Source organism: Haliotis rufescens, unplaced genomic scaffold (genome assembly GCF_023055435.1).
Source record: "Haliotis rufescens isolate VD_foot unplaced genomic scaffold, xgHalRufe1.0.p SCAF_18, whole genome shotgun sequence".
Lineage (NCBI taxonomy): Eukaryota > Metazoa > Mollusca > Gastropoda > Lepetellida > Haliotidae > Haliotis > Haliotis rufescens.
This window is the reverse complement of record NW_025963868.1, coordinates 21,902,979-21,975,067: the sequence shown is the minus strand read 5'-3', so window position 1 is coordinate 21,975,067 and position 72,089 is coordinate 21,902,979. Positions and strand designations below refer to the sequence as shown.

Sequence of the window (72,089 nt, the reverse complement as noted above, 5' to 3'; positions counted from 1 at the left end):
AAATGTCGACATGCTAGAAAACAATACGCGAAAAGCTAGAAATCGTATTAAAAACATCCAGGTTTTAGTTTTATCATCTTCAAGCTTAAATCATATAAGCAATGTCTTAACAAATTTATTAACAAACACATTTTAAAAAAAATAAATGACGTAAGGAAGTTACTAAGAAGTAAAGCTAAGCATAATAAATCAGCAGGTAGAGATCTTAGAAAACGATCATCTTATAGGTTCCTTTGATTCTTAAGAACAACTATGTGCTGCCTTGTTTAATCTTTTCTTTTCTACTAGCAACGTACCAGGATTAACCCGTCAACAGTTTTGATCTGTTTGTGTACTGGTTGTTGTGAAGGCTACTCTGACATACATGTATGTGTCATATCTATACATAAATGACACTATGACATTTTATAACCTAGTCATTATTTGATACGTTCAGGCCAGGACAACACTATTGGCATCGCAGCTGGAGCAGTTGGTGGAGGTGTTGCTGTTATCGCCGTTGTCATTACCGTCGCTGTTTGTATCAGAAAACGACGTCGCTCTGTCGAAGGTAATGCTTGTAATATAGAGTCATAATCACTCAAAATGATGTGAGGTATATTTCAATTATTACAATTGTATCTGAGGAAGAAGAATGTGCAGTGCTATCCTCCCACATCTGTTACAATTGACATATTCCTCAAAGCGGTATCAACTCACATACTAACATTTACTATTTTCTTCTTTTCCAGACGATGTGAGGGATGAAAGACGGCGTGATAAAGTTCCTTCAGGAAGGTATGTTTTTGCATGCATTTTGGAAATGTGCAGCGTAATTCCCATTGAATATAATAATAACGCTCTCTAGCTAGCAGTCGTGCTTACGGGTGGGTAATTAGTCTCGGGTTTAGAGTTAAAGCAAAGCTTGTGTCTGGGTCCGCTGGGCGTGAGATCAAAAGCTAGATATAACCTGTACATGTTCATAATCCCTGGTCTGTCAGGACCATACCTATGCTTGTTTGTGTGTCAACAATGGGAAAAACATAAAAACACGCTCAACCGGCTATCTGAGTTGCAGTGATATGACTGCATCACTGTTATAAACCACATTTGTTTCCATTCCAACAGCTAATATGCCAGCCGCATCACTTACTAGTAAGCTACGTTAATTAAGAAAATACTTCTTTCTCAGTCATTGTCTTTCATATAAAATATTTACAACTGATTGTGTGTTTATTTGCGGTCCCTTTGATGATACAGTCTGTTCCAAATTATATTTAATGCGACAGTAGCAACGAACCTATCTCTGCTTTGAAAACGCAGCGTTGTGTATCTCCTAAAACATTTGTTTAAAACCTGTATTTATATATTGCCAATATCACATTTAGGGCTGCGGTGCTGTCTGAAAGTGGAGTTTCCGAAGTGGAAGAAATAGGTAAGTCACTGGTATGGTTCTGAGCCTTTGTTATTGACACTTGTGTACCAATGACATATTTTGAACAGGATATGTATTGATCAATTTCATAATGACATAAACAGGAGGATATAAATTAGCATGACATTTAGAAACCATCAATATCCTTAAGGCTTAATCCATGGTTGTTTCTGCAATCGTTATTTAAACGTGGGTATATCTGGATGCTTATACATATCCATTTCATGCATATTTCAGTCATGCAGGACAACCTATTATACACAAGTTCGTTGGATGTAGCGCCGGTTGATTACAAGATACAAGATCACAACCCCGTCGTTAAAGGTGACAATGCATTCCATGCCCTGCTTGTAAATACTTGTCTTATGCAAATTGTTATTGGAATATCATTAGTGTAACTTCAAAATAAGTAGCATGCCTAATTGAAGGACTGTAGGATTACTTATCTATCTGTCAAAACTTTGAGTCTCCCAGTAGTCTTCCTTATTACTTCTGTCTTAAAAGTTATTATCAAAGGCAGCACCCGTCCTCTACAAAATGCAAACACAAAAGAAATGTTTAAATTCCTACATGTATGTTCTACCAATATGAACTTACATGTACTTCACAAAAACAGATGAGTAACATTGCCTTGCTCAGAAATAACTGATTAATATACTCTTAGCTCTTAGGGGTGAAGTGAAATGAGGTTTAAGGTCGCGTCCAAGATCATTACACCTACATATATATATATATATATATATATATAGCGACGTGCATGTACGTGTGTATGCCTGCTTGTACTCGTCTGGACTGAAGCCGACTTATAGTGCTAGTTCACTTCCATACCATGCCGCAGTTTAACATGAATACCCTACTCAGACACAGTGTAGTGAAGTGTAGTGACTCCGAGCCGACCAGTCCTTGTTTTAGCTCCTTAATACCGTGCGCCAGACAGAGTAACAACAAGTACCATCTTTTGACGTCTTTTATTCTTAGCTCTTTGAATAATATAAAATTATATTGAAATAACTGCTGTTGACAGATGTTTACGCCCAGGTGAAGAAGGTGAAGGCGCCTGCAGGCCAACATACTGTCACTGATGTGTACGCCACACCAAACAAAAAAGGAAAGGAAACATTTGATACAGGTGTGTATGTCAGAGGCCATTAGTTACACTGAATTCGATTGAGGTAGCTTACAATGAAAATATCTTTCTTAAACAAGTGTAGGCAAGTCGCATTGAACAACTTTGAACACAATTATCAAATGGCTGAACAAAAGGATAATACAGTTCGTCAGGCGTTTCGCAATTTCCACTGTCCGAAACGTGTGCATCTATGACGAAGTAACTTAAAATTTTGTTCCCTTGGTTGCATGGTTAATATCACACAAACACCAGGTTGTGATTTCTAAGGTGCCGTCCCTTTATCGCCTCGAAAGCAATGTCATATTTTTCAATAAGCGTGTAGTCAGATAATTACGGAAGCGTAGTAGGGCCACGGTGTTTTTTGTTTTTTGTCTAAGTATCTTCTACGTAGGACTTCCTATCTCCTACGTAGGACTTCCTATTTCCTACGTAGGACTTCCTATCTCCTACGTACGTAGGAGATACTAAGTCCTACGTAGGAGATAGTTATTCTAGTTCATACCAAGTCCTACGTAGGAGATACTTAGACAAAATAATTTCCGTAGATAATGACGTATTGTCGATGTTCAGTTTTATGGTCCTCGAGCCTTAAATCATAGATTGTTGCAAACTTGACGAGGACAACTGTTGGAACTACTGTTGCCTACGAACGTCTTACCCATCTATCGATCACTGTTTCTGTATTGTGTCAACACAACTGTAACAACAAGAACATTTGGCAATTGTGTAAATGGAACATGTAGGGTGAGGGGAAATGGGATGTAACGTCGCGTCCAATATTCTTGCACTTATATATAGCGACGTGAATGCACGTGTGTGTGTCTGCTTGTATTAGTCTGGTATATTGCCGATTTTAAAGTGTTAGCCCAGTGAGATTGCCGCAATTTAACATGAATACCCAACTCACACACATTATATACAGACTCCGAACCGACAAGTACTTGATTTAGTCGCTTAATGCCGAGCGCCAGGCAGAGTACAATCTTTTAACGTCGTTTGGTATGTCAAGGCGAGGGATCAAACCCCGGACCTTCCGCTCTCCTGGCGGACGCTCTACCACTAGACCACGGAGGCGTTCTGTAAAGAGAACGAATATATTCATGTCTATATGGAAAGTATAGCATTGGTATTTACACACTTCTTACTTTTCTCATAGATGGGTATACCAAGGTGAACAAAGTGAAGAAACCCGCATCAGATAACCCTCAGGACACAAGTGAGAATATTGAGGACATGTACTCCAAACCCCAGAAGAACAAACAGAATCAACAGTATGCTTGTTTAGCTATTTGACGGAAGGTTAAGCGGATGGAAATAATGTTTCATTGCAAATGTCTCTGGCCCTGTCATAGTACCTTGATGACAGGTTAAACAACGCTAACAGTTGAAGTTCAGGCCACACGTCTGTACCCATAGATATGATGACACAGAGCACAATACTGATAACATTATTTGAAGCATATATATACAATACCACAGTGACTTTAATCCGCATCATTTAGTGATAACATTTAGAAAATAGTGTCTGATTTTGTTATCTGTCTTGTAAGTCGTGAAATGTTAAAGTTTTGTCTTTCAGAAGATGACTGATTAGCTGAAGATTGTATCTAAGATGTGCTGGTGATGTTTCTCCATGGTTCTGCTCTTGATCAATGATGTCATCTATAAAACTTTGAGAGCGATCCGGGGCCGTCGGGTTAAAACTGGTTAAAACGTTCGCTCGTCATGGCGTAGACTCGATTCCCCACATGGGTAGGATGTGTGAAGCCTATTATTGGTGTCGCCCACTGTGATATTGATTGAATATTTCTTGAAGCTGCGTAAATCCATACTCATGCACTACACAACGATGCAGCCATGATGCCATCGTTATAATTTTCACGATAATGCTATCTATACATGTTCCATAAGGATGCAATCTATAGAACATCAACAATGATGTCATCCATATACATTTTACCATAAGGTTATCTATATAACTCCACCCAAGGTGCATCTAAATTATTAACATCAACAACGCTGCCATCCATATCTTCCACTATAAAGTTTTCTATATAACTTCCACCATGAGGCTCTCTATATGAATCCCACCACAAGACCATATATTTCTTCCACAAACATGCCATCTATATAACTTCCACCAGAAGGCCATCGATATAACTTCCACCAGAAGGCCATCGATATAACTTCCACCAGAAGGCCATCTATATAACTTCCACCATAAGGCCATAGATATAACTTCCACCAGAAGGCCATCTATATAACTTCCACCATAAGGCCATCTATATAACTTCTACCATCAGGTCACTACACAACTTTCACCACAAGGTCATCTACATAACTTCCACCATAAGGCTATCTATATAACTTCAACCATAAGGCCATCTATATAACTTCCACCACAAGGCCATCGACGTAACTTCCACCATAAGCCCATCTATATAACTTCCATCGTATGGCCTTCGATGTAACTTCCACATAAGGCAATCTATATAACTTCCACCATAAGGCCATCCATGTAACTTCCACCATAAGGCCACGAGCACGGATAGGGTGTTGACAAGCCATGCTTTATTTCTAACCATTCTTGACCACTTATATCTTCTCTTTATGACCATGATTGTGCCTTTCACGCCCAATGTAACCTATCTGGGCAGATAGTTGAGACTGATTAGTCTTTTGCAGTAAATGCACTCTCTCAGTGCCAATCAGCTTTTTGTTATGAATGTTACATAATTATTCACATGTAAAAATACTTTTTTACCATAAGGTTATCTATATAACTCCACCCAAGGTGCATCTAAATTATTAACATCAACAACGCTGCCATCCATATCTTCCACTATACAGTTTTCTATATAACTTCCACCATGAGGCTCTCTATATGAATCCCACCACAAGACCATATATTTCTTCCACAAACATGCCATCTATATAACTTCCACCAGAAGGCCATCGATATAACTTCCACCAGAAGGCCATCGTTATAACTTCCACCATAAGGCCATCTATATAACTTCCACCATAAGGCCATCGATATAACTTCCACCAGAAGGCCATCTATATAACTTCCACCATAAGGCCATCTATATAACTTCTACCATAAGGCCATCTACACAACTTTCACCACAAGGTCATCTACATAACTTCCACCATAAGGCCATCTATATAACTTCCACCATAAGGCTACTATATAACTTCAATCATAAGGCCATCTATATAACTTCCACCACAAGGCAATCGATGTAACTTCCACCATAAGCCCATCTATATAACTTCCATCGTATGGCCTTCGATGTAACTTCCACATAAGGCAATCTACATAACTTCCACCATAAGGCCATCCATGTAACTTCCACCATAAGGCCACGAGCACGGATAGGGTGTTGACAAGCAATGCTTTATTTCTAACCATTCTTGACCACTTATATCTTCTCTTTATGACCATGATTGTGCCTTTCACGCCCAATGTAACCTATCTGGGCAGATAGTTGAGACTGATTAGTCTTTTGCAGTAAATGCCCTCTCTCAGTGCCAATCAGCTTTTTGTTATGAATGTTACATAATTATTCACATGTAAAAATACTTTTTTACCATAAGGTTATCTATATAACTCCACCCAAGGTGCATCTAAATTATTAACATCAACAACGCTGCCATCCATATCTTCCACTATAAAGTTTTCTATATAACTTCCACCATGAGGCTCTCTATATGAATCCCACCACAAGACCATATATTTCTTCCACAAACATGCCATCTATATAACTTACACCAGAAGGCCATCGATATAACTTCCACCAGAAGGCCATCGATATAACTTCCACCAGAAGGCCATCGATATAACTTCCACCATAAGGCCATCGATATAACTTCCACCAGAAGGCCATCTTTATAACTTCCACCGTAAGGCCATCTATATAACTTCTACCATAAGGCCATCTACACAACTTTCACCACAAGGTCATCTACATAACTTCCACCATAAGGCCATCTATATAACTTCCACCATAAGGCCATCTATATAACTTCAATCATAAGGCCATCTGTATAACTTCCACCACAAGGCCATCGATGTAACTTCCACCAGAAGCCAATCTATATAACTTCCACCATAAGGCCATCCATGTAACTTCCACCATAAGGCCACGAGCACGGATAGGGTGTTGACAAGCCATGCTTTATTTCTAACCATTCTTGACCACTTATATCTTCTCTTTATGACCATGATTGTGCCTTTCACGCCCAATGTAACCTATCTGGGCAGATAGTTGAGACTGATTAGTCTTTTGCAGTAAATGCACTCTCTCAGTGCTAATCAGCTTTTTGTTTTGAATGTTACATAATTATTCACATGTAAAAATACTATGTAAATACAGAGTGTCCACGTACTGACATGTATTGGACAAGTTGTAACCGCACAAAAAGCTCCAATAAACCAATAAACACTTTGTCGATGTGTTAACGCATCGAGTAGGTACGACATCTCTCGGGGTGTATGTGTGTGTGTGTGTGTGTGTGTGTGTGTATGTGTGTGTGTGTGTGTGTGTGTGAGAGAGAGAGAGAGAGAGAGAGAGCGCGAGAGAATTTGTATGCATTAAGCTGGACTAAGCTGATTAAATTGTTGTGGGTGAATTTATTTTGTGTATATGTTGCGATGCTACACACAATGTCTATTTATAGCCTGCCCGTTGACAGGGTGAATGTAAATCGACACTAGGAAAACGCGTGCTGCAGACACGATCAAGATCGGTTACAAGACAACTTGAGCAATTGGGTAAACGTGACATTAGTTTACTGGCTGTTATGCGTTTAATGCGCTGTGCGTCTGACCACTAAAAACACTTTAAGATAAAAAACGGGCCAAGGGGAAAGCATAGGCGTTTAACGATATAACTGTGAAAATGATATGTAACTCATCGCAGTTTTGAATTTATTTTTATTATCGATTATTGCGCATATGGATAATTTCTTAGCATTCTATTCTTTCTCATTCTTCGGACATTATCACTCGGATATTCACCGTATAAGAGTAACGCCGCTTTTAACAGTATTCCAGTTATATCGCGGCGTGACAGCTTAATGTGGGAGGAAAGCCAGAAGTGATGCTGGTCTCAGACGTTTACCACCTCGGTGAAATCCACGGGCACGGGTATGGTGCTGACAAACCTAGAAACATAATCGGGGCGAACCGGGACACCACAATTATAGGTTTCTGGTTTCTGCCCAAGGGACGCAAATCTGCACAGCGAATCGGAGCGCCTAAGACGACTGGGCCACCCGTGCCCCCTCACCGTATAAGAACTGACAAGGAGTAAACGAATTAACATTTTACATGTCAATGTCAATATTAATATATATGCAGCGAGATGGAGGTGTATCTGTAATCTTGGTACCATACCCCCTTACAATGAAAATGTTCCTAGGGCATCATGGGGTCACTTAAATTCCGGCACGTCAGTCATTTTATTGGCAGTACGGTACGTCTTTGCTGTCGGGAACCTAGCTCTACATTGAAAGCATCGCTTTACATGCCGTGTTTTAGAAAATACGTAAAATCGAACGCTGTACAGGAGTAAACCTTGGCCTTTGAGTGTGTAATTTCGCGTATGTCGGTAATAAAACGCCTTTTCAAATCTCACATGTTTCACACTCAGCCACGACGCATTCATTTCTGAATTGCTCATCAATATAATAGTTAAATGGCATATATATTGATCAACAAAAGTTCCTGTAACATTGTATAAGATTTAATGCAAAGTTAAGATGTTTTTACCAAATCTGAAACATTTTCGGTTTGCAACAGATAAAAGACTCTTGTAAGCGTTCAAATGGTTTAATTTGTCATACTGACTTCAGAAAATGCGTAATTTCATAAACAACATGAACATGCCAAAATGTCAATTTACAAATCAATAGCGTGCGTGTCCACCTCTGGTTGCGATGCAAGCAACACATCTTCGTCTTATGGAATATCCTGTGGGATATCTGTCCATATCTGCTGGAGCATGTTTCGAAGTTCCTGGAGTGTCTGTGGAACACGTGGTTGACGTCGAAGGCGCCGATCCATCTCATCCCACATGTGCTCGAGTGGTGAGAGATCAGGGGAGCGAGCCGGCCAAGGGATGACATTCACGTTGTTTTGTTGAGGAGAATCCTGAACAAGTCGAGCAATATGACGCTGGGCGTTGTCATGTTGAAAGGTAATGCCTGGGCCATGACGACGCAAAAACGGTAGAACAATAGGGCCGATGATCTCGTCGCGGTAGCGCTGTCCATTGAGATTACCCTCTACCACTATCAAACGGGTCCTATGTCTTGCTGTAATCCCACCCAATACCATAACGCTGCCGCACCCGAACCGTTCTTCTTCCATGACACAATTATTGACGTAACGTTGACTTTGAGGTCGGTACACTCGAATCCGTCCATCGCTGTGGCTGAGGTGAAAACGAGATTCGTCAGTGAATAGAACGTGTCCCCACTGCATGGCCGTCCAGCGTAGACGCTGTCTGCACCACTGTAGACGTGCTTGACGGTGGTTTCTTGTCAAAATGGGACTTCTGGCGGGTCTTCTTGCGTACGGTTTGTGAAGATATTCGTCGAAGTCCAGGGATGCTTCTTACGGTCACTGTTGCTGGCTGGCATCGATTTCGTAGGTGTGTTGTTCGAATCCAATTGTCTTGTCGATTTTTGGTTACGCGTGGCCTGCCACTCCGAGGATGGTCTCTGACTGCATTCGTCTATTGCCAACGTTGCCATAAATACCAAATGGTGTTTCTATGGACGTTAAATTGCCTTGCAACATCACGTTGACTCGATCCTGCTTCAAGCATACCAATGGCTCGCAGACGCTAATTTTCGGACAGGCGTGGCATTTCGTAATGTTGAATAATTGGGTAATTTTGTTGTTTTTCTGAGTGGTTGTTGTCAGCATGATGGTAAACAATGAATATGGAATCCCGTTAACACACATGTTTTTATACCCATTTTGGGTAGTGAAATGCATGGGGCTTGCATAAAAGTCAACTTTTGCATGGAATGCATACTTTTCTGGAGCAGTTGCGTTTTTGTGACTTGATTCCATACATATACTACAATATTGAAAACCAAACTTTACTTGTTTGAAAAATACACTTAAATATTTGTGTAACAGGAACTTTTGTTGTTGAGTATATAGAATCCTACCCGAGTGTATTTTGATATCAAATATATCAACACGAGTTGATAAAAGTGGACAAACTCCGAAGCTTGCCGAGGATTTTTCCACATTTATCAACAAGTGTTGATATGTTTGATATCAAAAGACAGGAGGGTGAGAATTTATTTATCATCCAACATCATTCTTCCAACTTTTTCAGTTTGTAGACAGTAGTAAACAGTGTCCTACGCGTAAGACAGCTTCAAACAGCTTCTGGCAGAATCAGTAGCACAGAGTCATTAGTGATGGCATTTGATTGTGACGTCATGGTAACCAATGGCGTCACAATGGTCTGCAAAGCATTGTGATGCAATTTCGTTGCAGCGATATCTTCAATGTTGATATCGCTTGATCTCAGCCAAGCGATATCTCCTGTTGGAGCCAGTTTTGGATGATGAGATCTATTAAACTACACTACAAATGGTCTTCATGAAATCAAGCGAAATAGATTTAGGTGTGAAACTAAACTGTTTGAAAAATAAAACAAAGCAAATGTAAGATTTTCCACTGTGTATCATTTTCTACTATTTTAGTAGATCCATCCGTATATCCGTTGCATACATTGGCTTTCGTTGTTGAAAAAATGCATGGAAAATAATCGAAGCAAAAACTATGGATTCATAAATAAACATGTTCAGAAATGATTAGAGTTTAGTTCCGTGAGACGCCCTTACAAGGGCATAATCACGGTCTCTTGGTTACAATGGAAAACAAAAACAAGCACTAATTCACAGAATTCTAATTCCTTATATATATGACCCATTTATAAATCAACGAAAATCCCAAATTTTCAGAAAACACGCCATTTATTGAAGGGATATCGCCGGTAGTGATCTTATAAAATATACGTCAAGATTGTTCTGCGTAGTTTATTTCTGTGAGAATGGAAGAGACAAAAGTGGCATGTATCCAATTTGATGATCCAGCTTGACGTTCTTCATCGGTGGAAATTTGCTGATTTTTAAAGGATTTCGACCAGTGATATCGACAAGGTAACTGACATTCAGCATGACCGATTGTGTTGTTGCTCATTGACGGCATAGGCTTGTATCAACGTCTTTATGGTCGACTTGAGGCAAATCGTGGTACCTTTTGCGCGAAGGATTGGTCGCCAGTTTGAAATTAAATATGATAATTCTCACCAAAACAGAGTTCAAATGTGAATGGATGGTTTACGGAATAGGGTAACCCGGGACGGCTTGGTCAGCGAAATGTTCCTCATTAAAAGAAGGTGAACATGCAACGGATGACGTTAAACGCAGTTAGAGCCAACATCTTGTAGCCCAACAAACTTGATCTACAATCTGTAGCTTTGCAGACTGTGGATTCTGCGGCCTACCATCGGGACCCTGAGCATGTCAAGAAACAAGAAAGTTGCCCGTGTCCAAAGTGGTCGTCATTAACATTTTTAGAGTGGCATACGATATAGCTCTCGAACATACCAGCCAGGATCAGCGATGTACTATGAGATCCTTATGTCGCACTTTTACAAAACTGCATACACACCGAATCCATGTATAACTCATATCGCCGTCACCCGCTAAGGTGAGGTGAAATGGGGTTCAACGTCGCGTCCAAGATTATTACACCATAATAGCGACGTCCATGCACGTGTGTGTGTGTGTGTGTGTGTGTGTGTGTGTGTGTGTGTGTGTGTGTGTGTGTGTGTGTGTGTGTGTGTGTGTGTGTGTGTGTGTGTGTGTGTGTGTGTGTGTGTGTGTGTGTGTGTATGTATGTGTGCGCGCATGTAGGTGTGTATGCCCCAACAACAAAAACAGAATCCATCATGATAACGGCACGAAATCATAATTCACAAGCATACACAAATGAAATCCGGTATCTTCGGGCATGTCTTGTTGAGTTTCAAAGAGCATCAGAATGTATAATCAATTTGTTGCAATCAATTATTCCTGAAATAAAACTGATCAAAATTGAAAGGATGGAAAATCTATAATGAAAAGGGTTTTGTCACTAACGTAAATATTCTCTTTGACCTTATACGAAGAGTATTCTAAGATCATTAAACTCGGCAATCGTTGGTGGATTGCGCCAAGCAACCTTGATACCAAATTTGGTACCTCACGTATAATGCGGTACATGATTTTCGAAACAGATAATTACGTTTTTCATAAGTTATCACTAATTTGTGACATATATACGGACAAACATTACCTCAGAGGATAATCTTCTCTGGGGGTTTAAGAGGATTAAAATAATTCCAGCTAACATCAAGCACTGTAATAAAATATTGAAATTATAGCATACCTTCTTAACATTTCAGTGAAAAGAATAGTGACTAACTAAGAAACCAAATTATATTTATCTCCGATACTATGCCCTCATCAGTATAGACACACACACATATATACACACCAACACACACATATACATACAAACACATACACACATAGGTATGTATGTATGTATGTATGTATGTATGTGTGTGTTTGTGTGTGTGTTTATGTATGTGTTTATGTATGTATGTATGTATGTATGTATGTATGTATGTATGTATGTATGTATGTATGTATGTATGTATGTATGTGTGCGCGCATGTAGGTGTGTATGTAATGACAGTTAATGTGAGCTCTATGTCATTGGTATCACATATATGACTGCACTTCTACATACTCTAGATGACAGTATCATGTACGTAGATGAAAGTATGTAAGTGGACGATAGTATCTAGATTGCATACTATCTGCTTGTACTAGTCCGGACTGATGCCGATTTATAGTGCTAGCACACTGAGATACCATGCCGCAGTTTAACATGAATACCCCACTCAGACACAGTATACTGACTCCGAGCCGACCAGTCCTTTAGCCCCTAAATGCCTAGCGCCAGGCAGGGTAACAACAAGTACCATATTTTATTGTATTTTGGTATGACGCGGCCGTGACCGGCTTAGACTGAAAAAGCTTATTAAGCAAGGATAGGTATAATAGAAAATAGGTATAATGGAATATAGGTATAATGTTGACAAGATGTAGATGTGAAAATGAAACAAAAAAGCATTTGATTTCTTTATTACATGACGTGCACACAATATTTCAGATTCTATCAGGGTTTTATGTCAAATGGAATAAAACATAACACAGAAAAAGATTAGAACTGAACAGTATTCATTACTCGAAGTCCATAATACTGTCACTCGACATTTTCTGATCAGTTACAGACAGACAGATAGACAGTTTATTCAGTAAGAAGGCCATAGGCCAATAATACAGACATGCCAAGGAAGTAATCGATTTAAGTTTCTCTTAGCCGTTGGACTTTATATAGATATAAACATGTGTTATATAAAACATCAAAGTTTTCTGGTGAAATAATTTCAGTAAAAGATGTTACAGTTTGAAACTTGATATACTGTTTAAGATACATATTTCTTAGGGCTGAATAACGCTCACATAACAAGCAAAATATGAAATTCATCTTCAATAAAAGATGTACCATTTTCCATACAATATTTACATAATCGTTCAGTGTATGGGACATTTGTGTATCTCCCCAAGTCAACTGCAAGCTTAAACTTGCTACATCTGAAAAGGGTCATACATATTCTCAGATGAACTGGTATGGGGAGTGTAAGATATTTTTCTACATTTAACAAGGATTTAAAATGTTTATAATAAAAGGTATCAGATATACTATTTATAGAACTACACCATGATTGTTGAAGGGGAAATAATCTTTGTTTAAAAAGATGAAAAAATATCTTCACATTGCCAACAGATTGTGTTAACCATACATATCCAAAACCTAATTTAAACAAAATATTCTTAATGTGAGTAGTCCATGTGGTCTTGATAAGTTACTTCGCTCAAAGTATACAGGAAAACGGAGTGTAATTGATCAGCTCCATCTCAGGCGAGGCTTTTTCAGCTTGTCATATCTCACTACATTCAAGTGCCCACACTTTCATGGAGAATTTGCAGCAGTCAAACTCTCTAAGCCTGATCAAACTCGATCAAGTCTTTGAAACAAGTGAACACGCGTAATTATAGGGTCTCAGAAAGCAAGTCAACCAAAAACGACCAGGCCACTGTAAGTATAATTCAATGATTCAAATTACCACTAAACGCTGAGTATACTCGTATGTGTTATTTTGAAAACCCAAAGAGGTTTCCTTTGCAGCGAGTAATTGTTACCGTTATAAACTGTTCACTTACCCTGTTCAGTGCATAAATCTACATGGCGGGTCATGAAGAACGGTTTGTTTAAGATTGCATTTTCAAATGTGTCCGTGGGAGATAACTGAATGTCGGATATCTCGGCTGTTTGTCATGTGTCGTATGAGTTATTACAATAATTTGGGAGATAAACATATCATGTACATTTAACCGCACCAAAGCTATTTGAAACAAAACGCGCCTAGTTTCAAGATTCTTGAAAATCACTCTGTGTCGACCTCTATTGTGTTTCTTAACAAATAGTTTGTTAACGAATTCCTTCAATATTCACGTTACAGCAACTCTGCAATTTCGAGGCGAGTATTGTGATGATATCCGTCCGAGTGAGTGAGTGAGTTGGGTTTAACGCAACTGTTAACAGTATTACAGTTATATCGCGGCGTGTCATATTAATGTTGGAGGAAAGCCCGAAGTGATGCAGGCCACGTGGTCGACTCGTCTCAACATTCACGGAAGAATCACCGATGGCCTATGCATTAACAGGGATTTTATAGACGGAGACCCTCCAGGCGCCCCCGCACATTGTCCCGGTGTCACCAGCACACTTGTGTGAACATTCATCATCTGATACCATCTCATATCCACTTTTGATGCTGTTTCCACAGTAACATTCGACTCTATTCTGCAAGAAAACAGATAGAATGGTTTATAGGAAATAATAATAATAATAATAATAATAATAATCACCGCATATAGTTTACTATCGGGGGGTCTCATGGCGCATCCAAATTCTTTAATAAATTTGTCTCTCAGACCAATTAATTAAAATCAATTTTGTTCGGCACCTGCTCGGAAAATGTTTGTTGGTAATATGTTTAATAGCCTACACAGAGACCTCGACATTATGAACAGCCCCTGTTGAGTTTACGTTGAAATGTTGAATAATGTTACTCAATCAAATCACTCGGGTCATATTATTCATTCTGACATCAATTGCAGTAAGCTAAACGTTTGTAGCGACCAGAACTGGGATACGACCAGAACTGGGATAAACAGTCCACAATTTCGCAAAACCCCATTTACTGCGGTAATGCTTTCGGTTAGCTCTAAAACACATGGCGATATATATGCGGAATATGATTTAGTTTATATTTTGGGTGGGACCGTACTGAATATGATCTTCTGTATATTTCCATGTCCCATTCCAAATAAATAACGCACATTAAATTCTTCACTATAAATTGGAAACATCTTCAGGTATTATTATTATTTTGTTATTTTGTACTTGACAAATATTCACACGCCTTTCTGTGCGGCAATTCACATTTATGCACAAATGTCAGTGTCTGCGATATTTCTTTTAACAAATTATGTTATAATTAGATCAATAATTGAAATCAAGGATGTGTTTCTACATCACATTGTGGTCACAATAGTATATAGAATGGAATGGAATCGTCCATATTAAAAAAGTAAAGGCGGTGCTTGAGGGGTTTCTGAAATATTTCGGATTGTGGCCGTTAAATAAAAGAGCCTCGACACATTATGCATTCCATTTAGATTTTGTTTTGTTTGTAACTGTAAACAATTTTCCGTAATTCTGTTGTTTGTGGCCCAAATTAACGTGCGGTCTCCTCCAATCCCACGATGTGAATAGAAATGCAAAACATGTATCCTCATTAATTTATTTAATGTAACTGTGCTGAAGGGAATCCTTGTAATTCACACATGAGTAGATGTGAGAAATCATATTTATATAATTTCAAAACAATTATTTCACTTGCCTCTGCATTTAGACAAGCTCTTTCCACTTCTTTTAATTAGTTCGATGGGTTAATTGTATATGGTTTGCCAGAAGATTGAGGCGAAAATTACACAAGATGAAAGTGTTTTATCATTCCTCTTTACAAAGTTACGGGAAAGTACACAGGTACATCGGACATAAAATATACATTACTCAGAATGAAACGCGGGGTGTCAGACATGTTATATACATCATTATAAATGAAAGACGCGGGGGAGTTTGTATATCGGATATAAACTATACATCACTCAGAACGATAGATAACGATAGAGGGTTTGTATCGGATGTATTATATTATACATACTTCAGAATGCTGTAGATGCAGACCAATGTAAGCTTTGAAACATGCTAAGAAGTATCCAAGCTGGATATTGACGATTGTTTCAGAATGGCATTCTACCCACATATATACAAGTTAGTGGTAACCTCAAATACCTCCTTAACTTAACCCTATCACATATACATGATGCAGGTAATGCAAGCTCAGAAGTTTGGTGTGCAAATTTATAATAAATGTATAAATATAAATGTATAACTAACAGATATAAGCGGTAAGACGGATATGACTCCTCATGCATGCATGCACCGGTAATCCAGACCTAACAGAAAGGAGTATATAGTTACTCCATAGTGTTTTAGGAACCAGGCAGCTTCAATTTGAAATAAAGGAAAGATATATTGAAGCAAGTCGAAATAATATATTTATATATCTAGCCTAAAATCACGATGATCCATGGACAGTGCATTGTGTATGTCTATGTTGGGCATTGCTTAAAATATACCCACCGCTTCGCTTGTCATGTTAGGCGACAATCGATGGTTGGTTGGTTGGTTGTTTAACGCCGCACTGAGCAATATTCCAGCTATATGACGGCGGTCTGTAAATAATCGAGTCTGGACCAGACAACACGGACAATCCAGTGATAGACATCATGAGCAACGATCCATGCATTTGGGATACGATGACATGCATCAACCAAGTCAGTGAGCCAGACCACCCGATCCCGTTAGTTGCCTTTTACGAGAAGCATAGTCGCCTTTTAGGGCAAGCATGGATTGCTGAAAAGACCTATTCTACCTCGGGTCTTCACGGGCACCACAATCGATGGACCGGGTGGGCATGCTTGTATAGTGACTTCGTTAATTGTGTGTCATGTACCCCGATATAAATACATGTAAATAAACGATTGGTTTAAGTATGAACAACGTCCCACGCCGACATGTACGATGTCTCGCAATCAACCAAATAACGAACCTGACTACCCGAGGCTCGTTAGTCGCCTCTTATTATACGATTCTAAGCCGGACTACCCATCCGGATCATGGGAATATTACCTGCATGGTCAGCTTTGCTGTTACTGGTTCTTGCAGTAAAATGTTGGTCCACATGGGCAGTGAGCAAAATAGTGATTGATATTATAAGCAAACATCCAGCACGTCGGAGGACGTTGAACCTCCGATCCATGAAGTCACCTAGTAAGACAATTAAAATTAAGCATGTGTTGCTGGGGACCACTTCTACACGAAATCAACTGCCTGAGTGGTCTAGTGGATAGACGTCTGCATAAGGAGTGAGTAAGTGGGTGAATATGTATTTACACTGCTTTTAGCAGCATTCCTGGAGTATCATGGCACGGGACACCAGAAATAGGGTTTACTCATTGAACACATGATGGGAATCGAACCCGGGCCTTCGACGTGACGAGCGAACGCTTTCACCAATAGGCTAACCAATCGCACCCCTGACAGCGGAAGGTAAGGTAAAATACACGGAATAAGATAGTACCCGTGCTTGGCGATTGGCTTTACGTGGATAAACGTGGATAAACACAGTACATATTCTGTTTTACAAAACTCATGTAAGAATCCATGTATTACCTTCACCCTCACTCGGTAAATACAAGAATTTCTGAATTCTGACACTCCTTGTGTAACACACTTACTGGTATAATATTCCCTATAAAAGTACCACTCATGACCTCCCTCAATATTTGCTAAGTTTGTTGTCCTAATCACTTTCAAAAGCTAAAATAAATTATAAATATTCAACAGTTAATAAATTTTAAAGGTGTTATGCCGCTTCTGCACGGTTTGATTACAGTAATACAAGGGTAAATATCTAATCGATAATTAATAAAAATCAGCTACAAGTATTCCATTATTTGTACATGTGAAAGGGCTATCCCATTTCTGGTCAAAGGGACATGAGTGATTATATAGTAAAAGGTCTCTTATAAATAGCAGTATTGACCCATTACATTAAGATTCTGCTCATAAGTGCGAAATATTATTTACTATCATCAAGCGACAAGAAATCTTAAAATTCCATTAAATGTAGATTTTAAAGGCATTATCCCACTTCTGGTCAAGCTGATATGAGTCATAATATAGTCAAAAATCTCTTAAAATTAGAAATATTGACCCATTACATTCAGATTCTGTCCACAAGTGCGAAATATCATTTACTATCATCAACCGACAAGAAATCTTAAGATTCCATTAATTGTAGATTTTGAAAGGCATTATTCCACTTTTGGTCAAGGTGATACGAGTCATAATATAGTCAAAAATCTCTTAAAATTAGAAATACTGACCCATTACATAAAGATTCTGCTCACAAGTGTGAGATATTATTTACTATCATCAACCGACAAGAAATCTTAAAATTCCATTAAATGTAGATTTTAAAGGCATTATCCCACTTCTGGTCAAGCTGATATGAGTCATAATATAGTAAAAAATCTCTTAAAATTAGAAATATTGACCCATTACATTCAGATTCTGTCCACAAGTGCGAAATATTATTTACTATCATCAACCGACAAGAAATCTTAAGATTCCATTAATTGTGGATTTTAAAGGCATTATCCCACTTCTGGTCAAGCTGATATGAGTCATAATATAGTAAAAAATCTCTTAAAATTAGAAATATTGACCCATTACATTAAAATTCTGTCCACAAGTGTGAAATATTATTTACTATCACCATCCGACAAGAAATCTTAAAATTCCATTAAATGTAGATTTTAAAGGCATTATCCCACTTCTGGTCAAGCTGATATGAGTCATAATATAGTCAAAAATCTCTTAAAATTAGAAATATTGACCCATTACATAAAGATTCTGTCCACAAGTGTGAAATATTATTCACTATCACCAACTGACAAGAAATCTTAAAATTCCATTAAATGTAGATTTTAAAGGCATTATCCCACTTCTGGTCAAGGTGATATGAGTCATAATATAGTCAAAAATCTCTTAAAATTAGAAATATTCACCCATTACATTCAGATTCTGTCCACAAGTGCGAAATATTATTCACTATCACCAACTGACAAGAAATCTTAAGATTCCATTAACTGTAGATTTTAAAGTCATTATCCCACTTCTGGTCAAGCTGATATGAGTCATAATATAGTCAAAAATCTCTTAAAATTAGTATTATTGACCCATTACATTCAGATTCTGTCCACAAGTGCGAAATATTATTCACTATCACCAACTGACAAGAAATCTTAAGATTCCATTAATTGTAGATTTTAAAGTCATTATCCCACTTCTGGTCAAGCTGATATGAGTCATAATATAGTAAAAAATCTCTTAAAATTAGAAATATTGACCCATTACATTCAAACCTTTGTTCATAGGTTTGAAATGTTATTTACTATCATCAACCGACAAGAAATCTTAAGATTCCATTAATTGTAGATTTTGAAAGGCATTATTCCACTTTTCGTCAAGGTGATATGAGTCATAATATAGTCAAAAATCTCTTAAAATTAGAAATATTGACCCATTACATAAAGATTCTGTCCACAAGTGTGAAATATTATTCACTATCACCAACGGACAAGAAATCTTAAAATTCCATTAAATGTAGATTTTAAAGGCATTATCCCACTTCTGGTCAAGCTGATATGGGTCATAATATAGTCAAAAATCTCTTAAAATTAGAAATATTGACCCATTACATTCAAACCTTTGTTCATAGGTTTGAAATGTTATTTACTATCATCAACCGACAAGAAATCTTAAGATTCCATTAATTGTAGATTTTGAAAGGCATTATTCCACTTTTCGTCAAGGTGATATGAGTCATAATATAGTCAAAAATCTCTTAAAATTAGAAATATTGACCCATTACATAAAGATTCTGTCCACAAGTGTGAAATATTATTCACTATCACCAACGGACAAGAAATCTTAAAATTCCATTAAATGTAGATTTTAAAGGCATTATCCCACTTCTGGTCAAGCTGATATGGGTCATAATATAGTCAAAAATCTCTTAAAATTAGAAATATTGACCCATTACATTCAAACCTTTGTTCATAGGTTTGAAATGTTATTTACTATCATCAACCGACAAGAAATCTTAAGATTCCATTAATTGTAGATTTTGAAAGGCATTATTCCACTTTTCGTCAAGGTGATATGAGTCATAATATAGTCAAAAATCTCTTAAAATTAGAAATATTGACCCATTACATAAAGATTCTGCTCACAAGTGCGAAATATTATTTACTATCATCAACCGACAAGAAATCTTAAAATTCCATTAAATGTAGATTTTAAAGGCATTATCCCACTTCTGGTCAAGCTGATTTGAGTCATAATATAGTCAAAAATCTCTTAAAATTAGAAATATTGACCCATTACATAAAGATTCTGTCCACAAGTGCGAAATATTATTCACTATCACCAACTGACAAGAAATCTTAAGATTCCATTAATTGTAGATTTTAAAGGCATTATCCCACTTCTGGTCAAGCTGATATGAGTCATAATATAGTCAAAAATCTCTTAAAATTAGAAATATTGACCCATTACATAAAGATTCTGTCCACAAGTGCGAAATATTATTCACTATCACCAACTGACAAGAAATCTTAAGATTCCATTAATTGTAGATTTTAAAGGCATTATCCCACTTCTGGTCAAGCTGATATGAGTCATAATATAGTCAAAAATCTCTTAAAATTAGAAATATTGACCCATTACATTCAAACCTTTGTTCATAGGTTTGAAATGTTATTTACTATCATCAACCGACAAGAAATCTTAAGATTCCATTAATTGTAGATTTTGAAAGGCATTATTCCACTTTTCGTCAAGGTGATATGAGTCATAATATAGTCAAAAATCTCTTAAAATTAGAAATATTGACCCATTACATAAAGATTCTGTCCACAAGTGTGAAATATTATTCACTATCACCAACTGACAAGAAATCTTAAAATTCCATTAAATGTAGATTTTAAAGGCATTATCCCACTTCTGGTCAAGGTGATATGAGTCATAATATAGTCAAAAATCTCTTAAAATTAGAAATATTGATCCATTACATTCAGATTCTGTCCACAAGTGTGAAATATTATTTACTATCATCAACCGACAAGAAATCTTAAGATTCCATTAATTGTAGATTTTAAAGTCATTATCCCACTTCTGGTCAAGCTGATATGGGTCATAATATAGTCAAAAATCTCTTAAAATTAGAAATATTCACCCATTACATTCAGATTCTGTCCACAAGTGCGAAATATTATTCACTATCACCAACTGACAAGAAATCTTAAGATTCCATTAATTGTAGATTTTAAAGTCATTATCCCACTTCTGGTCAAGCTGATATGAGTCATAATATAGTCAAAAATCTCTTAAAATTAGTATTATTGACCCATTACATTCAGATTCTGTCCACAAGTGCGAAATATTATTCACTATCACCAACTGACAAGAAATCTTAAGATTCCATTAATTGTAGATTTTAAAGGCATTATCCCACTTCTGGTCAAGGTGATATGAGTCATAATATAGTCAAAAATCTCTTAAAATTAGAAATATTGACCCATTACATTCAAACCTTTGTTCATAGGTTTGAAATGTTATTTACTATCATCAACCGACAAGAAATCTTAAGATTCTATTAATTGTAGATTTTGAAAGGCATTATTCCACTTTTGGTCAAGGTGATATGAGTCATAATATAGTCAAAAATCTCTTAAAATTAGAAATATTGACCCATTACATAAAGATTCTGCTCACAAGTGCGAAATATTATTTACTATCATCAACCGACAAGAAATCTTAAAATTCCATTAAATGTAGATTTTAAAGGCATTATCCCACTTCTGGTCAAGCTGATTTGAGTCATAATATAGTCAAAAATCTCTTAAAATTAGAAATATTGACCCATTACATAAAGATTCTGTCCACAAGTGCGAAATATTATTCACTATCACCAACTGACAAGAAATCTTAAGATTCCATTAATTGTAGATTTTAAAGGCATTATCCCACTTCTGGTCAAGCTGATATGAGTCATAATATAGTCAAAAATCTCTTAAAATTAGAAATATTGACCCATTACATAAAGATTCTGTCCACAAGTGTGAAATATTATTCACTATCACCAACTGACAAGAAATCTTAAAATTCCATTAAATGTAGATTTTAAAGGCATTATCCCACTTCTGGTCAAGGTGATATGAGTCATAATATAGTCAAAAATCTCTTAAAATTAGAAATATTGATCCATTACATTCAGATTCTGTCCACAAGTGTGAAATATTATTTACTATCATCAACCGACAAGAAATCTTAAGATTCCATTAATTGTAGATTTTAAAGGCATTATCCCACTTCTGGTCAAGCTGATATGGGTCATAATATAGTCAAAAATCTCTTAAAATTAGAAATATTCACCCATTACATTCAGATTCTGTCCACAAGTGCGAAATATTATTCACTATCACCAACTGACAAGAAATCTTAAGATTCCATTAATTGTAGATTTTAAAGTCATTATCCCACTTCTGGTCAAGCTGATATGAGTCATAATATAGTCAAAAATCTCTTAAAATTAGTATTATTGACCCATTACATTCAGATTCTGTCCACAAGTGCGAAATATTATTCACTATCACCAACTGACAAGAAATCTTAAGATTCCATTAATTGTAGATTTTAAAGGCATTATCCCACTTCTGGTCAAGGTGATATGAGTCATAATATAGTCAAAAATCTCTTAAAATTAGAAATATTGACCCATTACATTCAAACCTTTGTTCATAGGTTTGAAATGTTATTTACTATCATCAACCGACAAGAAATCTTAAGATTCCATTAATTGTAGATTTTGAAAGGCATTATTCCACTTTTCGTCAAGGTGATATGAGTCATAATATAGTCAAAAATCTCTTAAAATTAGAAATATTGACCCATTACATAAAGATTCTGTCCACAAGTGTGAAATATTATTCACTATCACCAACTGACAAGAAATCTTAAAATTCCATTAAATGTAGATTTTAAAGGCATTATCCCACTTCTGGTCAAGGTGATATGAGTCATAATATAGTCAAAAATCTCTTAAAATTAGAAATATTGATCCATTACATTCAGATTCTGTCCACAAGTGTGAAATATTATTTACTATCATCAACCGACAAGAAATCTTAAGATTCCATTAATTGTAGATTTTAAAGGCATTATCCCACTTCTGGTCAAGCTGATATGGGTCATAATATAGTCAAAAATCTCTTAAAATTAGAAATATTCACCCATTACATTCAGATTCTGTCCACAAGTGCGAAATATTATTCACTATCACCAACTGACAAGAAATCTTAAGATTCCATTAATTGTAGATTTTAAAGTCATTATCCCACTTCTGGTCAAGCTGATATGAGTCATAATATAGTCAAAAATCTCTTAAAATTAGTATTATTGACCCATTACATTCAGATTCTGTCCACAAGTGCGAAATATTATTCACTATCACCAACTGACAAGAAATCTTAAGATTCCATTAATTGTAGATTTTAAAGGCATTATCCCACTTCTGGTCAAGGTGATATGAGTCATAATATAGTCAAAAATCTCTTAAAATTAGAAATATTGACCCATTACATTCAAACCTTTGTTCATAGGTTTGAAATGTTATTTACTATCATCAACCGACAAGAAATCTTAAGATTCTATTAATTGTAGATTTTGAAAGGCATTATTCCACTTTTGGTCAAGGTGATATGAGTCATAATATAGTCAAAAATCTCTTAAAATTAGAAATATTGACCCATTACATAAAGATTCTGCTCACAAGTGCGAAATATTATTTACTATCATCAACCGACAAGAAATCTTAAAATTCCATTAAATGTAGATTTTAAAGGCATTATCCCACTTCTGGTCAAGCTGATTTGAGTCATAATATAGTCAAAAATCTCTTAAAATTAGAAATATTGACCCATTACATAAAGATTCTGTCCACAAGTGCGAAATATTATTCACTATCACCAACTGACAAGAAATCTTAAGATTCCATTAATTGTAGATTTTAAAGGCATTATCCCACTTCTGGTCAAGCTGATATGAGTCATAATATAGTCAAAAATCTCTTAAAATTAGAAATATTGACCCATTACATAAAGATTCTGTCCACAAGTGTGAAATATTATTCACTATCACCAACTGACAAGAAATCTTAAAATTCCATTAAATGTAGATTTTAAAGGCATTATCCCACTTCTGGTCAAGGTGATATGAGTCATAATATAGTCAAAAATCTCTTAAAATTAGAAATATTGATCCATTACATTCAGATTCTGTCCACAAGTGTGAAATATTATTTACTATCATCAACCGACAAGAAATCTTAAGATTCCATTAATTGTAGATTTTAAAGGCATTATCCCACTTCTGGTCAAGCTGATATGGGTCATAATATAGTCAAAAATCTCTTAAAATTAGAAATATTCACCCATTACATTCAGATTCTGTCCACAAGTGCGAAATATTATTCACTATCACCAACTGACAAGAAATCTTAAGATTCCATTAATTGTAGATTTTAAAGTCATTATCCCACTTCTGGTCAAGCTGATATGAGTCATAATATAGTCAAAAATCTCTTAAAATTAGTATTATTGACCCATTACATTCAGATTCTGTCCACAAGTGCGAAATATTATTCACTATCACCAACTGACAAGAAATCTTAAGATTCCATTAATTGTAGATTTTAAAGGCATTATCCCACTTCTGGTCAAGGTGATATGAGTCATAATATAGTCAAAAATCTCTTAAAATTAGAAATATTGACCCATTACATTCAAACCTTTGTTCATAGGTTTGAAATGTTATTTACTATCATCAACCGACAAGAAATCTTAAGATTCTATTAATTGTAGATTTTGAAAGGCATTATTCCACTTTTGGTCAAGGTGATATGAGTCATAATATAGTCAAAAATCTCTTAAAATTAGAAATATTGACCCATTACATAAAGATTCTGCTCACAAGTGCGAAATATTATTTACTATCATCAACCGACAAGAAATCTTAAAATTCCATTAAATGTAGATTTTAAAGGCATTATCCCACTTCTGGTCAAGCTGATTTGAGTCATAATATAGTCAAAAATCTCTTAAAATTAGAAATATTGACCCATTACATAAAGATTCTGTCCACAAGTGCGAAATATTATTCACTATCACCAACTGACAAGAAATCTTAAGATTCCATTAATTGTAGATTTTAAAGGCATTATCCCACTTCTGGTCAAGCTGATATGAGTCATAATATAGTCAAAAATCTCTTAAAATTAGAAATATTGACCCATTACATAAAGATTCTGTCCACAAGTGTGAAATATTATTCACTATCACCAACTGACAAGAAATCTTAAGATTCCATTAATTGTAGATTTTAAAGGCATTATCCCACTTCTGGTCAAGCTGATATGAGTCATAATATAGTCAAAAATCTCTTAAAATTAGAAATATTGACCCATTACATTTAGACCTTTGTTCATAGGTTTGAAATGTTATTTACTATCATCAACCGACAAGAAATCTTAAGATTCCATTAATTGTAGATTTTGAAAGGCATTATTCCACTTTTCGTCAAGGTGATATGAGTCATAATATAGTCAAAAATCTCTTAAAATTAGAAATATTGACCCATTACATAAAGATTCTGTCCACAAGTGTGAAATATTATTCACTATCACCAACTGACAAGAAATCTTAAAATTCCATTAAATGTAGATTTTAAAGGCATTATCCCACTTCTGGTCAAGGTGATATGAGTCATAATATAGTCAAAAATCTCTTAAAATTAGAAATATTGATCCATTACATTCAGATTCTGTCCACAAGTGTGAAATATTATTTACTATCATCAACCGACAAGAAATCTTAAGATTCCATTAATTGTAGATTTTAAAGGCATTATCCCACTTCTGGTCAAGCTGATATGGGTCATAATATAGTCAAAAATCTCTTAAAATTAGAAATATTCACCCAATACATTCAGATTCTGTCCACAAATGCGAAATATTATTCACTATCACCAACTGACAAGAAATCTTAAGATTCCATTAATTGTAGATTTTAAAGTCATTATCCCACTTCTGGTCAAGCTGATATGAGTCATAATATAGTCAAAAATCTCTTAAAATTAGTATTATTGACCCATTACATTCAGATTCTGTCCACAAGTGCGAAATATTATTCACTATCACCAACTGACAAGAAATCTTAAGATTCCATTAATTGTAGATTTTAAAGGCATTATCCCACTTCTGGTCAAGGTGATATGAGTCATAATATAGTCAAAAATCTCTTAAAATTAGAAATATTGACCCATTACATTCAAACCTTTGTTCATAGGTTTGAAATGTTATTTACTATCATCAACCGACAAGAAATCTTAAGATTCTATTAATTGTAGATTTTGAAAGGCATTATTCCACTTTTGGTCAAGGTGATATGAGTCATAATATAGTCAAAAATCTCTTAAAATTAGAAATATTGACCCATTACATAAAGATTATGCTCACAAGTGCGAAATATTATTTACTATCATCAACCGACAAGAAATCTTAAAATTCCATTAAATGTAGATTTTAAAGGCATTATCCCACTTCTGGTCAAGCTGATATGAGTCATAATATAGTCAAAAATCTCTTAAAATTAGAAATATTGACCCATTACATAAAGATTCTGTCAACAAGTGCGAAATATTATTTACTATCATCAACCGACAAGAAATCTTAAGATTCCATTAATTGTGGATTTTAAAGGCATTATTCCATTTATGGTCGAGGCAATATGAGTCTTAATATAGTCAAAAATCTTGTAAAATTAACAGTATTAACCCATTGCATTCACATTCTACTCACAAGTGCGAAATGTTATTTATTATCATCAGCCGAGAACAAATCTTAAGATTCCATTAACTGTAGATTTTAAAGGTGTTATTCCATTTATGGTTGAGCGAGTAAGTGACTATGGTTTTATGCTGCTTTTAGCAATATTCCAGCAATATCACTGGGGGACACCAGAAATGGGCTTCACTCATTGTACCCATATTGGGAATCAACCCAGGTCTTCGGCGTCACGAGCCAATGTTTTAACCACTAGGCTACCCGACTGCCCCCACTTATGGTTGAGGTGATATGAGTGATAAATAGAGGTTATCACGCGAGTGTGTTTTGGGATGGTAAATATCCTGTATTAGGAATAAACATTGTATTTAGTGAGCCTTGGCTTGTTAAATACATAGTAATTGATATTTCTCCAGATTCCCGATGGTTAATTCTGACTTGATCCCCGAATGACAAGGGCGATGCCATGTTTGTTTATAAACAGTGAAAGTAGTCCCAACTTGACCTTTGACAATTGCATCTCTATCCGCATATGACCCCAACGGATATCGTTTTTATCCATTGGCTTTATTCTGCTGAGAAACCTACCCATTATATGATATGCAGTATAAAATCTCATAAAATTAGAAATATTGACCCATTACATTCAGATTCTGTCCACAAGTTTGAAATGTTTTTTACTATCATCAGCTGAAAGAAAATCTTAAGATTCCATTAACTGTAGATTTTACAGGTGTTCTCCCTTTTTCTGGTCAAGGCCATATAAGTAATAATATATACTGTGAACAAAAGTTCCTGTGACATTAAATAAGATTTAATGCAAAGTTATGTTTTTTACCAAATCTGAAACAATTTCTGTTTGCAACAGATAAAAGACTCCTGTAAATGTTCAAATGGTTTAATTTGTCATACTAAATGTTTCTGAATCAGCTCCAAGTCATATGGTCTATGGCGAATGTGGTAGATACCCGTTATATATTTGTTCATATTTACGTTTACTCAGATACTGGCTCAAAATAACAGAGATGTCGCGGGAACGAATCCCAAGAAAATGCTACGAAATGATTGTCTATCGTGAAAGTGTTGGTTACGTAACCTGGGCATCAAACATTAAGCATTTACTCTTCTCTCTCGGATTTGGATATGTTTGGCTAAATCAAAGCGTTGGAGACAAAATGTATTTTCTTAGCTCTTTTAAGCAGGTAGCAATTGATATGTTTACTCAAAACTGGAGGTCGTCACTAGATAACAGTACACGCTACGACGTCTATAAAACCTTTAAATATTGTCTAACACCAGAGGTTTACCTGCATACTATAACAGAGATAAAAATTAGAGACACATTTATTAAACTCAGGCTAGGGTTAAATGATTTGATGTGCAACAGGGATCGCTTCTCCTCTATTCCTAAGGATATGCGTTTTTGTCCATTCTGCGAAAACCATATTGAAAACGAATTACACTTTTTGTTTATATGTCCAATTTACGACAACCTAAGATTGAAATATATGCCTGATATCACTAAGAACCACTATTCCATGAACAAAATATTATCTTTTAATGGTATCCCTAGTAAAAAATTAACTAAGATATTACAATACATCTATCAAAGTCTATGAGTGCGTAGTAAATTACTTAGTAAATCCGATATGTCCAGAAATAATTAGTTGTTTTGAAACTTTCGCATCTAGATCAGGAGTATCTACATTTCATTTTTGTCTGTTTGTTTCTACTAGAAATGCATATACATTTAAATTGTCAAATTGTCATGACATGATGAGTATATTACTGATAGATCCTTTTGTATTGAACGTCGTGCTATGGCTGAAAGCCTTTGCGACGTAAAACTTCATATTTCCATTCAATTCCTTTTGTATTTTATACTACTACTGCTGCCACTGTGGTTATTACCACTGTTATTACAATACCTCTATTACATGTCAAGCATCATATTAGTTATCCAATAATTATATAATGCGCTGTACAGCTGTAAATGATATTGTTTATCTGTATGTGTATATGGGCCAATGGCCTTTCATACAATAAAGATTGATTGATTGACTTCAGAAAATGTGTGATTTCATAAAAAACATGAACATGCCAAAATGTCAATTTACAAATCAATAGGGTGTGTGTCCACCTCTGGCTGCAATGCAAGCAACATGTCTTTGTCTCATGGAATAGACCAGGCGTCGCACAAAGTCCTGTGGGATATCTGTCCATATCTGCTGGAGCATGTTTGAAGTTCCTGCTGTGTCTGTGGAACACGTGGTTGACGTCGAAGGCGCCGATCCATCTCATCCCATATGTGCTCGATTGGTGAGAGATCTGGGGAGTGAGCCGGCCAGGGGATGACAATTACGTTGGTTGGTTGAAGAGAATCCTGAACAAGTCGAACAATATGAGACCGAGCATTGTCATGTTGAAAGGTAATGCCTGGGCCATGATGACGACAAAACGGTAGAACAACAGGGCCAGTGATCTCGTCGCGGTAGCGCTGTCCATTGAGATTTCCCTCTACCACTATCAAACAGGTCCTCTGTCTTGCTGTAATCCCACCCCATACCATAATGCTGCCGCCCCCGAACCAATCTTCTTCCATAACACTACGATTGAAGTAACATTCACCTTGACGTAGGTACACACTAATCCGTCCATCGCTTTGGCTGAGGTGAAAACGAGACTCGTCAGTGAATAGAACTTGTCCCCACTGCATGGCCGTCCAGCGTAGACGCTGTCTACACCAGTGTAGACATGCTTGACGGTGGTTTCATGTCAAAATGGGACGTCTGGCGGGTCTTCTGGCGACGATCCCTGCACATCTGAGGTGGTGAGGTACGGTTTGTGAAGATATTCGTCAAAGGCCAGGGATGCTTCTTGCAGTCACTGTTGCTGGCTGGAATCGATTTCGTAGGTGTATTGTTCAAATCAAGTTGTCTTGTCGATTGATGGTTACGCATGGCCTGCCACTCTGAGGATTGTGTCTGACTGCATTCGTCTGTTGCCAATGTTGCCATAAACACCAAATTGCTCACAGGCACTCATTTTCGGACAAGCGTGGCATTTCGTAATGTGGAATAATTGCGTAATTTTGTTGTTTTTCTGAGTAGTTGTTGTCAGCATGATGCTAAACAATGCTCATGGAATCCAGTTAACGCACATGTTTTTATACCCATTCTTGGGTAGTGAAATGCATGGGGCTTGCATAAAAGTCAACTTTTGCATCGAATGCATGCTTTTCTGTAGCAGTTGCGTTTTTGTGACTAGATTCCATACATGTACTACAATATTGAAAACCAAACTTTACTTGTTTGAAAAATACACTAAAATATTGGTGTCACAGGAACTTTTGTTGTTGAGTATAGTACCTGGCAAATGAAACGAGAACAAAGAAGTACTGCTTATTACCATAGTTAATGTAGAGATCTACTTGAATGTTGAGGTAAAATGTACATATTGATAATCTATGTCAGGCAGAATAGTTTCTTTTTGTCTTTGCTTCAGGAGTTCAGACATGGTGTACAAAGTATTAGTAAGAATTAGTCTTCAGGCTAATCATATGTCCTGTGATGAAAATATGAGGGCTATATTGAATTTTACTTATCGCGTACATGACGACACTTTCAAAGACATGTTAGGAGGGCCTACTTTGATCAGAAACATTATTCTTCAAGGTCAAATTGTTGGTTCTCAAACTCGCTCCAAGAGAGCATTGCTACCTTTTATTGGTGCATTCTCACACAATTTATTTGGTGCCGCCCTGACAGCGACGTGAACATAATACGACAACATATCAATATCTTATCAAACAGAATGAGAGCTGAAGAAGCAGCTTTTAATGTGTCACAGGATTACATGGGTTCGTACATATCTAAGGCTAATGACAGAATGGATGGTTTGAAGCAAGGTATAATTCAAATAATTCCAGTAAAGTAAAATTATTTTTTTCTGCTACAACATTAACAATATGAGCTTATGACCTTGCTTAAATTTACACTGAGGTTCTCACACCCTTCATAGAGATAGTTCCTCCTTGGAATTCAAGTATCAACAATCTCCTGAGCAGTAAGAGATCTGAACAGACAACTACTCAGTAGTAATTAGGGAATCATCTTGTGACATGTTTATGGCTAGTGTGTCAGGTCAGTGCTAGCAGTAGCTTGCCTGTATTCAGTTGTTTGAGCCCTCAACAGACCAATGAACCCTTCAGTATAAACTATCAATTTCCACTTTCCCCAGTTTGGCTTTAGCAAGTCTAGAAATAGACAAATACACATATCCAGGGAAGGTGGTAATACATCAGTCTATACAGATGTTCACAGGTCATAATCAACCTAGGACATTTTATACACAATATCATCATACAATCTACACTTAATGGAATGTTAAGATTTCTTCTTGGCTGATGATAGTAAATCACATTTCAAACTTGTGAGCAGAACCTGAGTGTTATGGGTCAATATTTCTAATTTTAAGAGATTTTTTGCTATTTTATTACTCATATCCCCTGGACCAGAAATGGGATAACACCTATAAAATCTACAGTTAACGGAATCTGAAGATTTTCTTTTGGCTGCGGATAGTAAATCACATTTCTAGCTTGTGAGCAGATTCTGGATGCTATGGGTTAATATTTCTAAGTTTAAGAGATTTTTTACAATATCATTACTCATCTCCCCTCAGCCAGAAATGGGATAAAGTATATAAACTCGACAATTAATGGAATCTTAAGATTTCTTCTTGGCTGATGATAGTAAATAACATTTCTAGCCCGTGAGCAAAGCCTGAATACTTTGAGTCAAGATTTCTAATTTCTTGTCGGTTGATGATAGTAAATAACATTTCAAACCTATGAACAAAGGTCTAAATGTAATGGGTCAGTATTTCTAATTTTAAGAGATTTTTGACTATATAATGACTCATATCACCTTGACCAGAAGTGGGATAATGCCTTTAAAATCTACAATTAATGGAATCTAAAGATTTCTTGTCGGTTGATGATAGTAAATAATATTTCACACTTGTGGACTGAATCTTAATGTAATAGGACAATATTTCTAATTTTAAGAGATTTTCTACTATATTATACTCATATCACCTTGACCAGAAATGGGATAATGCCTTTAAAATCTACAATTAATGGAATCTTAAGATTTCTTGTCGGTTTATGATAGTAAATAACATTTCAAATCTATGAACAAAGGCCTAAATGTAATGGGTCAGTATTTCTAATTTTAAGAGATTTTTGACTATATTATACTCATTTCACCTTGACCAAAAGTGGAATAATGCCTTTAAAATCTACAATTAATGGAATCTTAAGATTTCTTGTCGGTTTATGATAGTAAATAACATTTCAAATCTATGAACAAAGGTCTAAATGTAATGGGTCAGTATTTCTAATTTTAAGAGATTTTCTACTATATTATACTCATATCACCTTGACCAGAAATGGGATAACGCCTTTAAAATCTACAATTTATGGAATCTTAAGATTTTCTCTTGGCTGCTGATAGCAAAACACATTTCTAGTTTGTGAGCAGAATCTGAATGCAATGGGTCAATATTTCTAATTTTTAAGTGAGTTGGGTTTAACACCACTTTTAACATTATTCCAGTTATATCACGGTGTGTCAGCTTAATGTGGGAGGAAAGCCCAAAGTGATGGTGCTGACAAACCTAGAAGCATTATTGGGGTGAACCGGGATTCGAACCAACCATCATAGGTTGCTGGCGGATCCAAGGGACGCAACTCTGCACAGACACGGCCACCTGTGCCCCCTCTAATTTTAAGAGATTTTTAACTATATCATCATTCATCTGCCCTTGACCAGAAATGGGATAACACCTTTAAAATCTACAATTAATGAAATCTTAAGATTTCTTCTAGGCTGATGACGGTAAATAACATTTCAAACCTGTGAGCAAAGCCTGAACACTTTGAGTCAAGATTTCTAATTTTAAGAGATGTTTTTACTATATTATTATTCATATAACCTTGACCAGAAATGGGATAACACCTTTAAAATCTACAATTAATGAAATCTTAAGATTTCTTCTAGGCTGATGACAGTAAATAACATTTCAAACCTGTGAGCAAAGCCTGAACACTTTGAGTCAAGATTTCTAATTTTAAGAGATTTTTTTACTATATTATTATTCATATAACCTTGACCAGAAATAGGATAACACCTTTAAAATCTACAGTTAACGGAATCTGAAGATTTCTTCATGACTACTGATAGTAAATAACATTTGAAACTTGTGAGCAGAATCTGAATGCAATGGGTCAATATTTCTAATTCTAAGAGATTTTCTACCATATTATTATTCATATAACCTTGACCAGAAATGGGATAACACCTTTAAAATCTACAATTAATGAAATATTAAGATTTCTTCTAGGCTGATGACAGTAAATAACATTTCAAACCTGTGAGCCAAACCTGAACACTTTGAGTCAAGATTTCTAATTTTAAGAGATTTTTTTACTATATTATTATTCATATAACCTTGACCAGAAATGGGATAAGACCTTTAAAATCTACAATTAATGGAATATTAAGATTTCTTCTTGGCTGATGACAGTAAATAACATTTCAAACCTGTGAGCAAAGCCTGAACACTTTGAGTCAAGATTTCTAATTTTAAGAGATTTTTTTACTATATTATTATTCATATAACCTTGACCAGAAATGGGATAACACCTTTAAAATCTACAATTAATGAAATCTTAAGATTTCTTCTAGGCTGATGACAGTAAATAACATTTCAAACCTGTGAGCAAAGCCTAAACACTTTGAGTCAAGATTTCTAATTTTAAGAGATTTTTTTACTATATTATTATTCATATAACCTTGACCAGAAATAGGATAACACCTTTAAAATCTACAGTTAACGGAATCTGAAGATTTCTTCATGACTACTGATAGTAAATAACATTTGAAACTTGTGAGCAGAATCTGAATGCAATGGGTCAATATTTCTAATTCTAAGAGATTTTCTACCATATTATTATTCATATAACCTTGACCAGAAATGGGATAACACCTTTAAAATCTACAATTAATGAAATATTAAGATTTCTTCTAGGCTGATGACAGTAAATAACATTTCAAACCTGTGAGCCAAACCTGAACACTTTGAGTCAAGATTTCTAATTTTAAGAGATTTTTTTACTATATTATTATTCATATAACCTTGACCAGAAATGGGATAAGACCTTTAAAATCTACAATTAATGGAATATTAAGATTTCTTCTTGGCTGATGACAGTAAATAACATTTCAAACCTGTGAGCAAAGCCTCAACACTTTGAGTCAAGATTTCTAATTTTAAGAGATTTTTTTACTATATTATTATTCATATAACCTTGACCAGAAATGGGATAACACCTTTAAAATCTACAATTAATGGAATATTAAGATTTCTTCTTGGCTGATGACAGTAAATAACATTTCAAACCTGTGAGCAAAGCCTGAACACTTTGAGTCAAGATTTCTAATTTTAAGAGATTTTTTTACTATATTATTATTCATATAACCTTGACCAGAAATGGGATAACACCTTTAAAATCTACAATTAATGGAATATTAAGATTTCTTCTAGGCTGATGACAGTAAATAACATTTCAAACCTGTGAGCAAAGCCTGAACACTTTGAGTCAAGATTTCTAATTTTAAGAGATTTTTTTACTATATTATTATTCATATAACCTTGACCAGAAATGGGATAACACCTTTAAAATCTACAATTAATGGAATATTAAGATTTCTTCTTGGCTGATGACAGTAAATAACATTTCAAACCTGTGAGGAGAATCTGAATGCTAAGAGATTGTTGACTATATTATTACTCACATCCCCTCAACCAGAAGTGGTATAAATGTTATACTTTCAAGAATGAAAGGAATCTTGAGAGTTTTGTTTTCTGAACATTGTCATTCACATTTACAACCTTTGAGAAACATGTACTTTGACAATAAGCTTTGAATATGAAACTACATAGTTTTAAAAAAAGCTTCGTCCCCTTCACAGCTGTAATAGGCTAACTGATCATCATGGAGGGACTGACTGCACAATGCATGACATTGTGCTAGGTCTGTACCTGCCTTGATAGAAACCACAGAAAAAAGGTAAAAAGTAAAGGTATAATGACTTACCTACACATTCTCGTCTTTCAAAGAAATATTATCTTAGAAACTTCAGCCACTTGGCCTTCAACAGCAAGGACCAGACGACCATTTTGATCAAGTTGTAAAGGGAGGATAACTCTTACTGTTGCTTTGTCTTGCAAATTTTAATGTCAATGATGACAGAGCATGAGATAACAAGTTCAGTTCTCTATTAGTAATGGGTTTATTAAATATATGTTATCTGTCTTAAGTTGGTAATTTTGAAACCTTTCTAAATATTTCAATCATATTAAATAATATCATTTAGATTCCATATGGTCTCCCCAGAAATATGAGGGCATTTTGCTGGCAAAACGGTTTTGAAAGCTTCAACGTATATATGTCAATAAGCTACCAGGAATGGTTCAATGAGTTTCCCAGTTATTTTAATACTGACCAGGAAGGAGATTTTATCATACCGGTTATTACATATGGTTTTTTTCCTTTAAAACAATGAGAAAAAGAATAGGGTGGTGGGTGAATCAAAGGAACATTAAAGAAATCTTTTTTTAACAAGAGAACCTCCACCATTAATATAAGAAAATAGTTGCTTTTATCATCATGTACACAACAATCAAATGGAGTGATTTTGAATAATTGTTACCACTAAAATCTAACATGATAGTGATAGTAATATTTACAAAAAATGACTTTGGGACTTGAGAATACAAACAAAAATACACACATCAGTTCCCAGAGGGCTGTGAGGTGATGGGGCTTAGAAATCCCTTGAACAGTACAAATTTAACTGTACCCCTTTCAACTCTGACATGTTGAGTATTCATTGTTTGATGTTAAATGACACACTTAGTTATATTCAAAATAATTAATATTATTATATTGATGTACATACCCTCCCACATATATTTTGTGAACATCATGGCCTATTGTACAATGTCATGAGTATTTATTCCTAGACATTTACCTGCTGTTTTACTGTGTATGAGAAGAAATATGTCCAACTCTCATAACTCTTGCAAAATTGCATAACACAAACATCCTAGGAACTTGAATTATTACGCTTGTATCCCCACCAATGAGTGGCATAACAACTTTAAAATACATAAATTAGAGAATAATTTTATTTTCATTTGGCTTTTGCATTTTTGTAGGAAACACTGTGTTCAGAAGTGGCCAAGATAGCTATTTAACAGAAAATTTACTCTGTTATTAAACATGTCACCACCTCACAAAGGTTATGATATGATAGACAATTAAATAATACATTTGGGAGTGATATCATGGTTAGAAATTAAACATGGCAATGGGCAGTAATTACAGATAATAAGCAACACGACCATATTTATAGGAATTGCATTTTGTCATGAGCGATATTGTATTCCGCTTTAGTTCCGCATTACCACTTTTATACGCTGCTATATTTAGCTGCAAATGTCGGACATCGAGTCAGTAGCATTGCCATTGGCGCACTTTGCAGAACGGAGTAAAAATACAAAACACAAGAAGTGCAGATGATTTTGCTCTTATTAAATGTTTGTCAATTAAACACATAGTTGCATGCCACAGATATAATTCTCTACGGTGTTTATCCCAGTTCTGGTCGTATCCCAGTTCTGGTCGCTACAAACGTTCGCAAGTTGAGTAGAAATGTTGTATAAACTGTTATATCAAGCTGTGCCAACTTGTATGAGAGGCACCCAACGTGGGAGAGATCAAAGAAAAAGTACTGTGAAACCATGACGATTGGGATTGTGCGGGCATACCAAAGGTCGTATTTGGAACGAATAAACATTTCATACCACGATCAGCTTCACAAGATACCGAACACAGTTATTATACAACTGTAGTACATTTAAGATTTTGACAGAGAACATGCGTATCGTGGAGACCATACGATGTGACAGAGCGGTGACGTATTTGAGTACACTGTGAATTGGTATTTAGTTTGGTTCAGAAGAGAGACTCTTATCCTGTTTTACGTAATTACACGATATTGAGTTGATAAGTATACTGGTTTGAAGAGTATAATTACAATAATGAGCAATTATGTATAGTTTTGGTTGTCAAATGAGTCGCATTAACGATACTAGATATTTGTCCCACATTTTCCTTGAAACACTTAAATCGTTTCTTTTGCACACACAATTCCCAATCGTTTATACGTATTTCCGGATTAATATTATGGCGTTTAACGTTTAATACTTGATGTGTTGATACATATGTTTCCAGCAATCTCGATATTATTTAGTAATTTAGAGCTAGCAGTGACAAGGTACTTTTGAAATATTATGTACCTTTTGAAGTATTCTAGAAATCAACTTTTCAAGGTGTGGTATAAGCCTTTAACATTTTCCAATGCAAGATCGGCATAAATCTGCGATTCAGATTCCTCTCCACAAATCAGTGTTGAGTTCAGTAGGCTTGTTACGACGTAAATTGTAATAAAAAGGTAAATTGTAATACTTGCAGCAAATTGTAATAATTTTGACGTAAATTGTAATAACAACGTAAATTGTAATAATATTTGACGTAAATTGTTATACGCAAATTGTAATAATCTCTTCTTGCGGTAAAATGTAATAAATTCTTACGTAAATTGTAATAACCTTACCACCGTAGTGTCCAAGACGCCAATTGACTAGAAATGATCTTTGTCAGTTGAGCTTGCGTTTCACATGTACAATTCGAGAAATACTGTGTATGATGACAAACGTACAAAACTGTTAAGTTAGGGATGGTTGGTATAGGCTTTATCGTACAATCGTCATTAAAGGGTGGTGTCAACATAGTGAAAGACATTTATTGGAAGTGATGTGATGTTTGTGGCATGCTATCATCTACGTAGAAGATACTACCATCTGCGTAGAAAATACTATCATCTACGTAGAATTGAGTGAGTGAGTGAGTGAGTGAGTTGGGTTTAACGCCGCTTTTAACAGTATTCAAGTTATATCACGGCGTGTCAGCTTAATGTTGGAGGAAAGCCCGAAGTGATGCAGGTCTCAGACGTTTACCACTTCGGTGAAACCCACGAGCACGGGTATGGTGCTGACAAACCTAGAAACATAATCGGGACGAACCGGGATTCGAACCCACAATCATAGGTTTCTGGCGTGTCCAGGGGACGCAAATCTGCACAGCGAATCGCAGCGCCTTAGACGACTGGGCCACCTGTGCCCCCTATCTACGTAGAAAATACTATCATCTACGTAGAAGATACCATCATCAACGTAGAAGATACGTTCATCTTCGTATATGATAGTATCTTCTACGTAGATGATAGTATGCCATCTAGATACTATCGTCCACTTACATACTTTCATCTACGTACATGATACTGTCATCTAGAGTATGTAGAAGTGCAGTCATATATGTGATACCAATGACATAGAGCTCACATTAACTGTCATTACATACACACCTACATGCGCGCACACATACATACATACATACATACATACATACATACATACATACATACATACATACATACATACATACATACATACATACATACATACATACATACATAAACACATACATAAACACACACACACAAACACACACATACATACATACATACCTATATGTGTATGTGTTTGTATGTATATGTGTTGGTGTGTATATATGTGTGTGTGTCTATACTGATGAGGGCATAGTATCGGAGATAAATATAATTTGGTTTCTTAGTTAGTCACTAGTCTATTCTTTTCACTGAAATGTTAAGAAGGTATGCTATAATTTCAATATTTTATTACAGTGCTTGATGTTAGCTGGAATTATTTTAATCCTCTTAAACCCCCAGAGAAGATTATCCTCTGAGGTAATGTTTGTCCGTATATATGTCACAAATTAGTGATAACTTATGAAAAACGTAATTATCTGTTTCGAAAATTATGTACCGCATTATACGTGAGGTACCAAATTTGGTATCAAGGTTGCTTGGCGCAATCCACCAACGATTGCCGAGTTTAATGATCTTAGAATACTCTTCGTATAAGGTCAAAGAGAATATTTACGTTAGTGACAAAACCCTTTTCATTACAGATTTTCCATCCTTTCAATGTTGATCATTTTATTTCAGCAATAATTGATTGCAACAAATTGATTATACATTCTGATGCTCTTTGAAACTCAACAAGACATGCCCGAAGATACCGGATTAAATTTGTGTATGCTTGTGAATTATGATTTCGTGCCGTTATCATGATGGATTCTGTTTTTGTTGTTGGGGCAAGGAGTTATTTTCCCAGCATAAGTTGTCAGTAAGTTGTTGTTAGTTCTTCATGACATATGAAAGGAATCCAGACAGTTACATTTATTCATTTATTTCATTAAATATACTTCTTCCTATGAAAGGAAATATTTTATGTTATATTAATGATCCATATGTTAAACATACATTGCTACAAATATTGCATAAGTTAACATGGTTTGCATTTATTTATTATTATTTCTTTATCTGTGAGAAGTTCACAGAGATCGAGAATACACAATATCTAATAGTATATGCAATGTAGGTAAAGAATATCCTCGCCCCTCTTTTGATATCAATAAAAACATTGTATATAATGTTATGTATTAAGTATTCTCCTTTACCATGCATGGGAAATCTATGCTGCATTTGCTGACTACTCGGTTTTTTTCATATGACATTGCACACAGGAGATCTGTCACTCATTTGTTGTATTTGAATTCTTCGTCAAAATATAATACAAAACACACAGAGTATTTCTCAAATAAATAAGAAAACTAAGTTCATTCTAGTAATTAATCCTCTTCTGGACAACCATAGAAATGAAATTCCAATGCGTTTATATATACATATAATTATACAACAATGTACGATAACGACCTCAATCCTCCCCCACACCCATACTTTAATGACGATTGTACGATAAACCCTGTACCAACCCTGACAAGGATAGGTTCTAGTCATTTAACGCCTTTGACACTAAACTTATAAGGTTATTACAATTTACGTAAAAAGTTATTACATTTTACCGCAAGTTGAGATTATTACAATTTACGTCAAATTTTATTACAATTTACGTCAAATTTTATTACAATTTACGTTGTTATTATAATTTACGTCAAAATTATTACAATTTGCTTCAAGTATTACAATTTATCTTTTTATTACAATTTACGTCGTAACAAGGCTCTCTGTTTAACAATATTTGTCGATAAGATCTGGGTCGGTGATTACCTAATGGTTCATACGCTAGGGTTTCCAATAGTATTTTCCCAGTCTTGGGAGTTTATAAAGTATTGGTAATAATTCCTCCTTATTAAAAATATAATAAATTAGGGTTTTCTTATGGTAACGATGAATATGAAAACCAGGACTTTGCGTATGTTGGACAACTCGTGACCCCTTTTGAATTATTCAGAACCCTGACCCATGGCTAAATAGTGAACAACCCTTGGCTCAAAAGTGAACAACCCCGATCCCTAGCTGAATTGTGAACAACCCCAACCCTGGCTGAATTGTGAACAACCCCTGACCCATGTCTGAATTGTGAATAACCGTCGCACCAAGCTAAATTGTGTTAACAACCAGTGACCGCTGGCTGAATAGTGAACAACCTATAACCCTGGCTGAATAGTGAACAAACCCTGACCCCTGGCTGAATTGTGAACAACCCGTTACACTGGCTGAATTGTGAACAATCCCTGACCCCAAGCTGAATTCTGAACAACCCCTGATCTCTGGCTAAATTGTAAAAAAACCCGTGACCCCTGGCTGAATTGTGAACAACACGTGACCCCTGCTTCAACTTTGAACAACCGTGACATCTTGCTGAATAGTGAACCACCCGTAACATTGGCTGAATAGTGAACAACCCGTGACCCCTGGGTAGATAGTGAGCAAATCCTGACCCCTGGTCGAATTGTGAAAAAACCCTGAACCTGGCTAAATAGTAAGCAACCCCTGAGCCCTGGCTGAAAAGTGAAAAGCCCGTGACCCCTTACTGAATAGTGAACAACTCATGACCCCGGGCCAAATTGTGAACAACCCCTGACCCCATGCTGAATTGTGAACAACCGTGGACCCTGGATGAATTGTGAACAACCGTGACCCCTGGATGAATTGTGAACAACCCGTGACTCCTGGCTAAATTGTGAACAACCCGTTACCCTGGTTGAATAGTGAACAACCCCTGACTACATTGAGAACAACCCGTGACACCTAGCTGAACTGTTAACAACTCCTTACTCTGGCTAAATTGTGAACAACCCGTTACCCTGGCTGAATTGTGTGAACAACCTCTGCCGCCTGGCTGAATTGTGTGAACAACCTCTGCCGCCTGGTTGAATTGTGTGAACAACATCTGCCGCCTGACTGAATTGGATGAACAACCCGTGACCGCGGGCTGAATTGTGAACAAGCCGTTTTCCTGGCTCAGTACTGAATATCCCCGACCCCTGGCTAAATTGTGAATACCCCGTGGCCCCTGACTGAATTGTGAACAACACCTGACCCTGGCTAAATTATAAACAACATGTTACCCTGGCTGAATAGAACAACCCCTGACCCATGGCTGAACTGTGAACAATCCGTAACCCCAGGCAGAATTGTGAACAACTCCTGACCCTGGCTAAATTGAGAATAAGTCCTTACCATGGCTAATTTGTTAAAAAACCCGTTACTCTGGCTGAATAGTAGACATCCACAAAACCCCTGGCTGAACTGTGAACAGCCTGTGACCCCTGGCTGAATTGTGAACAACCCGTTACCCTGGCTAAATAGTGAACAAACCCTGACCCCTGGCTTATTAGTGAACAACCCGTGACCCCTGGCTGAATTGTGAACAACCCCTGACCCCTTGCTTAATAGTGAGCAACACGTTACCGCTAGCTGAATTGTGAACAACCCGTTACTCTGGCTCAATAGTAGACAACCCAAAACCCCTGACTGAACTGTGAACAACCCTGACCCCTGGCTGAACTGTGAAAAACCCTGACCCCTGGCTGAACTGTGAACAACCCTGAACCCTTGCTGAACTGTGAACAACCCTGACCCTTGGCTGAACTGTGAACAACCCGTGACCCTGGCTTAATAGTGAACTACCCGTGACCCCTGGCTGAATTGTGAGCAACCCGTTACCCTGACTTAATAGTGAACAACCCGTTACCGCTGCCTGAATTGTGAACAACCCGTTACTCTGGCTCAATAGTAGACAACTCCAAACCCCTGACTGAGCTGTGAACAACCCTGACCCCTGGCTGAATTGTAAAAAACCCTGAACCCTGGCTGAACTGGGAACAACCCTGAACCCTGGCTGAACTGTGAACAACCCTGAACCCTGGCTGAACTGTGAACAACCCTGACCTCTGGCTGAACTGTGAACAACCCGTGACCCTGGCTTAATTGTGAACAACCCGTGACCCCTGCCTGAATTGTGAGCAACCCGTTACCCTGGCTTAATAGTGAACAACCCGTTACCACTGCCTGAATTGTGAACAACCCGTTACTCTGGCTCAATAGTAGACAACCCCAAACCCCTGACTGAACTGTGAACAACCCTGACCCCTGGCTGAACTGTGAACAACCCCTGACTCCTGGCTGAACTGTGAACAACCCCTGGCTTAATTGTGAACAACCCGTGACCCCTGGCTTATTAGTGAACAACCCCTGACCCCAAGCTAAATTGTGAACAACCCGTTACCCTGGCTAAATTGTGAACAAATCCTGACACCTGGCTTAATAGTGAAGAACCCTTGACCCTGGCTGAATTGTGAACAACCCGTGACCCCTAGCTGAATTATGAACAAGCTGTGACCCTGGCTCAAAGTTGCTTGCAAGTGACATTTGTTTGTCTACGATGTGCCATGGCCATGTTGTACTACACCAAGGCAAGAATCTTACCTGCGTTCCAAAATATGTATATCCTTTTCCGTGACAGTGTAGTAAACATTTTGTTGTCGTCAAAAGCGTATATATCCTTAGGTCCTGTGGCAGAATTCGCAGACTATTGTCTTTGTAGCAGCCAACGTACTGGTCTAAAACTAAGAAGAAATGAGTATTTGAATAACAAGACATTGACTGTTTGTAAAACTGGAAATTTATACTTACACATCTTTGTGAAGAAAGCCATTGCTTACGTGGAACTCGAAAGTTATTTCTAGACATGAGCTTCTTACATATTGTTCCGATTTAAAGGAGCAGTCTTTGTCCCACATCTGCAATGTATCGACAACCACTGATGAAAACAAACCACATGTTTACATCAAATTCCTCTTGGTCCATGTTTCTGGTAGGTTTCTACCGGTTTGAAAAATAGAAGAATAACCTTTTCTCGACTAAGATGCCCTTAGCATACACTAAACACTGAACAGAGAAGATGCACACAGTATTAGAGTTTGTCAATGATGCAATAAGCAGGTAGTAGAAGATGGGTACCACCTTGCATTGTCTAATAGTACATATGAGCATGTCTGTATTTAATATCGAGCACCTTATATGTTCCAGCCACCAAATGTCTCCAAGTGTTAAGACGTGTGACAAAATATGCATTTCATGAAATTAATTATATAAAAAATGTATGTTAATGGATGAATTATTAATATGTATATCACACTATCCGTGCAAGCTGTACTACAGGCCCGTTAGAATATGTGTAAATAAAGAGGACACTGGTAGGTGCAATACTTTCAGCAGCTGAAATACCTTCTCTGACCTGCTTCCCTGCTCAAGTGCCTTAACAGACCTATTGCATATCCAAACATATTTTGTGATACAGTCGTGTTCAGATATTGCAATAAAACCACACACTAGATATTTATCTAAGATACAATTAAGAGAAGGATATTTCATAGATCAAGTAAATAGTGCCAATACCGAACATGCATGTAGACATTAAAGAGGCTATTGGCGTCAGGCCTGAATGTACAGGGATATCCTACAGACGCCGATCCTTTATTTGAATAGTTCTAGTTTGACAAGTATTTGTAGTGCATTTTAAGCAAATATAACTAAACTGACGTCCAAAAGAAACTTTACCAGAGTTTGAAATCACTCTTGCTCAAAAACAACAAAATATTCATGCATGAAGTGTATTGAGAAGATCAATATATGAAAATGACAATCATACCGCGACCGAGAATGACGTCAGAGCCCCTAAAGTTGGGTGTGGTACAAAACTCGAGCTTTCAGAATCATGGACAATAGGCAGAGTACATACACAATCGCTCACCATCAATAACAAGTCATTAGTAGCGTGTGTGACCACCAAATGCCTCAATACACGACATTGACGCCATTCTTCTTGGAGGGCCAAGATCAGTTCTTGCCGGTTGGCTGGAGAGTGTGGTCGTTTTCGTCATCACGATCCATCAAGTCCCAGAGGTGTTCTATGGGAGACATGTCGGGTGAGCGTGCAGGCCAAGGCAGGATGTTGACGTCGTTGGCTGCGAGGAAGTTAGTGACAATTCTGGCTGTATGGGCTCTAGCGTTGTCATGCTGATAAATGACACCACGTGGCTGCTGTTGGAGAAATGGTAGGACAACCGGACGAAAAATATTATCCATGTAAGGCTGAGCTGTCAAATTTCCGTCAACGATGACCAGCAGTGTCCTCTCCTGCCCACAGATCCCTCCCCACACCATGACACTCCTTCCACCATATGATACAACCTCCTGCACGCAACACGCCGCCGTTCGTTCACCCCTTAGGCGGTAAACACGTTGTCTTCCATCAGCCCTAAACATACAGAATCGACTTTCGTCAGTGAAGACAACCCTCTGCCAGTCACGTCGTTGCCAACGTCGTACAGTCCTGGCCCATCTCAATCGCAGACGACGATGTTGCGCTGTCAATAGCTGTCCTCTGTATGGTCTAAAAGCCCTGATTCCATGAGCCCTGAGGCTCCTGGCCAGTGTCTGTCGACTAACCCTGTGACCTAAGGCATTTGTCGCCGATGACGTCACTGTCAGTAAGCGATTTCGGAGGTGCAGGGTACGCAAGTACCGGTCATCATGGGGCGTGGTCACCCTGGGGCTGCCTGTTCTTGGCTTGTCAGCGGTCCGCCCTATCTGTCTGTAACGTTGCATCAAGTTGGTAACGGCAACACGGGAGCAACCGAAGGTTCGTGCAATATGGACGTGGGTGGCTCCCATCTGTACCATACCAAAGGCTCGTTCACGTTGTTCGACTGTGAGTCGTGGCATTTCTTTTGTGTTTTGTTTTTTTATCACGGTGGATGTCTGACTTGCCGTTGCAATCGTTTTATACACTAACCCGCAGGTGCATTTGCAGTTGTCCGTGGTGCACGTGTTTTTCACTTTTTCGCGTGTTATCTCGCAAACATGTAACAGACGATTACCTTTTCTGCATACACTATGGTTGTATTTAGATAGATTGTGTTTTAGATAGACTTCATCGAAAAAAAAATTATACTTTGTCTGAAATTTATATTTTCAGTTGGTAAAGTTTCTTTTGAACGTCAGTTTATATATCACATGAGGATCAATCGACAATGGCATTTTCCTGAGCTTTTTTCCTATTATCTCAATAAACTTTTTCAGTTCTCAAGATTTAGTCAATATACCATACGTTCTCTTTTCAAAAGGCAAAATGTGGATTTGCGCATTTAATTCAGCTGTTTATGGTATACTGAATAGTAGTATAGGTAATAATGGTTCTGCCTCAACTCCACTGGAGTCGGATTTATTACCTATACTGCTACTACAGGGGGCATTTTTTATGCCAAAATGATTATGCGATTCAACGATAGTCATGAGTCGAATTAAAAGAAACATCAATATTAATTCATAATGAATTAAATTTACTATAGCCCACGAGGATATTGGAAAGGTGTAGGAGCAATAAAAAAATTAGCCACCGCGGCTAAGGTATCTAAAGATGTGGCCAAGGATTGGTTAAAGAAACAAGCGATGTGGCAAATATATTTACCGGCACCGCGTTATATACCGTGGAAGAAGTTTGATATTTTTACAACGAATGAAGTTCATCAGGCTGACCTCTTGTTTCTTCCCCACGATAAGGTAAAACGCAAAACGTATAAATACGCTTTAACAGTAGTGGATGTGGCTAGTCAATACAAAGAGGCTGAGCCATTAACCTCGAAAGATTCAACAGAAGTAGCTAATGCACTGAGTCGCATATATAAACGCGGGCCACTAAAATGGCCAAAGCTATTTCAAGTAGATCCAAGTCGCATGTTTATGGGATCGATAACAAAACTGTTAACAAAGCACAATATCGAAATCAGGCGTGGTGAAAGAGAGGCCCACCGCAGTCAAGCTATCGTCGAAAGATTTAACAGGACATTGGCGGAACGTTTGTTTGGCTATCAGTATGGGATCGAAATGAAATCCGAGCGATTGAGATCAACCGAATGGGTGACATGTTTATCAGCCGTTGTATCAGCGCTGAATAATGAAGTTACGAGATTAATAGGGAAGAAACCATCCGTTGCTATTAAAATGAAATCCGTGACTTCCGAATCTTCAGCACCGAGGAGAGGCAAAGAACGAAAACTTCCGGATAGAGTAAGGGTAAGATATTTATACCAGCCCGGTGAACTACGTCGTGCAACTGATCCCATATGGTCCCTTAAGACATATAACATTAGTCGATTGGTTATGAAAGAAGGAGAGCCTATTCTTTATTATCTTCAAGATGGACCGGTTAGGGCATTTGTACGAGAAGAGTTGTTCATAGTTCCCGACGGTACGGTATTACCACCATAACCATAAGCGTAGGTAGTTACACCATCATTATCAATCCATCTCTTTGTATCTAAGGGGGATAATGATGACTTGTTCATTCTTAATCCATATATCCTATGATTGTAACTTCTTAAAGAGTTCATCTCGTGTTTGAACGTTCTACCGTTGAATAATGATTCTTTATACTGTTCGTGTTTGTTATACTTTTTTACCACATACTTCTTAACGCCCTTGGCTTTTCTTATCTCTCCATTATCAGACTTCTTTATAGAATACATCTTAGGTCTTAATCCTACATACTCCGCTATAGGGGTCCCAGCACATTCATCCTTCATCTTACCTAACACCTTTTTATTTACTACTGAGTTATTCATGAGCTTATACAGGTTCTTTTCGAAATCGCTGGTAGCTATCTTTCTTAAATCTGTGTTCAACCTTATATAGGGCTCCATCCAAGGGCTTTGATCAAACTTTAGAACTCTGTGTAATTTCTTAAGTTTCATACCTAACGATAGATACAACTGGAGATTTCTGTAGTGAACTATATATTTTGTCTTATCCATCAAATTTGGTACGAGTTTTTCTACATTAGCTAACCTACTATTACCCATCAAGGAGCGTTGATATTCCGACTTCCAATCTTTATTAACCATTAATCTTTCGGGAGCTAGCGGATAACTGTTATGATCTTTATGTAACGAACTTGGATATTCCAAGTCAACTTCTAGTATGTACCCTTCATTCGCATCATTATTATGGATATTATGGATATCATTCACTTCGATATCATTGACCCACTCAAAATCACCCGTGGACAAAGGTTGACTCATAGCCCATCCGTACAAATTGTTAGCATCGAGATATAATATGTGCGTGTCGGGTTTACTAGGATCGTATCCTTCCACTAATTTATTATTAGCCTTAGAATACCTTTTCGCTGCCATTGATATACCACCTCTTAATCCTTTCTCAATAAACAAGTGCATATCGTAATCTGTGAGTAGTTTTAGTTCTACGCCGGTCTTCTTCAACAATGCATCCCACGATAGTCCAGGACTGGAATAGTACCATGCCGGGTCCAAACCGTATTGTTTTAAACATGTCTTTCTAAATATCTCGAATATATCGGCGAGTAACAGTACATCGGTTTTTAAGTACAGATCGTATAATCGCCTAAATTCTTACAACCTAATTTATCCCAGACCGTCAGAGCATGTTCATATTAGGCATCGGTTATTTTAGATTCTGTTAAGTTACTATAGAATGATTCAAGGGGTGGTAATTCAGTTTCTTCGAATCTAGACCAATCATTCATATATTCGTAAGGATATACACCTTTTCTCAGCAACAAATGACGAGTTATCTTATCGTTATATTTATTTGTTATCGCAAAGTCATCGGGATTGTTCCCATTAGCTAAATTGTCCAGGGAAGATAACAGAAACTGTACGGAGTCTATGAATCTAAGCCCATTACTTTGCTTTATTCTAGATTTCCCATCCTTGTCCCTATAATGTATAGGTTTAGTCAACGAGAACGATATGTATTTTTCCATATTGTTAGGAATGCACGTTAAACCGCCCTCGGTCTTTGAGAAAGCTTGCATAATGAGATGTGAATCGTATCCCCTAAGGTTATGAAACACAACGGGGATGGGAATTGTTTGAGAATTCATTTTTAGTTTCAAGTTACAGTCGTTATGCGCGGCTACCCGATAATTATCTGTGACGTGACAATGATCTCTTACGGAATCCCCATCCAGGGGTTTATTACAAACATGACAACTCGTTGACTTCTTATGGGCCCTCCAATCATCCCTCCAAACTTTCCCGCCGCATCGGGACCTCTGTACGGGCGGGTTTGTTTTCCTATCATACCTTACAACTATAAATCCAAACCCACAAGGAATATGTTCTTGAGTTTTGTACGTAAAACTTCATCTTCATTGCTATGGTTGGTATTTTCTATGGGTTTGATAAGCGCTTCGAAGTCGGCGTAAATTACGTACGGTACTGGCATTTGATTACAATAATGTTCAAATTTTAATATATTTTTTCCATCTTTAGGCATATCGATCCTGATAGCGGTCTGTCCAACACCTCTACAGTCTTCTTTATGCGCTTCTAGTAGATCTTGTCTGCTGTACCCATGTAGGCATCTTTTGCAGAAATATTTCTTTCTAGCATGTTTTGTTTGATCGTATAATAGCATGTTTAAACTCTTTATCCACGTATAATAATATTTTCCATCTTTTTCGATCAGAAATGAATTGATTCTGGGGATATGTTCCGGAGCGGAGCTTATCCTGTGTACAAAAATTCCTTTAGAATGTCCGAAAACATTTATAGCTAAATTATTTTGCTTTTCCACCTTATCAATTTGTGATAATGGTGTAGGTTCGTCTATAGAATCGAAGTTGAGTCCATCGTTTTGGGGATAGCTAGAAGGTCTATTTTGCAATTTTAGAATCTACGTGGAACAATGAAGATCTTATCATCATTCTTAAACAGTCATCAGATTTATTTTTTACGTTAATTATGGCTTTTTTCTTCTTATAATACGGGGGTAAATCTATATAAGAACCACCTTTGAAGGGCATATAATTTGCTATATCTAAATATAAACTATCGATTTTATCCACACCCCAACCCGAACCTCTATTAGTCCAGCGTTCTAAAGTTTCCTGTATCCTCTGAATTGATGTATCTAATGATGCGTTTATAGTATCGGATTCGGTTATAACTTCTTGATTGCTACGGAAATATGGTTCGGTATATTCGGTGCTATCGTCTGCGCTACTTTTACTCAATAACATTTTAATCGTCAGCTGGTATTTTATACTATGTAAATCATCTAACTCCTCGTTAATTTTACTCGATATGATGGGCTTAATATCGTTAACATACATGTTGGAATTAATATCCATCTTCCAAACTCTTAGATATTTACCAACGCCGGCGGATATGGGTACAAATATTAATTCTTGTTGTTGTTGATTATTATCAACATCATCATTATCATCATCATTAGGTTGATTATTATCTAGTAAAGTGATCAATTCAGCTCTCCTCATTCGAGAATAACCTCTCAGCCCACTCTTTCTTGCTTGAGCTTTGAGTTCTCTAACAGTCTGGGGTTTGTTGTATTCCAAACCGAGTAAGGTAATCAATTCAGCTTTTCTCATTCGAGAATATCCACGTAGACCACTTTGCTTTGCCATAGCCTTCAACTCTCTGACAAAAACCATTGTGGTTGAATGGTATATGCAAAATGAGACAAATGTCTAATTGGTTGTTTTTCATATATCTAAATACGTATTCTCCCCAACCTATTCCTCTCATTGATGTAATCTCTCTTCCTAGCATAAATAATCTGGTTCCTGACCCTATCAGCACCGTGTTTCTTACATAAACAATAACGACCTTTGACCCCTATCGCGCATTCAGAACACGTATAGTTAATGTTTCCGCGCCTGATGTAATAATTGTGTATGCCGCAGTAAATATCAACACAGCGTCGGTTACATAGAGTCGTCTTACCCATGAGTGTAAATATGCAATGATTCATGGTTTATACATCTATCATATCATTTGTCTAAATGCAAATCACATCTACACTGGTGAGATATTGATTAGGCAGTCAGCCAACGCTATTTATAGATTAGCTATCACTCTGACTAGGTCATGGTATAGCTGAAAATCAATACAGCAGATAGCCCAATTATCACAAATGTGATCTTGCAGTTCTTTTGAGCGTCTGACGGTGTATAAAACTGACTCATTGTTGGTCTCGGTATTGGGTCAAGTTTTTTCCCATAAACAAGGAAGTATTCGTGCATGGCAGATTCGACATCCTTAAAAGTTTGAATTGAATGTCCTTCCTTACGCATTTCTTCATGAATAAGATCTAATCTTTTCATTCTCTGCCACGGAAATTGTGACTGAGCTGCTTCGAGTTGTTCTAAAGCATTGTTATGTCGTTTACGTTCCTCTTCAACTTCTTTAGCGTTTGATTCCCTCATACCAGAAAATAAATAATTACTCCCCGAAAAAGCTAGAGCATTAACAATAGCTCCACCGACCATCATCGCAATTGTTGCCATATTTATATGAATATAAAATATTCAAATGTTTAATAATATAAAATATTCAAATGTTTAATTAATAACTTCATTATGTCTTCTGGGATAAGCCCTTGTTTGATGAGCATATCCTTCGTTGCCATAGCCAATCCAATATCCAGAACCATCATACCCAATCAAATCCATTAAAATCTAGCTTGGGAGGTGTGGCTTTAGTAATCATTTTAGCTATACGGGCATAGCCAATGGCCAAGCCGGTGACCACCGCTGAATGATACGTTGCGTTAACCAACATTTTACCGTCTGTAACTGGAGTAGTCATGCTTCTTATAGCATTATATGGGGGCTAACCTCTAATTGAACTTGTTGTTGCATTGGGGTTGACGTTTTCTCTTCTCTGTCTTATAAAAAAACCATACAGCCGCTATACCGGCAACTCCTACTAGTGCCCATGTTTTAATCGGATTAATATTTGAATTATTTATTAATTTCGCTTTCCTCGCCAGCCCACCCTTTCTTCCTGCGGCAATTTTCAAAGGATTCTTTGTCACTCTGGCTTTTAGTATTTTCTCATTCACATGTGGTGCAATCTGTGTTTGTGGTGGTTCCTCATTCACTCGTTGTTCCGCAATCTGTTGTGGTGGTGCAGTTATTTCCCCGTTCACAATCAGTTGTGGTGTCATCTGTTGAGTCTCCATTATTATTAAGGGGGCATGTATGTTTAAATTGGCAATACCTAGCCGTTATTAAAGCTGTGGTGAACGGAGCTAAGAACATTCCGTATCTATGATAAAACTCACAGCTCACTGCACTTATAGCATGTTCGATGAATGGGTCTTTCTCTAGAGATTCACATAAATACATGCGATGTTCTGCCGGGATAGGGAGAAACGTACTAGCTACGACTGTGTATAGTTGTAACATATCCGACCCTATCGTTTTAGTCATGGTAGCTCCCAGTCTAGACTCGTAATGCGTGTACAGTTTTTTAATCTCTTCGTCGGTCATGTTATCAATTTTTTCGATGGTATAATTTTCCCCCAAATATTTGGAACATTTTCCACCGGCTACCAAAGCCGCGAGTCTTTCTCTATGTTTATCTAAAGATTTATCTGTAACTTGTTGATCAAGCTCATCTTTGAGCATTTGTTTGATGAGTTCATCGCATTACATAATGTAATACCTAAGGAGATATTTAAGTCTAACATAATATAATATGGCATATCCAATACAATCCGTAATAATGAACTGTTGCGAAAGAATGATGATTTCGAACCACATTTTATGTCATATTAACCACTAATGTTCAATTTGCTACATTTTGCTATATTTGCTATAATTTTGTTATAATTTTGCTACATTTTGCTATAATTTTGCCACATTTTGCTAAGCAATTGCATAAGCAGCTTGTTGATCGGTTTTTAATACGAGTTTACAGTGCTTCGTTGCCGCTAACAGTTTTCTGACTTTATCTCGTTCGAGCTTGGTATAAATAACATCATTTTCGCGTAAACATTCCTCGAATGAATCTCGATCTTTGCAATGAAAGAGTGCTACCCATTTGGTCTGCTCTCTGAGATCTTTCAGGACAGAGTTGTATTTTTGAGTAAGAACCCAAACGCTATGTTGAGCATGCCAACCGGGGAATGCTAAATACGATATCATATCTTTCTTTTTTGTGAGTTCTTTACTCGCGCTGCAGTCGTCTATTACGAAAAGGGTTGATTCTCCTTTGTATTTTTCGTGACATACTCGTAAACAGTCTTGTAAACGATCGTCCGGATCGACTCTGTGTACCCCGTCGACATTCATTACCCAATCTCTCGATAGGTATGTTTTATTAACGCTTATAGTCGGTCACAGAATAATAATATGATCGAAAACGTCCCTATAATGACTTTGTAAAATATCTAGAATAAAAGCTGTTTTTCCGCAGCCCGTTTGCCTGCATATGATAGCGCAGTGCGGATCTTAAGGTAAAAGATTATTAATAGATTGCTTGCATGAATCGTCCATTCTATATATTAAGTTGCACATCCATAATCACGTACAAATATATATTTAATTTACCAGCCAATTCCTGGAGCTTCGTTATCTGTATAGTGACACCCTCGCTAGCATTTTCTATTCTCCTCCCACTGCCGTGTAGTTGGTCATCGTCCGTTGTTCGCATGTCTAGCCATAGCGCGTACTTCGTGGTGAGGTATTCACCCATCGATACACTCCCGAGAGACAGATCTTTCACGACCGCGATAACTTCCGGGCTTCGTTTTATAGAAGGGAGTTTTTTAATCTCATCCCACTGGTGATAAGCTAGCATTCCTTGGCTATATAGTTGATTAGGAACGCCCTCGATAGTCAATTTTACCTGTGTAATCTTGGGATTGTAGAACTTCTCGGTACTTCTTTTAAACGCATCAGAGGGGTCCTCGAACAACATTAAAATACCCTTCAACGACCTCGTAGGAACGTTTAGATTGATATTCCACATCGTAACTTTTTGTCCCTTGTGATCTTTCGGTGTCGCAGCACGCGATCGTACATGGCTAAACTTCCTGTATAATGGTTACGAATTTGTCTGGCTAATTCGGGATCCGTTATCATATCGTACTCCAGCAAGATATTGTCAATGGAATAGCTAGCATCTTCACCACCGGTTCTGATTACTCTACCGTAGTCATTAAAAGTGTGTTCGTATTCTAACCTATCGCCTAGGGATGCTTGATAAAAGGGCATGTGGGAATCTAGTAATTCAAAGTCTAGGGGAATATAGAATCAGTTACCTAATGCGTCGGCAACAGCCTTATCTTTTACGACGCTATCATCACCATTTTCAGCACCTACGCGCAGTCTCAATGTGTTCCAATTACAAATACCTTGGTACTGTAAGTTTTCCTGCTCTTTATCCGTTTTCCAGAGATCCATGTAACAATAGTATACATCGCTATCGTCGATACTCAAAACCTCATTACCGCTAATTTTAATGGCGATTTTCTTAACGATAGCACGACCTATGTTCTGAATGGGCTCCCTGTTAACGTCGGTAGAAGTCAAAATAATTGTAAATGCTAGTCGGACAGCTCCCGGAACTAACACATCGTGTGCGCCAAGATTAGGAAAGCGAACCAGAAGCGTTTGATTCTGATCGATGGTACTAGGGTTATTAGTTATAGTTACAGACTGACGAATTGCTTTGACCCCTAATGGATCTCGAAGTCTACGTTGTGGGTTTAACTTGCGTCCGTATTGCGAAGACATTGTTATATTGAAATTATATAACCATATGTTTAATATAAAAATGACTGATTTTGATCTAGATTATTTAGATAACCCGAATCCAATCGAAGAGGGTACTGATGAAACCAGCTTTATGAATCTTAAAGATGATCTTTTGAAACCAGCCGTTGATGATTATTACAATACCTTTAAAGATGATAGTCCTATTGGTCGTGACTATTCAAAGTTTGAGATAGATAGTAAAGGAATATTGCGATTGCGTGGCTCTCCGGATATTGATCTTATGCATTCTCGTACTCATAAGCCCCTAGCCTTGTCTACGATAGCCAGTAAACACGGTATCAGGACTGTTCATGATAAATTAGGTTTTGTAGACTACTCACAACTTTCCGCAAAGACTACTAAGGTTCTTAGGACTGTGCGTACTGAACTCAGTAACACAGATAATTTGGAAGCTTCCTCGAAGGTGGCCTCGGATGGACTCGAAGAAATCTTGGGTACCTACTACGATAATTCCACGGTCAGTGTTTCACCATATTCGGAGGTCAGTATTAGGGAATTATGAGGTCTTGACAAGGCAATGCGAACAATGCGGGGAGAACTCACCAATAATAGGGCCAAGATATCCGAAATCGACAAGCATATAGTTTACGAGAAAACAAAACTTGAACAAGTGGGCGATGAGTTCAGCAGACGCCGCGTAGCGGAAAGATTGCGTAACTTAGAAGACGAAAGATCGGCCCACCTTGAGGCTGCTTCCACTAATAGAGAGGCACTTCGTTCGCAAATCAGTCGAATTCGAAAAACTATCGATCGAGTCCTAAACGATGACACTACACTGGCCGATAAAATTAAAACATTGTTCAGAGAAGAGGGAATAACAATTGCCAGTATTTTAACCGCGTTGGGATTTATTATATCGACTTTGACTCTCGCGTTAACCGGTGGCACAGGTGGTACAGATGGTAGTGGTGGATCACCGCCTACATCGGATGGTATAAAAGAGTGGATAAAAAAGCATTTAAAAGCATTAGGTTCAGCACTGGGAAAGCTCGCTGAGAAAGCCGCGGTCGCACTTCCCGGTATAATAGGGAGTATTGTTTCCTGGCTCTTGAATTTATTAGCTAAGACCACCACTTGGCTTAGTCAAAACTTGTGGGCACTGATCGTAGCAATTGCAGGGCTGTTGTACGTATCCGCTAAGAACTATTTATCCAAATCAGTTTGCTAACCAAATCATGAGTAAACCAGCCGCGACTCCACCTAATACAAGCGCTGCTTTTTCATCGATATGTTGTTGATTTTTAGCCGCAATATGTGGTGGCACTTGTGTTTGTGCATTAGTAGATGGTTGAGCGATAGTAGATGGTTGAGCGATAGTTGGTGTTTGCGGCTTGACTATTCCCTTTTCGCCTGTGATTGTTTGCGTTATTAATTCGACGTTAATATCTGAATTTATACCTGGTTTTTGTTGATCGGTAGCAATAACAATTTTATTATTATAGCCTATCACTTGACCGATCTTAAGTTCCATATTACTCGGAGCCATGTATAACCCCGGCGCATAAACGAAGTCCACTTTGGATTGAGCGTACTGTAATACATCTTGAAAACGCTTTATAGATGATGGTATGTCAACTGGTGAATTAATGGCGTCCTCCACGTTTGCGACAAACTGTTTTTGTGCATCGAACGCCGTCCCAGTACCAATAATGGACGTTCGTGTTTGCGATCGTGCACTGAGAATTGCCCATACATAAGTTCTTATCGATTCATTAACTCTTTGAAATCCTGGGTTAGTAAAATTATTTTCCGTTTTATCATTAAGGAAATTCATTCCAAGCGTCTGTTGTATCGTTTGGATGCACAAACTTTGTTATAATATAAGGAATGCCACTCTCAAAGTTCATACGATCTGCTCTAAACTGTTTACTCGAGAGAGCAAAGCCTGAAGGGATCACACCCTCTTTAATTAAATAATCGCTTTTATCTTTAATAGTTCTTTGTCCATTGTACGGAATACCTAGACCATGCCTAGGTCCTTTAATGCGCCAATCTTTACTCGTAGAAACATTAAATTCATTACAAATACGTTCGAAGGCCCTGTTACTATAATGATTATTTGCGTGATTCCATGCTGGATCCAGCAGTAATGGAGCAATAATTTCTTTAAGTATAGTCTAATCTGATAGTACACGTGAAATAATATAACAGACTTATACATTTTAAATCCTGGGGCATTAACAGATACGCCACATCCCGTTGTGGCACACCATACGGCAAAGTTTAACTGATTCTGCCAAAATTGCATCAGACGGTTAAACCAATCGTCCACCATTGTATCGTTAGTTGCCGTGAAACTGTATTTTTCAAAGATATCGTGGAATTTAACGGTAAACTCAGCACCAGAGGCAGTTACTATAATCGATTGATTAGTAATGTAAGTTGATTTCATATTTAAGTTATGATATAGTATCATTGTATATTTAATATGTATGTTACACTCCCCGGAATAACAAATGGTCAGTCTATTCAACTGCTTCATACTATCTATAACTCAGATGGACAACTCGAAGTAGCTCTATGCGATGTAACGTATTACCCGCTGTGGACCAATATTAGTGCTGCGAAAAGAAATAATGAGATTTTCACAGTATTTTTAAAAAATGAAAAATATTTTATTGACAAATTCATTATCATACCTGATGGGTATTACAGCGTATGCTCACTCAATGATGAAGTTTTTAAGCCTAATGGAGCTAGTCTCACACAAAATGAGTCGAATGGGATGTTGAAATTCGACTCTGGAGAAAAAGGTGTACAGATTGTAGGGAACTTATCAGCTACACTTGGATTTACACGCGCAATTTTAGGAATATTCAGGTCATCAGATCAGGGGGTTTAATTACCCGATTTAATTCCCTATAAAGAGTTGTGCATCCATCTTGATCAAATAAGCACGACGAATAATATTCAACTAGAAAGTCCTTCAACTCTGCTCAGATCTATTCCAGTGAAAAATGAAAAATATAATAGCAGTAGAACGGAATCTTTCTCAACATTACAATATAAAAAATTAAAGCGGGGTATTATTTCAGACCTCAAAATGTCTGTATTAGATGTAAAACACCAACCTGTACATATAGGATACTTAAGTGTAACACTCCATATTATAAATAATGATTGATGCATCAGGCCCTGGAACGCTCAGACAATGTAATACAATTGCGCTTTCTTATCTCGGAGACACAGAAGGATTCGGTAAACCCGGTACCGATGGTAAGTTATACGCTTTACACTTACACGATAAAGTATACAATCTGAAAGAAGTTACATTCACGGGTAATCTAGAAGATTTTAGCGATGTCGACGTTGTTAGTAGACTCCTTAAGAAAAACACTTCGTACAATCTTACTCGCAACGACGATGTGATGATGGGTAAGGCACATAATTTAACTAAGATAATAAATAGTGGGATCGTACTCGGGGCTTATATCCCATCAAAACGAAAAAGTGTGTTAGTCTCTCCCCTGCCAGAAAACCCAGGTCATATGTTATATAGTCGTCCAGCAGTAAAAAATGTTAGTTTAAATTTGGTTACTGAACTCAATGAAATTAAAGTGAACTTGAGTGCAATACCTAATCTTTCTACGCTTATTATTGAAGTCTTGTTCGGAGATGTACCGGTAGATGCCTTTCGAAATATTACCAGGTCTATCGATTAAATGGCTCAAGAATCACGAGCGTCAACGTTGCAGTATTATTCATATCGGAGCATCGCCCGTTGCAACCCTCGAGGGGGTCCAAATTATTAAAAGTGGTAGTATTTCTCTTACTAAGATATTCTTGCCGTTTAATATACATTTAATAAGGTTGATGTATACTCTCAAAACATTTAAGCAAGACCAATTAAAGACTATAATATGATCGTAATATACACTATGGGTTTATATCCAGCGCTCGATGAAGCAATTGAAAAGATGGATACTGTTGATGGATTTCGATTACATCAAATAAGTGACATAAAACATCGAATAGAGAAGGATAGGGAGTTGAGACTTGGATTGTATAAAAAGTATCGCAGAGCCGTGAATGCTCTGGACGTAGTAGACACCGCACTTGTAGCAGCTGGCATGGGACTCGGTGTAGCTGGTGTCGGTTTACTATCAACTATAATCGCCGCGCCTATCGTGCTCGGCATGGAAATGGCTGCTGGAGTTTTGGGACTGGCAGGAATAGCGATAAAATTCATTTCTCGTAGGTTACAAAAGAAAGCATTAAAACATGATAGTATTCGGATACTCGCCGAAGCAAAGTTGAACTGCATTGAGGATCATATTTCGACAGCAATGGTCGATTGTAAGATATCCGAGGATGAGTTTCGTTTAGTGTTGTCAGAACTCACCAAATACAACGCAATGAAGCAGGAGATTCGATCAAAATCTCGTAAGACCAATGGTATTAGCGAAGACGAGAAAAAAAAGTTCATAGAACAGGGGAGGCAACAAGCGCGTCAATTATTCCGTGCCAAAACCAAAGAACTGGTTGGAGATTAAAAATAGATTGCTTACTATCGTTAGATCACATATAGACAAATGCTTACATAAATATATAATAATGGAGACAACAATCGAAAAAGCTATTAAATGGAGAGAATTACCACAAGGTTTTTATTATATCAGTGATGTCAAACCAACCAAATACGGTTATCAATTGTTTCTTATCAATTTACAAAAAGAGTGTAATTATATAGTCTGGTCTCCTAGTAAAATGAACGAAGAACTTAATAAAAATGTTGAATATCACTTTATTGATAAAAATAATAAAGAATATTTTTATTACCATTTAGGCTCATCTAAAGCAATGATTGGCTCCAGGTATTGGTGAGCTAGAGCCAATTTAACTTAATCTCATGACTATCTTTGAATCGCACAATCATTTTTACATAAAAAATCCCCCCTGTAGTAGCAGTATAGGTATATGAATCTGGCTCCAGTGGAGTTGCGGCAGAACCATCATTACCTATACTACTTGAATTCACTATTCGGGAAGAACAAATAATAGATTTGAAGTTTTCGAAACATGCCATTCCCCAAAATGGCGAAATATGAACCCATACAAACTGTGCAGAAACAACACAACATTGTCAACCTGACCTCACCTGTTGTAGCAGCTGCAGGGGCAGTAGTAGTTGTCGTCATTGCAGCAGATGTAGTAGTTGCCTTAGGTGTGAGGGAAGTAGTATCAGCTGAGGGTATAGTAGTGTCAGTGGGTATGTCGACATCGGTGTGTTCGACAGTAGTCGAAGCTGTTGCGACAGAGGGGTCAGTTTCCGGAGTAGTAGGATAATCAACTGGCTGTATTGAAGATGGAGTTGGCGTAGAGGTGGACGTGGGAATGTAACACGGTGGCGCCGGGAGGCATATGTGAGCTGTGCCAGTGGTCACTGGGACGCAAACTTCTTCAACTGCGCATGGGCGGTCTTCACATGTACGTGTGGAAAATGTCTAAATAATAAACCAATATCAAAATTATTAACAGTCTGCAACACCCCCCTAAAAGATTACGTTAACAACTGCTAATACTGATAATTCTAGAATATTTGGACTTGTTACAGTACACAACCTGGGTTCGTGTGTTCCTTCATTATAATGTCTCAGGAAAAAAGTATCTGCACAGGGGACCATGATATCACTTATGACGTCATGATTTCGGCAAAGGACGGTCAGCTAAAGGTTTTCAGATGCTGGATGATCTCGATAGATTTATTTTATCTTATTACAATTTAACAGATATCGACTTATCCGGACTTTGAGAAAAAGAGATTTGTTAATTTTGCAAACATGGAAATATGTGTACTTTTATTACAATTTAACAGATATCGACTTATCCGGACTTTGAGAAAAAGAGATTTGTTAATTTTGCATACATGGAAATATCATGAGTAATTTTTTAACTAGAAATAAATTATTCTTATTTATCTCTTTTTATCTTTATTCTAATTTATCTCAATCTGTATTGGTCCTCTCTTGTAACCTCTTATAATTGTATTTACAATCTCGCACTCACCTGGACGTTTTCGTTGATGGAGTGACTAGACCCATCTGTTCTGGAGGAAAAAACATCTGTTTGGTCGCCATGCGGGGTGGAATTCAGGGTACACGCCCCTCTACCCCATCTGTACACGGCACACCGGGTGAAATAGACACACAGGGCTTTACACTGAATGTGTGATGACGTCGGCATGACAAGAAGCAATTGACCGGTTGCACATAGAGACGTTAGTATTACCAGTATACAGAGTATGATGAGTGTTGCCATGTCGTTTAGTATAGCAGTGATAGTGGAGGATGCGTGTGTTTTTCTGTATCCGGGCGCGTGTTCGTCAATCATCAGCTGTGCGATGCGGCTTGACGTCATTGGTAAATAATTCATTGTACAATGTTCATTCTTTTATAAACTCGCAAGACCACTTTGTCTATTGTCAGTGGACCTAGGGAATTAACTATTGTTCATACATTGAAAATGACTGACTGACTGAGTATGGTTTTACGCCGCTTTTAGCAATATTCCAGCAATATCACGGCGGTCATTGAAAATGAATATTGAAGTAAGATTATCCTGGAGGCTGGTAGTTCAGATCCACGAAACCATGCTCAAGGCACAATGAATCGCTATCTTGTTTATTTGCGACAGTTTCATCCATGACGTCATTTACCCTAATTGGCAATATCTTGCGTGTTTAAAACTTTGGTTAATTCCTCAAACAAAAATTTAACATCATATCTTTGCAGATGTTTCTGTTCAAAATATACCACAACACAAACTTTTAATATTCGCAAATTTACAACCAACAACATCCCAAATTAATTATCGGAAACTGATTACCACCAAGGATTTAGAAAGCAAAAACTTTCTTATATACAGTAAACTACGGTTATAACGAACACGCTTATAACGAACTGACGGATATAACGAACTTACTTTTTGGTCCCGACTACTTGCTGTAGTCATGCTGTATATGTACTTATAACGAACTACGGTTATAACGAACTAAAATTAGTAGTCCCTAAACCGTAGTTTACTGTAATTCAATTCTATCCTCATCAGTTCCAGTATTATTGATTTCGGCTGTTCAGCATTGGTAACAGCGTTGTGTTTCCATTATACCTCCAGATGTCAGTGTTACCTGGAGATTTAACATTTGTTGTAAGCGAGTTAATTATTGAAATGGCATGCGTTGAGTGTGACGACTAGGGTGTTAAATAGAATTAATGAATCGCAGAACATCGCCTTTAGGTATACTTGACATTACCTGCAACACAATTGTGTAGTCCATCTATTAAAGCAAACTTTGACAGATTATCGCGGATTCTTTTCTATATTTAGCTTTTATATCATAAGTAAATATATATCACGGTATAAGTAAAGGGACGTATTTGTTCTTTTTACAAAGTATTTCAAATAGCAGCCCTTCAGCAAGTGATGACTATATGACAACAATCATATATGGTCGGTATAGGTCTGTAGTGAGTGGGCGAGTTTGGCTTTCACGCCGCTTTGAACAGTATTCCAGTTATATCACGGCGTGTCAGCTTTATGTGGGAGGAAAGGCCGAAGTGATGCAGATCTCAGACCTTTACCACTTCGGTGAAACCCACGATCATAGTTTGTCATGGGACGCAACCCTGCACAGTTAATTGCGGCGCCTTTGACGACTGATAAATCTAGGCCCCCTATCGTACTGTAATTTGCTGTTACGTCCTTAAACAATTGTGCGGTGTTTCTTATAATCAGCCAGTGACCTCCCTTGGACAGGGCGGTTGGTCAAAACTTGGGTCCGTCGCATTTTGTAATTTAAGTTAAACCAAAGGCCACCATCAACATCTGGTGAGGACATATTGGTTTCTAACATACCCAAGACGCTCCTGACTCACGATGGGTATATGTATTGAAGTCTGGAGAGTGCGAATCGGCACTTTCACCCACCCTCGAGGTACGAGACAGGTCGGCCATATTGGTAATTACAACCCCAGGACGGAATGGACACCGTTTACAAAGATGTGCTACCGGCTCATGGCAACATGTCTGGTCCTTTACACAATGACTATGGTGAGTGCTACAATCATTCATCAACATACTCGTTTGCTTCTCTCAGGGGATGTGGAATTAAACCCGGGGCCTCCAAAGGTTGACTTCCAAACATGTAAAGATGAGATTTTACAAGAGCTTCGGGCAATGAAGTGTGAACTTTCTAGGGATATCCGTGATATAAAGTCTGACACACGTAAATTGAATCAGTCCGTGGATGAACTCAAACTACAAATAGCAGATATGAAAAGCCAACAGGAAATACTACGGCTGGACATAGATGCATTATCTGAACGTGTCGCTTGTGTTGAGGAGCATAGTTCTACTTTAGACAGGTCAGCATATAGTTATGTTACCGATAAGATTGACAACCTTGAGAATACTGTGGATAAACTAGAACAGTACAGCCGGAAGCAGAATATACTGCTGTATGGTGTCGCTGAGAAACCTGATGAAAATAAAATGAACATAAAGGAAGTTATTTGCGAAACATTGAACACCCATAATGAAGGTACTCCATTTTCAGCAACTGACATTGTGAACGCCCATAGGATTGGCTATGCAAAGTCTAATCGCCCGAGACCTATTGTAGTTCGATTCAATTCTATGGACTGCAAAGTGGGAGCATTAGGCCTGCGCGATAAACTGAAGGAGAGTGGATATGGTATAGGCAGTGATCTCACCACACACCAGAGGAAAGTACTCCAGGATTTGAGACGTAACAACAAGCAAGGCTACTACAAGAATAGTGCCCTTGTAGTTAAGGATTACCAACAGCATTCAGATAGGCAGGACACAGATACTAATGATAAATAGAGGTGTGGCCGAGGCCCGGATTATCGCTGTGTTACTAAATCAATTTCAGATTTCTTGTTCTGGAACATTTCCGGTATTACTAATAAACTTTTAGACGATGAATTTGTTTCATATATCACACAGTTTGACTTTATTGGACTCACAGAAACATGGGCCAAGGACTGTGATTTTGATCAACAGCTCGGTGATTACCAGCCATATGTTTTGTCTGCAGAGAGATTGTCATCTTTTGGGAGATTATCGGGGGGGATTGTAGTACTTATTAGAAAGTCTCTAGTCAATTATGTCAAAGAGCACATTATTGGACAGAATGTGATATATGTTATTTTGGATAAATCGGTATTTAAGCTAGAAAAAGATGTATTGGTAGCTTGTGTTTATGTCAATCCTGATGGGTCAACTTGGTACAGAGGTAAACCAACAAAATGTGGAATAAGTTTATTATTTGAATCCTTGTTAGATGTTATACAAAAATATGGTGATATGTTTATCATGCTTGGAGGTGACTTTAATTCCCGAACCGGTAATGAGCCCGATGCCGCAGAGAGTGATATTGCTGAAAGGCTTGGCATCCAGGAACCTTCTGATATGTATGGCAACGTGATCACCAAACGTTTCTCTTGTGATACTACTGTTAATCGCCTTGGTAAGATTTTACTAAACGTATGTAGTGCTTTGAATTTGTGAATTTTCAATGGCCGATGTGGATCAGACACGGCAAAAGGTGACTATACCTTCATCAGCCACAATGGCACAAGCGTAATCGACTATATTGTTGCATCCCCTTCATTGTTTATGTTGTGCAAACAGTTTGACATTGCAAATAGAACAGAGTCGACCCATATGCCAGTTACATGTTCATTTCACGCACGTGCCAAAGCTGGATCGAGAGACCGTGAGCGTGTTGCACGAGACCCAGGGGACAGCTACAGCTTTGTGTGGAACGAGGACAAAACTCAAACTTTTAGAGACAGTTTACTGTCTACAAATTCTTATTCAATGCTTGACAAGTGTTCAGATTTTATCGCTTCAGGTAAAATTGATAAAGCAGTTGAGGTATTTTCAGATGTTTTATGTACCACTGCGAAATGTATGAAACGCCCTTCTTATATTTCTAGAAGTAAACAGCCATGGTTCGATAAGGAGTGTGAATACCACCGCTGTGAAAGATATAGGCTTCTTACGGTTTTCCGATCACTAAAAGATTCGTCATCACTTTGTAACTATATTAAGGCAAGAAATACTTATACACATGTTATCCGTCAACAAAAGAAGTTATATCAAGACAATGTACAGAGTACCATTTTGACTAACTTGGATAACAGTAAAATATTTTGGGCAAATTTGAAACGTCTGTCTGCTACCACTGTCCGTCCTAAGCCAAATATAAATATTGAGCAATGGTTTTCACATTTTAAGGGGTTGTTCGATTCAGAAATGGGGGATGAAGATAACACTGTGCCAGATAACAATTTTGATGACTTAACTCAATCAATCTTAGACTCGCCAATTGAACAGCAGGAGATAATTGAGGCAATTAACAAATTGAAAACAGGCAAAGCTGCCGGCAGTGATAAGCTTATTGCTGAAATGTTCAAATACGCATGCGATGTGTTAGTTCCCTATATTACCTGTCTGTTTAACGTTATGTTTGATTCCGCTTATTTTCCGATTTCCTAGTCGACTGGCCAAATTGTACCATTACACAAGAAAGAGGATACTAATACACCCGATAACTACCGAGGGATTACAGTATTAAGTATTTTTAGCAAGCTATATATTTCTGTTCTAAATAGAAGGTTGCAGTCTTGGTGTGATGCCTATGATAAAGTTGTGGAGTCGCAAGCAGGATTTCGTTGTGGCTATTCCACAATTGATAATATGTTTATTTTACAGTCAGTTATACAGCGTTATCTGGGGAAGAAGCGAGGTAAACTATATGCTTTATTTGTAGACTTCTCCAAAGCGTTTGACTCCATAAACAGATCAAAACTATGGATAGTTTTGAATAACAGTGGTGTGTCACCTAAAATGTTTAAGTGTATACAATCCATATGTACGTTCCTGTGTAAAGTTTAACAATAACTTCTCAGATGTATTCGATTGTGACTTGGGTGTCCGTCAAGGCTGTGTACTGAGCCCGTTTTTGTTTTCATTGTTTATCAATGATCTAGCTGTTGAAATTGAGGCTAACTGTGAACCCGGAATCCAGCTCCATCCAGACATAATTCAACTATTCCTGCTACTCTTTGCTGATGATGTAATTCTTATATCAGATACTGTATATGGCCTCCAAAAACGCATCCATGTACTCGAACACTATTGCCAGAATTATTTCCTAAAGGTAAATCTTGATAAGTCGAAAATAGTAGTTTTTAAGAATGGTGGTGTACTTTCTAGATCTGAGAAATGGTATTTCAGTGGTTGTCTGTTGGAATGTGTATCATCGTACAAATATTTGGGAGTTGTATTTTCAAAGAATTTATCATGGTCGAAACATACTTACAATGCTTCATTACAGGCTAAACGGGTATTGTTCTCGGTTCTAAAATCCCTTTCATCACTTAAACCTATTCCACTGAAACTATTTTTTAAAATATTCGATACTAAAATTGCTCCAATTATGTTATATGGGGCTGAAATGTGGAGTTTTGAAAACTGCAAAGAAATAGAAAGTATTCATGTACTTGCTTGTAAACGTCTGCTAGGTGTTAAAACGTCTACTCCCAATCATGTTGTGCGAGGAGAGTGTGGAAGATACCCACTGTACATTTCTGCGTATAAACGCTGTATAAAATATTTGTGTAAACTTATGTCCCTACCAAATTCACGATATCCTAAGAAAAGTTATGATATGTTATTTCAGCTAGCCACACATGGTAAAACTAATTGGGCTACAAAAGTCAAAACTCTTTTATACAGCCTTGGATTTGGATATATATGGGAGAACCAATATGTTATTTGCCCTGAATCATTTATTTCCGAATGTGAAGATCGGTTAAAATTTGCTTACGAACAGGACTGGCATTGGTCTTTAGCAAATAGTTCTAAAATGTTCCATTATACACTTTTCAAAAATTCATTCAGTCTAGAGTTGTATTTGTCTGCTATCACTATCAACAAATTTCATGTTGCACTAGCCCAGTTTCGCTGTAGCTCCCACACTCTCCATATTGAGACTGGTAGATACGTTAATACTCCACGAGAGCAGAGATTGTGCAATAGTTGCAACCAAAGATATGTCGAGAATGAATATCATTTTTTATTAATTTGTAACGCTTATGATGAACTTCGTCTTCAGTATTTACCACAGAAGTATTTTGTACATCCCACTCTTGCTAAATTCAATATGCTTATGGCGGTAAACAATGAAACTGTAATTAGAAATGTTGCAACTTTTATATACCATGCTATGAATGTTAGACTCCAAACACTAAGCCTATAAATGTTAATGATGGACCGAATATTGTACCATGGGCCGCTGGCCTACACATGTACATGAATAAAGAATATATAATCAGCCAGGTCACAAAACCTGACCACCCGTTCGTTGTTTTTTGTTTCATATTACGACAGGCAGTATGCACTGGGGATTATTTGTTACCTTTAATGCCCACAGGGATATTACCAAAATAAGTGAAATGTGTTTCCAAACATTTCATACCCCCCGAATCCGAACTCGATAAGCGTGTAAAAGAAACCTTGAAAGATCAACATTATACACGACTGTTATGACGATACAACGTACTACAACTTAGTCCTGTGGGACATATATGTGAATCAGGACTTAGGGATGTCGATTTCTGTTGTTTTCGATTTTAATCAGAGACTTCTTGGTATAGTGATTGAAATCTCCGATTTACCAAAGTAGATTGATATCCAAAGTAGCAAGATATATATGCATAAAATAGTTGATTACTGACCAAGTATTTTAAGAAGGAATGCCTCCATAGTTTACAGTAAATAGAGCGTCTGTCCGGAGAACGGGAGGTCGGTGGTTCTATCACCGGCTGCATTGTACCGACATACCTTGAGCTTCGCCCTCGGCATTAATGGGATAAAACAAGGACTGGTAGACTCGGGATCAGTATATCATGAGTAGGATATCCGTGTTACACCGCTACATGGTGTCACAGTGGCCAAACACTATAAAGAGTGATTGTGTGATTAAAACTTAATAATGACGTTTATCGGTAGCAAAATGAACATTTCTTAAGAAGCGCAATTCGTATGTTTCGGTGGAATTATATTCATATCCATTTGGTGTACTGTCACAGCCCTCTGTAACCGTGCATTCTTAATGTCTAACTAATCATGACTCCGTTCACGATTTATTTTCCATTGACACAATAGTTATTTTCAGGTAGCAATAGTATTGATCTGAAGCCTATAGGTGGTGGGAATAATTATACCTAATACAAACTCAGATTGACGACATTGCGATACTGGCGATAGCTAGGGTCATAACAGGGTGGGACAGGACGAATAGGCTGAAGCCTGCGGGTCACCAGGCGTGACAAACATATCTTAGAATATTACGTTTCCGCTTCTGAAAACGTAATTATGAGAATACGGGTAATTTAGGTATACACACATCAAAGTGTTATTATTACCACGTTGTCACTGGTAATTGTGTAGATGTCGAGTCGGGGTCGGGTGACACATCAGGTGCTGTGGGTCTTCACTTGTTTCATCGTTTCCATACCGCGAAGCTTGCTCGTTTTGGTTCATAAGCGTAATGGTTTTGCGATTTCTTAAAGTTCAAGGGAACTTCTACGGACCAGGCACGGTATCACTATAAACTAGTACTTGATACCTTTTGCGTTGTGACAGGGACCCAGTTAAATTGGCACCAATTACGTCATAATCTAAGGGGGATAACTCAGGCCTGTTTAGCTCGGAAACCGAAGGCTTCATAACGGGATGACATTTTCACACTGTGAGCTTCCTGCTTTCACTGTGAGAAAAATGAGGGTTTATTTTCAAACACTGATACTAACTAATTCTAAAATTGCGTTTTGTTTAAAATGAGAAAGAAAGTGATTTTTGCGTGTACACTTCCCCTTTAATCAGTATCATGTGACAATTTTATCTGAAAATATAGAGAAATAAAGGACACCTTGATCCAAGATTTTTACATAAAAATATTCATAAAATGTCGCTTTGTGTATTTTGTTCGAAAATAGAACAGGTTCATGTTTCAATAAGTATTTTTATCGATAATACACATACCTGAATAAATAACTCACCACGCCAGTTTCAGTAACTGTGTTGTAAGTTAACAAATAATAGAAAAACACATAAACTAAACATACCACATCATGTCAGGTAAATATCATGTATATAGCGAGAAATAACCCAGACGCATTTGTCATATTTACATTTGTGCATCTATATGCATTTTGTTCATATCAAAGGAATATCATGACCATGTGTCATAATGACACGAGTAAATAAGTATAATAATCACATTATCATCATAACAAACATTCGGTACCGCCTGCTTGAATACATGTTCACCCGATTGTACGTCACCATGACAGCTGCCGTACTGTTTGAATGCCTGTTGTTTGTGGCTTGCTGTATAACACCGCTCTCATTAGTATTCCAGCTAAGTATTCGAGTCAGAACCAGACAGTTCAGTGATTGACATCATGCGGATTGATCCCCGCGGTTTAGACAGACAACATGCAATTAGCCAAGGCGCCGCCTTACCACCTGATTTATTTGGTCGCCTTTTACAACATGCAACTGATATCAGATAAGCATAACATTCCCGTGTGTTACTTGCATTATATGTAGAGAGGCAGGATATGGGGGTAGTGAAACTACCCATGAGCAGAGAGGCGGGGTTGTTAGATACTGAGACTATCTATGAGTATAGTAAGTGCGTGAGTGAATTGGCTTTTGACGCCGCATTACAGTTATATCACGGCGTGTCAGCTTAATGGGGGAAGAATTCCAGAACTGATGCATGAATATTGAGTAGGGGAGGTTATACCTGCCCCTGCTCGCATGAGATCACTGAAGTGTTTGGTTGTGATCTGAACGGTAATCCTTGATGTTGTCGTGATTCCCTTGCGAGTTAAGGATGATCAGTGGACCATTGCTTATTCATGACTGCCCTTTGACGCTTGAAACACAACTTTATATCCTACTTATGAACCGTCTTAATGCAAGAAATACCAGGGAAAATAAGAAAACATCGACATATCTTATAGTGAAAAAATGCAGTGTATCGCGGTATAAAAGGAATTCGCTCAAAGCGTGCAAGAAGGAAAACACGTGCAGCCTGGACGACATGATAATCTGAAATAATTCTAATCACCTGCCCCAGTAGCTCAGTGGGAAAAGTCGAACCTTTTTTTATGACAGAGTAGAAGGTTTATAAGTTGCAGTAGGTGGTAAGCAGCAGCCGCAGGAGATGAAGTGTCGATTGTCAGTGACAGCAAATTAATTGATGCGCCGTAAAATATATCCATCTACAACTAAAGTGTTGGTTACTTCACTTCCAAAACAGACTTCATCGTTCGAGGAGTCCCGCAAGGTTATGGTTTTCTTGCAGGCTATTTGTATCTATATAAAAGCGAGACGGGGACAATTCGCGAGGTATTTTACGACAGGACATGCGTCGCATGTACCTGCCATTGCAGATGGCCTACCTATCGGAAAAGACCGACTCCCTGACAGTTTCTGGAATTCAAGAACTGTGCATATGCTATATGTAACTGTGAATAAACTCTGGATGTTGGTGAGAGTCCTGTTACCTATTGTACATATTTGAACCATTGTGTTTCCGCATTTGATAGTAAACGTAATCCTGTGTGTTTCAATATAATGTGTTACTTATTGATTGATAATGAGCCCACTGAAGCACACAAGAAAGAATGGGATCTTCTTTGATGGCTGTGTCTTCCTGAGCCGCAGATATTGAAACACTTTAAGCTACTAGCCGAGTCGGCTAAAACTCCGTGGAGTAAGAGCGATGCTTCCCACACACAGAAACAGGTTATGATTTCTGGGGAGTGTATTTTTCCTACATATGTGTATGCATCAACGTTTTTGTAAATGACAATCACACTATATAATTCTTTTCGTCCGAAGCAATGGTTGCTAACAGTATGATATTAAAGTGCGGCTTTTATATATACTCTCAAAAGAATCCCCAACACATGCTTCAAACTGGAGAAATGTTTTCAGTCTCACCCTGTGATTTGCAGACTTTGGAACAGGTTTCTCCTGAAAATGTAAGGGCCATGAAATGTATATGTTAGAGGAAGATCAGCTTTGAAAAGGTACTGCCAGAGAACAGATTTCGCTTATGATTACTAAATGAGCATGCCCTCCAATTATGTCCGACGACAAAACAATGTAGTTTGACCATGGTTGACTCCCATGACAAAAAGTGTTACAATGCTCTTCTTGTTAGACTGTCTGGCGCTCGGCATTAAGGGGCTAAAAATAGGATTGGTCGGCTCGGAGTCAGTATACTGTGTCTGAGTGGGGTTAAACTGTGGCATGGTATCTCAGTGGGCAAGCACTATAAATCGGCATCAGTCAGGACTAGTACAAACAGAAACAAACACACACACACACACACACACACACACACACACACACACACACACACACACACACACACACACACACCCACACACATACACGTGCTTATAGTTGGTCATGCTTAGCTTCCAGGTGTGATAGTCTGTCCCTCAGCAACTCATTGTCTTGGTCTTCCTGTATAACGTCTCTAATCCTGTCAAACTGAGAAATGGTTTCTCCTCTGTCGTGCCCGCTTAATCGTTCTAGGCATAACGGGTTTTTTCGATTGCCGTTTTCATTTCTTGCGCATATCTGAAAAAATCTACTCACAAAAGGATTTCCACTGTCCATAAGCGTTCTGTTGCGCAGCGTACTGTAAATTCCAGTTTCCACCTTTGCCGAACTTGGCTGGAACTATGGAGGTTTATTTTGACTGGACAAACGAGTCTATGCGTAGTCCATTTATAAACGCTTAACAAAATTGACATCCGGTTCACAAACAACATGGCGACTGCCGTACAGACGATGGCAGGATTTGCGTACCGTCAACTGGGCGTCGACATATTTTCCAAATCTTTTCAAGTTTTTAATCAAGGTGCTCAAGTGTGTTGATGCACTTCACAAGATAGGACCCGTTTTATTACAATAAAGATAATCGATCAAATCGTTATTAACTTGGCGCCGCCATTTTACGAGAAGCAAATGCAAGTGATAAGAGAGGTTGAATCTGATTGGTCAATGGGAGGAACATAGAAGGGACATAAGCCTGGTTTGGCAAGGCTGGAAACTTTACTTTCACTATCAGTAAACTGCCTTGCCTCGGGAAGATACTATTACGTTTTCTAAGCCTAAAACTTCCATAGTTTCTCACAGTGTCTGGACATCAAAAGGGGTTTCTTTTCATAGTTATGTTGTTATTTCGGTGTTTCTGTCAAGTGTTTGTTGTGGTGTATCGAGAGCTGGTGTATCAACCTGTAATCGCGTCCGGTTATCGGCCGTATTGAACAGTAATTCAGTTGTTTCAGTGGATGTCACGAGATGGAAGAGCAGCGAGACGCATATATCGGTAATGAAAAAAACCCTTGGATGATAACTTAGGGCCACTCCTCCATATAAGGTAGGGGCTGACAGGACTTGAGCCCATAACCTTTTCCATAACGTCCATAACATAGAGTGACCCGGTGTAAACAATATTACAGTAATTTAACGTCGGGGACACCAGAAATGGGCTTTACATATTGTACTCATTTCCCGAATCGAACCAGAACCTTCTGTGTGACGAGTGAACGCTTTAACCACATGGCTACCCCAACTCCGTTTCTTCACAAATCAGTAAGTAAATTTTAGTAAAAACTTAGTTTCATTCTTTCCAATTATAATCGGTTCGTTTGTGACACCTATATTACAGTCCGTTTACACTATGAAGTGGCGTGTTTTATTAACCCAGCAGGTCATTGTGCCCTGTGTATCCAATCAATTTGTATGAAAAAGAATACGCGAAAGTAGAGTGGTTTGTAGCCTTAACAAGGCATGCAATCAACTAGACAAACAACGTGAGATAATAATATCAATCATTACATCATTGCTAGTTTCTGGAACAATAAGAGACAAAAGGGGCATTGATCTCTACCATATC

General features: G+C 37.5%; 2 protein-coding genes across 2 annotated transcripts in view; one reads left to right on the top strand and one right to left on the bottom strand.

Annotated features, from left to right (window-relative positions):
• Positions 1-5,366, top strand: part of LOC124122802 — a 14,194-nt gene extending 8,828 nt beyond the window's left edge. The window contains exons 5-11 of the mRNA XM_048398405.1: positions 437-550; positions 732-777; positions 1,368-1,414; positions 1,652-1,738; positions 2,439-2,543; positions 3,700-3,814; positions 4,123-5,366. Coding sequence (XP_048254362.1) covers positions 437-550; positions 732-777; positions 1,368-1,414; positions 1,652-1,738; positions 2,439-2,543; positions 3,700-3,814; positions 4,123-4,129 — 521 coding nt within the window. The 3' untranslated portion in view covers positions 4,130-5,366. The remainder of the gene's footprint in view (positions 1-436; positions 551-731; positions 778-1,367; positions 1,415-1,651; positions 1,739-2,438; positions 2,544-3,699; positions 3,815-4,122) is intronic.
• Positions 5,367-14,377: 9,011 nt separating this feature from the next.
• Positions 14,378-59,486, bottom strand: LOC125381536 (WSC domain-containing protein 2-like). The gene is made up of 3 exons (XM_048398411.1): positions 59,166-59,486; positions 42,862-43,001; positions 14,378-14,559 (listed from the first exon to the last, which is right to left on the bottom strand). The coding sequence occupies exons 1-3, from the start codon at positions 59,203-59,205 to the stop codon at positions 14,407-14,409; spliced, it is 333 nt and encodes a 110-aa protein (XP_048254368.1). The 5' UTR covers positions 59,206-59,486; the 3' UTR covers positions 14,378-14,406.
• Positions 59,487-72,089: the final 12,603 nt, after the last annotated feature.

Excerpts from the sequence above, each read along its gene's own strand:
- LOC125381536 (XM_048398411.1), bottom strand. The coding sequence starts at position 59,205 with ATGACGACAACTACTACTGCCCCTGCAGCTGCTACAACAG. Across the intron at positions 43,002-59,165 it reads CCCTGCAGCTGCTACAACAG|TTTTAGACCAGTACGTTGGC; the intron begins GTGAGGTCAGGT and ends ATTTCTTCTTAG. Across the intron at positions 14,560-42,861 it reads ATACATATTTTGGAACGCAG|AATAGAGTCGAATGTTACTG; the intron begins GTAAGATTCTTG and ends GTTTTCTTGCAG.